The following is a 72,089-nucleotide window of genomic DNA, read 5'->3' on the forward strand; positions in this document are numbered from 1 at the left end:
TAAAATTTGAAGTTAATTACTAATAAACCTGCTCCTGTCAAAATGCTCTGGTATAAGGCAAGGAATTGCATTGAAGTAGGAAAGCATTCACTTTACAGTGACAGCTCCACAATTTTTCTATGTTTTAGTGAAATAATTAAATTGAGACTCAACCCTATTCTAATCTAGGTATATTTTTATATAACTCACTCACCAAATTATCTAAGTCCCAAAAACCCTATACCAAGGAAATGAATGCCTTCTGAGCCATAATTTAGATAAGAAAAACAAAACAAAACACAATCTCACATTGTATAGCTAATAAACAAAAGATTTTATCTCTTTCACTTCCAGGCAAAAAAATTAGAAAAGTATATTAAGGAGATAATATAATGCTGTAGAAATAAAATGGGCCAAAAGTCAGAGCAATAGGTATTTATGCTAGTTTTGCTACTAATAAGTTTTGACCTTGACTAATTTGCTTACCCTTTCTGAGCATAGACTCTTAATTGGTACATGAAGATTAGTAATATTACCTTGATGGGACAGCAAAAAGGGTCAAAAGAAGTTAAACAAAGAACATAGTATAATCTACAGCACAAAATCCCCTTCGACACCTATTTTTTCCTCCTCTCTCTGCTCTTTGCTAGAGAACCTCATATAATGCAATGGAGAGCCAGAACTCTAATACATTTTAGGAAGCTGACTATATCAGAAAGATACACAGTTTATATGTAGGACAAGCCTTGCAGAATTTGGGAGAGTCATTGCCTGTTTGGCACACTTCTTTATTTTTAAAGCATGATTTTGCCATGTATCACAGGCTTGCTTTGAACTCACTATGTAGTCCAGGCTGGGCTGAAAATCACAAAAATACTCCCTTAACCTCTAGAGTCCTGGCATTACAAGGATGTGCCACCATGCCCTGCCTTTCTTGGCACACTTTGACAGTTGCCAGAATAGCCTCAGTGGAGCAGTGGGCACCCTGGCATGAAGAGTATTGCTATAGTGTAGTAATTGCAAAACAACGCTGTGCTTATCATACTGTTGGTCTGTCATCATTGAACATTTTAAGCACAGCCTGAAACTCAACCACTCTTCTCTCCGGGGCACAATTTCCTCTTTCTATGCTCAGAAGCTGGCTCTCCGCTGTTTCCATCTCACACTTTGCTTTTTCCCTCTATTTCCAGACTTTTGAATCTTGGAGTTATCCAGGAATGAACTTGGTCCCCTGTTTTGGTTGACTTTGCATCTAAACTCAAGACTTGGAGGCACTGAAGTGCCCCTACCTCCTGGCACTGAACTTCCTAGTACATTCCCACAAACTTCACATGCATTTACCAGCCTGTGCCTCATCCACAAATACAGCTAAAATATCCAACTGCCTACCTCATAGCTGATTTACAGCTTTTGGTTTTCTCCTCCATTTCTAGAACTCAGTGAATGGCATCGCGATTCATTCAGTTGCTTGTGTTGAACATACGAGAGCTGATCTTGTATTGCTAAACTGCTTTATTTTTACTATTTACTATCCAACCCAATGTCCAATCTACCAATAAGCCCTGTTAGTTAACTTTTCAAAATATATTCCAATTTGTAAAATCCAGCCCAAATCATACTCATCTCTGTAATAGTCTCCTAAAAGAGCTCTCTGCTCCCAGAAAGATGTCTCCCTGCAGTTTGCTGTACATTAAGGCAACCAAAGTAGCCTAAACTATCTCTTTAGAGCATAAGTTAAATCACATACTTACAATCTTTGACTAGGTTCCTATCATTCTCTGCTCAAGCATGCAAGGCCCTTCTTCATTTGCTGCTGATGCTTATTATAATCCAATCACCTGAATTGCTAGGGAACCCTTTCACCCAGAGGCTCACCCTTCCCTTGCATCCACACATTTGCTAAGCCCCTGGCCTGAAGGATGTTCCTCAAAACTTCATTGCTGACCATTTTCTCTAGGGTGACTCTTAACATCCCTCATGTGATGGCTCTATTCCCTTCATCTCCTGGAGTCTCCCCACATTCTATCACCATTTATAATGGCCTCCTATGTTCATTTATTATCTGGGCCCTGCAGGGAAAGCTTTTACAACAGAGACTCTATCTATCATTCACTTCTCCATCTTCTTCCTAGGATACAATAAGTTTTCCAATTAATAAATCTATTCACTCAGTCCCCTAAGCTGTAAGACCCCAAATGATAACTAGCTCCTCCTTCCTTGTGCACCTCAGGTCTGTTTAATCAGCGATGTTTTCATTTGTCTCCAAACTCATATCTCTACTCATATTTCCACCTTTGTTTTCTCCATCTAACCCAGACCCTTGTCACTCAGTGTCTGAATAGTTCACAAAGCTGCTAGCAAACATCTTTAGCCCAGCATGTTCACATCCACAGTTTCATGTCTCTCCTATCTTTCTATTTCTCCATAGTGCATTAAGGTTCTTAGTTCCTGCTCAAAGGGCAACTCATTCTAGAAGATTCTAGAACTCTAGAACCCAACCATGATATAATAGGAAATAAGTCAACCAGTGGCATCAGCACAGACATGATTCCAGGACTTCCACAGTCACCAAAATCAATGTATGTGTAAATTCCTTATATAAAATAATATATTTATGTAACTTACATACATCATTCTGTATACTTTAAATCATTTCTAGAATACTTACAATATCTAATACAATGTAAATGTTATGGAAATAGTTGTTAAACTGTATTCTTTTGGGAATAATGACAAGAGAAGCAGTCTGTATATATTCAGTACAGACACAACCATCCATCACAGGCTTTACCAGTTACATAGCACTGCTCTCAGCCTGGTTGACTGTGGATACTGAACTTTGGATACAGAGGTTTAGTCTGGTTTGAGTGTCCTCCTCTTGGCTAGAGCTTTCCTAAAAGTCTGTAATTTTTTAAATGGAAACAGCAATGAAGATGAAAGAATCATCCTTTGTTATTCATAAAACCTCCTTTTAAGTATACTTGAGCTTATATTAATGAGGTGGGGAAGCTAGTTGCTAAAGAAACCAATCATGGAATTAGAGGGATAGAACTTTCATCCTTACCTTGTGGATCCCCTAAAAGAAGTGGGGAGGAGCTGGATTGAGTAAATCAGCATTGGCCAATAATTTAATCAATCCTAAACTCCTAAGATCAAAAATACATAGATGTTGGGAGGATGATAGACCCGGAAAGCTGTTGTCAGTTCTGTACCCTTCCTCCCACCTTCCCCATGTATCTATTCCACTGGCTATGCCTGAGCTGTATCCTTTTATGATAAACTAGAAATGTAGGAAGTAAACCACTCCTCCAAGTTCTGTGGACCATTCTAGCAAATGATCGCATCCAAGGGCAAGGGACCATGGGAACCCTGATGTATTGCCTTTCGGTCAGCATTCAGGTGACAACTTATCCTGTGAACCTCACTTCTTCATACACCAACACTCTGGTTTGTGTGTGAAGAAGTGGAGTTCATAGGACAATTTAAAGAGACTGAGTTCTCAACCTATGAAACCTGATGCTATGTGGCTATAGCTCATTTAGAATGCATACCTACTTAGCAAGGCTGAGGCCCTCTTTCACAAAAAGACAGAAGGTCGTATTTTTATTTATTGATGCTGTTTTTGACTCCTGAGCTTTTATTTTCCCTAAAATTGTTAAGCAATTTACAAACATAAAAACTGCTTGATAGGCTAAAGGCAATGGTTGGAAACCTGCATGCCATCCAGCTCCCAGACCACAGGTTACCACTGGAGAGCACACCTTCTATAATACCAAGAGAAGATACTGCTGCCAAACTTGACTGGAAATCTAGCATGAAGTTTGCAAGCTGAGCAAAGACCACACGTTTTAAAGTGGTGAGAACAGGGTGTCTCTAACAAAATCCGAATCGGCTCTTTAGCACCTACCTGGATCAAATAATACCAGAGCCAGTCTTCCTTCTGTGGCAAAGAGCAGCACCTGCCTTCCAGAGTTTTCATCATCAAGCCTTCCAGTTAAAGGGTTTTTCTTACTTCTCTAAAAATGAGCAAATGAAAGTGTTTGGTTCTCCTTCTCTCTTGGAGAGCGGAAGGTTATTAGATATTGGTTTGTTTTGGGGGGGTGCTGATTTTTTTTTTTGCCTCAACAAATAGGATTCAACCATTCTAACACTCTATATGTATGAATCAGTGTAGAGTGTATAAAATTGCAGAGCTAGATGACTAGACCCACATCCCAACTGTGACTCCATGTATACTAATCTCCTTTGTTTTAACCTCTATTACTTCCTCTTCTGAGTTCATATATCTGCAACAAGCATTTACAGTTTTGTGAATGCCTCATTTATCCCTCACAGCAATCCTCACTGAAGGTTTCAGCGAGTGCTGTGAGATGCATAACAATTAAGATCCCCATTTTACACCTGAAGAAATGAGACATGGAGAGATTAAGCTATTTCCCCAGGGTCACAGTATAAGAGATAGAATCAATCCTGGGTCAGTCCATCATAATCCATGTAATAATGTACGGTGGCCATTTGGCAAAGGTGTGCTCACAATCTCAATGGTGTTTCTCAGAGATTAGACCATTCATGAAGATAATTAGATTATAAATAACAAAAGGAATCTGGACAAATACAAAGTTGATTGAAGTCCTGTCAAACTTTAACCTGGGTGGGGTGATAACTACCCACTGTTCAACATGTATCAGCTTGGCATAGTACAGGTGGAGGAGCCAGAGGGTGAGGCATTGTGAGAGCACAAGACATAGACTCTGCCCTTGAGTATGGCAGGCTAGTTAGGTAGAATAAATGTTGACTTCATACATATTAAATATGACACATTCCAAGTTCACCATATAAGCACCAAAGGGCTGCGTAATGCAAGATCAGCCTAACAATGGGTTGATAATGCAGGATTTTTATAACAAACAATGATCATGAACTCCTCAGAAAGTTGAACTACCTGTATGGTTCCCATGTTAAATGCTGTACATTTAACATTATTATCAATTTGATATTATTTTAAGTAGTGACATTATTATAAATTGAGGATTTGAACTGATTTGGCAAAGAAGGAAGAGGTGTGGACAGCAGATGGAAAGGCATAACAGAAAGAGGAATGCATGACTCAGGCTATGAAAGCAGGAAGAAGTGTAATACACCGAAGACAATAAGCACATTTCCTACAGTACCGATAATCAGGCAGAATTACGTACTTCACATCAGGCAAATAATGAAATAAATATTACAGAGTTAAATGAAGCTTTAGTACATCAGCTGGAATAACATCTCATAGATTCAGGATGTTGCTATAGTCTTCAACTTACAGTGTGTCTCTGTCGATCTCTATGTATCTGCAAAATATCTATCTTCATGGCTTTTCTTCAAATTTATTTTCTTTGTCTAAAAAGTAGATTTATTCAAAAAATTCACAAATTTTTTTAAAAACTTGACTTTAAGTCACCAAAATATCTTTCCTTCCCCTTGTCTTAATTTTTTTAACCTCATCTGTGTACTGCTCTAGAATCTAGAAGACTTTTAAAAATACCATTTTCGTAAGCCAATTAAAATGATGGAATTTTGAAAACATTCATCTCCCACTCACATGAACCCACACAATAGAAGAAAATGAAATTTTATTGTTTGTATGGAAAGATTCTGACATAAGCCAGAAAGTTTACAAAGTCTTTTTTATATTTTTCAGTGTCAAATTCTAAGTGATTTAAACATTGTAGTTCATGCTAAAAGTTAAAATTCAGATTAATAATTTCCTATTTTTCTGTTTGAACAAGGGTCATTGTAGGTTCTGTCATTGTTACATGTTTGTAAAAGATTGAGGGTTGATATGGAGAAGCTGTTAATTATAAGAAATAAAGCCAGAATTCTATACTATTAACAATGACAGGGGCTGGGGATTTAGCTCAGCAGTACAGCACTTGCTTGGCAAGCGCAAGGTCGTGAGTTCGGTTCCCGGTACCAGACAACCCCCACACAAAAATAAATAAATAAATAACAGTGACAGAAGCTATTGAGTCTTGATGATTTACAATGCATGAGATTCTCTGCTAGTGTTTTTACATACAGTCTTTTACTTTCGCAATGTCCCTGTGTGGTAGGATTTTTTTTTTCCTGTTATTTTAAGGTAGGGAAACAGTCCTAAAGAGAGTAAGAAATTCATACTGCATCCTGGGGCAGAGGTGAACAGTGCTAGAGAAGCAAAGCGGTGGCTGAAATCTGCTGCCCACTGCTAGGTGGGGTTGAAGCTACTTGGTCTGAGCAAGGCTTAGCTCTGGGTGGTTGGTTGGCTGCTTGGTGTGGGAGACCCCGGGAAGCAGGTGATGGAAGGAAGTGGGGCAGTTGTAAACAACAAGAGCCAGGGAGGCAGCCAGAGCTTCGAATCTCAGCTCTGCCTATGAGGGACTGTGCCACAGGTAGGCCTCATTTTCTAACCTACAGAAGCTGCAGGGATAATGTTTCATAATAGTAGAGTTGCATGTGTGTTAAGTGACATACCTCATTTAAATGATCTATGTACTTCCTGTAGTGCATATATAAACTAAGTCCTTGTGAAAAGCTACTAATACAATACCAAAATATTTGAAGTCTCTGGATTGAGAAACTATTTACAGGATTGTTGCTCTTGGTTGTAATTGTTTATCTAAAAGAGTGATTTTTTTTTCTGAGAAGGGAAGGATTAAGGCAGAAAAGATAAAAGGCTGCAACTGGTGTATTGGGTTGGTTAGGTTTTCTAAAGGAACAGAATGTACATATATATAATGTACATATATATACATATATATGTGTGTATATAATGTATAATGTACATATATATATATATCAACAGCTTCTCCATATCAACCCTCAATCTTTTACAAACATGTAACAATGACAGAACCTACAATGACCCTTGTTCAAACTAAAGGCCTGGAACTTCCCTGGAGAGCAGCTGGTGTGAGTCCACATTACAAGGCTAAAGAAACTCAAGTCTGACACGTGGTCAAGCAGAAGGGAGTTTTTCCAATGCACACTGACTTCCTCCTCTTCCTCTTTCTTGTTCCATCCAGCTGCAGGCCTACTGCTGGTACCACCCACAAGCAGGCCACGCCCTCCCTCAGTGTGCTGGTTTACATATCAATCATCTTTGAAAACACTCCACAGACATACCCAGAACTGTACTTTACTAATCTGCTAGGCATTTCTTGATCCAGTCAAGTTGGCAATCAGGATTTATGGTCATATGTGTGTTTCTTTCAACATCACCAGACTAATCTAGAGTTCTTTGCAAACACAGCTCCCTAACCCATCACACACCATCATCAGGGATACTGTATTCTCCCAATGCATCCTGCAGAGGCCAACAGGGGCACCTTCTTTACGAGTAATAATAAATGTCACACCAGACTTTCAACACTGGTACTATGTTGCTGCAGAATTTTACCTAGTGTCCCAGTTCAGCCACAAAGGTCTCAGGAAGACCCTGGACCTGAGATAGAAGTTCAAAGGAAAGGCAACATAGCTTCTGGTTTATGTCCCGCTTAAATTTCTTAGGCCATCTCTATCTTCCTGCCCATGCCTGGGCCTGTTACTCTATTCTACTTCCCAATCTGATCTTCAGTGGCACCCCCAGATAGCTCTGCTGACATTCCTTGCCCCACACATCACTGAGGCTTGTTTCTCCTGCTGCTGCTGGTTGTTGCACCCTGGTAAACCCAGCCACCCTTGGTGAATCAATATAGGTTGAGGGGCAGACCATTGGGAATTCCATTCTCACTGGGGTGGTCTATCCCCAGGAGGCTACAAAATACTACTTCTATAGTACATCTTTCCAGTTCTAGTGGTCCAACAGAAAATAAAGGAGAGAAATTAATGCAACAATTCGCATTCAGCAAATGGTGACTTTGTGTCAGTCATGGTGGAAAACACCTCAGCCACCCAACAATACATCTGTGTCTTGGAGATGCATAGATCTGCTCAGGTCTCAATACATCAGTGGTCCGGTCTGAATTGAATGTGTCTGCTTGGTTTCTTCTTGCTTGCTCCTCAGATGATCAAACATCTTGCCACCATGTTTTTAAGAATCAATGCTCTGCCCAAAGGTATGTGTGCTGCATGTCCCAACTGGGCAGGGGGACACTGTTAGAAACACAAGGCTGATTGCTTCTTCTATGGCTTGGGTTGTCCATGGACTCTATGGCTAGGTCCCAAATATAAACACTGTTTTAGTATTTACTTCACATTCCAGGAGGAAATAGAAATTCCTTTTCATCTCTTTATTCAGCATGAATGACCCAGGAAACCAACTCTCGAGGATTCATAGCTGTCAAAATATGAAACAAAATGCGTTCTCTGCAGCACAAGCCCTGGCTTGAGATGACCCAGAGGACACACTGCCATCAGCAGGGACACTGGTTCATGAGGCTCAGCCCAAGTCAACACTTTTATTCCCAGAATATCTTAGCCTGAAGACAGAGCAGCAATTTGGAGACACAGCCTCAGAACCCACGTGCCTGCAGCTGCTCACTCCTAACTGCAAAAATCAGGGAGGAACAAGGACAGTCAGTTTAAACTGCAGCCCCTTTGGCAAAATGAATTTGGAATCACTCACGAGGAACTTACAGAAAATCAGAAGAAAGAGCACTGTAACCCTCTCCACATATTCAGTGGAAGAGATTCTCCCCTAGAATTTAAAAATGATATTGCACTCTCCTTCAAATGTGTAAATTTATATTATAACCAGTTCACATTCATTAGAGACTATGTTATCATCTTCTCCAGTTTCTTCTCTGAGGATAAGTATTTATGACTTCTTACAGCCTTCCCCAAACAGGCCTGGCCACTGGGGGCTCTGAGTTAGTATGACTTACAGCCTGAAGATTCTGACATTTCTGCCTTAAATGCCGCAAGTAAAGATAGCGATCCCTTTGTGAGCACACAACTTCTCCGTCTGTTTCCAATTCTCAGCCCAATCTACATTTTGCTCTAAGAAAGACACAGTGTTGGATCAGCACTCCCTCTCTGACACCAGTCAGGTGTTCATGAACACTTAGCTTCAGTCAACCCTGAAATTGGAAACAAATGCTAAGTAAATGGGCTTATGTGTAGCCTTTTGGGGGTCTTTAACCTTGAAGTCTCAAAGGTTTGTGCGCAAGATGAAGAATACTCTATAAAACTGTAAATGACATAAGCCCTTTTCTCAGTGTTATAGGGTATCACTAAGTCACTAAGTGGCCTAGGTTGGTAGGGCTTGAACTTTTGATCCTCCTGCCTCAGCTTCCCAGAGTGGTAGGATGTGTGCCACCCCAATGGGTTTTTGTCAGCAAATCTTTATAATAATATTTTTGGCCCTTTTTATATGTGACATTCTATGTTGCAACAGTTATATAACTTGTGGTGCCATTTCTAAGTGTGTTAGAGACCACACAGTGGTCATGGAACCAGCACTGTTCACTGCCAGCAAATAATCTTCATTCCAGAGCCTCCTTCTTGCACTTAGAAAGTTGCTGGTTATTGTTTTGAAAGGGTAGATATTCTAGAATTCTCCCATACGTAAAATGGCATTCAGCCACCTCTCTAAAGACATGAAGATTGACTGAAACATGACTCCACCTTTTCTCAGTATTATGACCTTCTCAGTATTATGACCATATTGAAGGCATCAAGGTAATAAAATCCAAAAGTGTTTGTGAAATCTTAATATTTTAGTAATGATGTTGCCAGCACCTCAACATGAAAGAAGCAACCATGAATATGATTAAGGCTCTGTCAAATCTCTTCCAGGTGTACAGCTACTCGTGGCATAGCAAGACAGTCCTAAGAACATTTATAAAGGTTGCAGAGAAGCTATGGATGTGTACGACTTTTGCCCCCTGTTTGCAGAACTGTGCTCTCAGGTGACTTTCCAAGGAAATTTTATAAATTCACACAGCTAGCCAATCATCATCTAAAGTCCTCATTTTGAATCAGGTCTCTTGCATCCTTGATGCTAGAGAGACTTCTGTGACCCATGCATGTTTTCCATGAAGATTACAAACAAGATTACCTAAATCCATGCTATTTAGTATGGCAGCCGATGGCCACAGAAGAAGTCAGTGTGGCTAGTTGTGATAGAGGTGTCCTATGCATGTAAAATACCAATTCTGAGAACTTAATATGATGAGAGAATCTTCATGAAATTTTATAAAAATTTTATATTAATTGCATATTGAAGTGATTAGCTTTTGGATATACAGAATTAAATAAAATATATTAAGATTAATTGCACCTGTTCCTTCTTTTTTCTAAGAGGCTACTAGAAAATTCAAGAAAACTTAGGTGACACCATCATACTTCTGCTGTAGAGTACTCATTGCACTGTTCTAGATCCTATGTAGTGAATGTCAATGCTTCAAGCTCTATCTTAAAGATTTTGTCTCACCTTAACACGAAAAGAGACTGAAAATATATAAGAATAAATGGGAAATGCAGGACACCACCAACATTAGAAGGTCTTAGAAATCAAAATGAAAGAGGGATGTATTCCAGACATGAAATAGAATAGAGGGAAAAAATCCCACTTTAAGCCCCAAATAGCTAAGTAATCTAAATGTAATGCATGCAACTATATAAATTTTAGGACACAAAATATGGATTGAATTCTATGTAACCTTAGGGATTTTTCTAACTGGATACCCCAAATCTACTATGTAAAATTTTTACCTATTTGTTTTGGGAAATATTACTCCCCGCCAAAAGGCATAAACAAGGTTAAAAGGCAAATGATATATTGGAGGAAAATATTTGCACTATATAGTGCAAATAAATACCCAATATTCCTAATGTACAAAGAAGGGCATTTAAAAATTATGAGAAAAGGGGGCTGGGGATTTAGCTCAGCGGCACAGCGTCTGCCTGGCAAGCTCAACGTCGTGAGTTTGATTCCCGATACTGGGAAAAAAAAAAAAAAAATTATGAGAATGAAGACCACTTAATCTGGTGATAAACGGGAGGCAGACAACAATGAACAAAAACTGTAATAATGACTTTCCGACATATGCAGTGGTGTTCAAACACATTTGTAGAGAACAGAAATGCAAACTAACTGAGATATTATTTCTTACCATCACATGGGCAAAAATTCTAAATCTTGACAAAACACTCTGCTCGCCATAGACGGAAAACCAGATACTCTCATGGGTGGCTGAGTGAAAGTAGAAAGCAAACCATTTCTGTGGACAGGAACTTGTCCCTATCTAAAAAAGTACATTCACATTTGCCCTTCCACCCTCATTTATTTTGATGCTCCACTTATTCCATATTTTCCCAAAGGGAACTCATTCAGTTCTGCTCCTGCCTCTTTCTGTCCTGTTCCCATCACTTTTGCAGCACTCTCACTTTCTCTCACAACATATTCCGAAGGCCACACTTCTGCCCTGTTTGAGGCAGAGTCAGGCACTTCTCCAAGGAGACCTGATTCTTCCTGTAAGAATCTGCACTGAAAATATTCCTTAGATGACACAAAAGGTCATTCACCGAAGCATAATTTGTAATTAACACAATCTTGGTGCCATCTAAATGGATAAATGTAACAGAGGGAATAGAAAACTGTGCTATGAAAAATAAGAAAGTTCTTTATGGAAGAACAAAATAGATTTCCAGACTAGGTAGGATATCACTCAAGTGGAAAGAGCAAAATGTCGATGGTGAACTGGTTCATCAGCAAGGAGATGGTAATTTTAGCTGACATCTAATTGGTCAGATGATATCAAGGGTCAAAACACCTCCTCCCTCTGACCCCGACTTCCATCAAAACTTAGCCCATATCTGGCAAAACTTAAGTCCCCGACTTAGACTCAACTCAAAACCCAAATCTACTGAAATTATAAGCAGCTAGTCATTTTAGGCCCTGAAAATAAACAATAAATTGAATGTTAAAATAAGTGTCTGAGAGAATTCCTTAGTTTTTAGGGTTGATGTAATGCATTATTTACATTTAATAAATATCTCCCTCTGAACTTGACTCTCTGAAACCATATATTTTAAAGCCCGAATGATGGTTCCTAGATATAAGCAGCATTAATAAATTTTTCCTGTCAAAGGGAGAATATGTCTGCTGAAAACTATCAGTATATATCAAAATATGTCCAACCTGACAAGAACCCAAACCAATTAATTTCACCTTGAACTTTGGCTCATCTGATGCATGGAAGAACTTCAAGAAATATCTCATGACCAGCAGTACCCAATTGTCTGGACTTCCCCTTTCAACACTGCAATGCTGCTGCCTCATGTGAATAGAATTTTTGTTTTCTCCCCCTCTTAGAATGAGCTCAAAGATAAGCTATTTACTTCAAGGGAATTTTAAACAATCAGTCTGCCTGGCTCGGGCAGTCATTTTGCCTCAGTCTCTCTGTGGGCTTTTCTCTGCAATCAAGAAGGAAACTCCTTAGTAGATGCCAAGCAGTGACTGTGCTTTCCACCCTTCATCAGTACTCAGGGATGTCCTCAGAGCACACCCTACAGGGCAGGTAATGTCCTCTTGGAAGACAAGGACTTCCTCAGTAGCAACCATGAGGCCACTGTCACACCCTAGATTTCAAATTGCTGCTTATCTAGTCTCTGAAAAGTTCAGACTCCCAAACAGCTACCATCCTGTTTATAATTATGAGGTGCTTTATAGTTTTGTAAATATTCTTATATATTATATAATCTCATTTCATCTTCAGAGTGTTCCAGCCTTGGCTGAAAATAAATAGGTTAGAAACCCATGTGTGTAGCTAGTAAGAGAAGCATGGCCCCTAACCTTCTTTGTGCTCCATCTGATTTCATTCCACCTCAACATAAATTTAGAAATACTGCGTGACGGTCAGTTTTGAGCATCATTTGGGCCGTGAGGTACCTAGCTATTTAGTCAAATATTGTTCTGGGTATTAATGGGTATTTTTGAAAGGGATTATCTTTAAAACAACTGAATGAGTAAAGCAGGTAGCACTCCATAAAGTAGGTGGGCTTGCTTCAGTCAGCTGAAGATCTGACTGTTCCATAAAAAGGTCAACTCTCCTCCAAACAGTTTCTCCTGCCTGGCTTTGAGCTGGTTTCTTCCCACCTTAGGACCTTCACTGAAACCTCAGCTCTTTCTGGGTCCCCAGGATGCCAGCCCTTGGACTAGAAAATATACAGGGGATTCCCTGTGTCTCAGACCTTCAATTTGAATGGGCATCTTACCAGAGGTTCTCTAGGGTCTCTAGCTTCCATATCTCTCTGTAGGTCTTGGAGCTTATCAGCCTTCACAGTCTCATAAACAAACTGCTTATAATAAATCTGTGTGGTGTGTGTGTGTGTGTGTGTGTCCCCATGTCCTATTGATTCTGTTTTTTCTGGAGATCCCTGACTAACACATATGGGAACTCAGTTCAGAATGTTATAACCTAGTAGCACCCTCTTCTTTGGCAGATGTAGACCTTTACATGTAGTCTTCCCCACCTCTGTGACTTGGGAGAGGTTACTCGCCTTCTTTGCTTGCTCCTGGAGGGAGGCCATTCTGATGCCAGTGTTCTAGAGGTTTGTGCTGCCCAACATTCCAGAATCAACTGTTTAGTTAACTTAGTCTAGGAAGGTCTCCAGCATGCTCTGGTTTTGTCTATAATTTCTTAGATTATGCATTTGTATTAACCCAATGAAATTCAAATCATCTTGTAAATTTATTTGATTTTACACAGTAATGTTCCCTAACAAGAAACACCATAACACCGCAGAGTGGTGGAAAGAGCTTCAAAGTCTAAAAAACCTAGTTTAATTACCTATTTTCCCTGCTTACCAGCTAGCCAAACTTGCTAAGTCTCCCTAATTGATCTTCAGTTTCCTGCCAGGTATAAGAATGTAAAATACATCTCCTTTGCAGAATGTTGTGAAAATTAAGTGGAATAACAAATGAAAAAACCCTGGCACACGCAAGAGAAACCAGCTAAACATGAATTCCCTCCCTTCTAAATAGCAGTTTTGAGCCAATGTTCAGGTATTTAGAGATATTTTAATGGACATAATTATTTTTGAATTTTAACAGTACCTCGGGTTTGAAAGTTGAAAAGCCAGAAAACTGGTTATTTTCATCAGTGCCATCATTTTTTATTATACTACTATTCTGCATTCAATACAAATTAGAACAGTTTTTCTTCTCTACCCCTACTTATTATTTTAAAATCTTACCTTTATTGTCCTATGTGATGCAGATTTTGTGGTAATCAAGATCAGTGACAATTGTTTTGCATTTTCTTAGCATATAAAACAATATGATCCCTTTGTATTGTTAATGTTGAAACCAATTCTCATCTTCTACTGTGGCAGCCTCTTCTATTTTAGCCTTTGTCTGGTGTCAGTGTGAATATATTTCTCTTTTTTGAAGAGATTTTACTTCATGGGAGAGATTCAAAAAGAGTCAATAAAGAAAAATCTAACAGGAGAGAAATTTGTCTTAGAAAGTTTTGTGGTACAGGAAAGTTATACCCACACATATCACCAGATTTTTTTTCTTTCTCATTTAATATTTTATAATGATATTCATCACACACACAAATGGAACTGATGTTTTATCATTTTAAATTAGTATTATTTGATGAATGCACAGTTATTTCAAGTTTTCATTGTTTTCCCAATAAAAATAATCTTAAGATCTTACCAGCAGAGAAATTTGTGTGGAGACCACACTTTATTATTTCTGACACCCAGCGGGATAGAAAGAAAAGAAACAGCTATTTTTACATAGTCAACATTTGCTTCCAGAGTATAAGAGTGAAAATTGGATTTTCTAGGTTTGTATGTAGACTTTCTGTTCTGGGAAGGATCTCTTGGCAGAGCTGTCCTGGTCATTGAGAAATAAGTAAAGTGTCTAATCACCATCTATGGGGAATCACAAGTATTCACAAATTAATCAAAATGCAAATATTCTAATTTGAAAAAAGCATTTTGACTAATGATACAGAATTATGGAAATGACCCATAAGTGGCTTGGACATATTTCTCCAGAAAATAAATTTGTGTATATAAGCCACTGTTTGTTACTGTAACAAAATACTTGTGGGCGAGTAACTTATAGACAAAAGAGCTTTATTTAGCTCAATTCTAGAAGTTCAGGAGCAAGTTGCCAACATCATCTTGGCTCTGGTGAGGAACTCATTTGCTGCTTGTTTTACTCATTGTTGAGACAAAATATGCAACACCCAAAGCTAAAGGAGGAAAAGCTTATTTTAGCTCACAGTTTGACAAAGTTTTAGTCTATAGTTGACTGGCTCCAAGGCAGAGCACCATGGCAGAGAAAAGAAACAGTTCATGGTATAGCAGACAGGAGGCAGTAAAGCAGCAGCCACCCTTTCCCTTTTATCTCTTCCAGGCTACAATCCTTTTGGGTGGTGCCACCCATACCCATGATGCCCCTTCCCATTATCTACACCCAGAATTATGATAAACCAATTAGTGGACTTACCCAGTACTACACACCCTTTATCCCACTATCACACATCCCAGATGCAGCCACCTCAAAAAGTCCCACCTATGAGTGTATGAGTCTTTGGGGAAGCATCTAGGCACAACCATACCATAGCTTTTTAACATAATAGGGGATTCTTTCATGTAAATAAAGTGTGGTAGGCAGTAGAGTAGGTACAGCTGAGGTTCCTTCTGTATTTCTGTTCAGTTACACTTAGCGCTTAACTTCTACCTTCCAGTTTTCCCCATAATCACAGGGTGGCTACTGGTATTCCACTTACCATCTTTGTATTCCCAGTAAGAATAAGAAAAGTAAGCAGTAAAAAAGGAAAACATTCATGTAGTATGGTTGTTTTCATCTTTACTTCCACCAGTCCTCACCAAGGACTTCTTCTGTCTCATTGGCCACCTTAGTTGACATATATGGGAAGGGAGAGCTAAGAGACATAGTGCTTTAGCTATGGTTTTCACAAATTAATCAGCTTTCTATTTAAAAGGAAGAAAGATGAATGGACATTGCATAGGCAGCAATGTTTTTCCTAGGCTGTACCCATTAAGATAAAGCTCCAGGTAGTCTCAAAGCTCATGAGTGAAAAGGAATGTATGTAAAAGACATTTGAAAAATATGGTGGCTATTTAAATTTTAAAAAGATTTAGTACAGTAAAAGAAATATTGCCCAAAAACTATGGGATAAGTATCTTTGAAGCAAGTGGGACTATTTTAGTGTTTTGAAGTGGACTGAAATGGCAATATGTCTTACTATAATTTTTTTATTTTAGTTTATTAGTCCATGTGTATAGTTAAACAGTTATTGTAGTTTGTGGTCAAACCTCATTGATCAAACATTTATTACAATTTCTGCCAAATAAAATATTACTCTGTCCTCATCCATCTCATTCACCAGACCTGGCACTATGCAACTTCTGACTCTTTGGCACAGTTAAAATGACAATAAAATGTAAAGGCTCTGAGTCAGTTCAGGACACTGAGGCAGCCACGACAACACAACTAAAGACACTTATCAAACAGGACTTCCAGAACTGTTTCAAAAAGCTGCAACTGGGTGTGGTAGCACACGCCTGTAATCCCAGCACTCAGGAGGCTGAGGCAGGAGGATCTCTGAGAGTTTGAGGCCAGCCTGAACTGCATAAAGAGATTCTGTCTCAAAAAAAAAAAAAAAAAAAAAAAAAAAAAGCTGCAGGAACAATGCTACAATCGTGTGTGAAGAGAGGAGGTATACTTTGAGGGAGTTAATGGCAATGTGTCTTTTACTCTAGTATATTTTTAAATTTAAATATTCACTGCATTTTTCAATTACACTTTATATTTCCCAAAATAATAGCAAGACCCCAGACTTCTCCCACTCCATCAAAGGAAAAGCAGTATTGTTAGAATGGGATAAGTAGCCAGCATCCCTTTTTCCATGCCCTGAGCTGCACAGGAGCTATTTCCCAGGTGAAGGAGAGGGTGTACTAAAAGCCTATGCCAGTACTACCTCTCCCAGAGCCAAGGTTACTGCCCTTTGCAACAGTGACTCTACTTTGGCTGTTTCATCTGCTTCAGACAATGACGCACATGCAGAGTTTAGAAACACCACAGCATTTATCATATGCCATGACTCAACTCCACCACATACTCAGGTGTTCAGGAAATCTGACTCCATCTGTCATTTTCATATATCATTCTCTGCCTGACAGACTTCACTGAGTTGCAATCAATGCATGTGCTCCCTTGTCCTCAGCTTAGCCTCTAAGATCTGACAAGGGGACACATGGGGCACGTGAGCATTCATGATAAAACATGCTGAGTGCTTTAATCAAGGCAATTGTGAAGTGCTAAGTAAGGACAAGGGAACAGCACCCAACCCATCTTTAGGAGCTTAGAGGGGCTCCTAAGGCCACTAATCTTCTCTTTTATGTTAATCACCAATATATTTATATCTACAAATAACTGAATGTATAATCTCACAAACTTCCATGCATGATTATTTCAGAACTTAGAAACAAATTATTTTTTTCTTTCTTTAATTGAGTAGTATTTCTACTTTGGTTGCAATGCTTAAGAAAAAGCTTACTCTTAATGGGTGCTGTTGTGGAGTGCTAGCTGTTTAGGTTGTAGTAGAGCTTTTACAAACAGCTACAACAATATCTGTGCATTGGCTGCTCATTCTGGACTTAACATCAATGATCACATTCTATCCACACACAAATCACTAAGGTGACAAGACAAATACATTTTACTCCATTTGACAATTCTGCCAAATGCTGCAAACACAGCCTGATTTAGTAACCTAAGGTCAAAATATGTATGGTTGTTAATACTGTAATTGTCAAAGATTTTAAATAAAAATTTTAAAAAACTATACAAATGTGTAAAAAAGACAGTGAAGTAAGTAAGGGCAAGTATACTGGAGCCAGGTTGCCTGAATTTATGACTCAATTCCAATATCTGCAGGGTGTATGAGCCTCTGTAAATTCCTTAATCTCTCTAAGATTCAGTTTCCTTGTCCATGAAACCAAGATTATAATAGTAACTTTCACAGGGAGCTATGTTATCAGGACTAAATAAATGTATAGCTGAAAAATACTGCCTGGCATAGGGTAAGGTCTATGTACATACTATTTATAATTAATTTACATTGAACATAATAGATTTCACTTATTTCCTTTTATCTTGTATCTCCATCTACAAATATGCTAAGAAGTAGAAAGTAGTTGATTAAACTATATGAATTATTATATTGGTTGATTGTGTTATTGTTTAGATCTGAAATGTCCCACAAAAGTCTCATGTATTCAGAGACAGGGCTTTTTTAAGGCAATTGGATCATGGGAGCACCAGAATGATGACAGATCTATTATTAAATTCATAGATAAATGTGCTATTAGGAGGTAGACCTGGCTAGAACAGTTGTGTCTCTGGGGCCATAATTTTGGAGGGTACATCTCCTTCCCTGTCTCCTCATTTCTCTTTCTGCTTTCTAGATGCCATGAGATGAGCACCTATCCCTGCCATAATGCTTTTCTGTCTTGGAACCAGGAGACTATTGACTGAACCTCCAAGCCACGTTAATTCTCTCCTCCTCCTTTAAGTCGTGGGTGTTGAACATTGTTTCTAGGAACAGGAAAGCTGACTAATACAGCTTTCAGATGCTGATCAGTAGATTTTCTCAAGAAAACTTAAAAATAATACAGACTTAATACACAAATACTCGAGGTAGTAAAGGAGCAAGAAGCTTTGTAGCAAGTGCTACCTGGCATCATTAAGAACAGAAACACCACTAAGAACTGGACATAAGCCAGGAGCAACAAAGCCTGTTGCCTACAGCTTCTCCACCCCACCTGTCCCTATACACTTTCTCCCACAACTCCCCACATGTTGTGCTGCTTCAGCTTCACTGTTCTAAGCCGCTACATTCCCCTGGGACTCACACTGCAAATTCCAAACAGGGTGGATCTCATTTGGCTCATCAACCACTACTCCCAAAGAGCAACTGCTAAGGTTCCTTACACCAAGTGTCTTAATGTGTCATCTTAGTATGCTGTCCACTTTCTGTTAATATAATACCTATGATTGCATGCTTTATAGAAAAAAAATTATTTCTTACAGTTGTGGAAGCTGAAAAGTCTGGGGAGCCCTTCTCGATAGCGGTGATTTTGCAGAGTCCTGAGACAGCACAAGGTTTCACACGATGAACAGAGTAAGTAAGCCAGAGGGAGCTCCCTTTGCCAGCAAAGCCATTCGCACAATAACCTGTTAATCCACTAATCCATTAATCAGTCCATGGGTGGATTGATCCATTTCTCATGGCTCTCAATCATGTCTGCAAGGTCCCACCTCTCAAACACCACTAATCCATGTCTTTAGAGTTTAGGTTTCCAGTACATGAAGTGTGGAGACAAAATCAGAACAGTTTATGCCTGTACCAGGATAGGGCTAGTGCAAACAACAGTGGCTAAGGTACCAGATCACGTCGTGAGGCCAGGGCAGCAATCCTGCCTCTGTTTCCATGGAAACAGAGTTACATGACAGGAATGCACTGTCCAAGTCACTTTCCTGTCACTGAGACAAAATACCCAACACCTACAATTTAAATGAAAAGAAGTTTAATTTGGCTCATACTTCAGTCCACAGTAACTTGGTTCCAAGGCAGAAATGACAGGTGGAAGGCATAGCAGAGGAAAACTGATCAGCCCATAGCAGCTGGGAAGCTGAGAGACAAGAGGAGACACAGAGGGAGATATACCCTGCTAAGTCACATCCTCAGTAACACCTCCAGTCAGGCTCCACTTTTTAACAGCATGTTCAGCTGTTGTCTCATCAATATCAATCCACTGATGAGTACAGGTCCTCTATGATTCCACCAGGACCTCCCTGATTCCACCACCTTCCAAAAGCCCCACCTCTGAATACACTGAGATTTTGGGGGGACATTCTAGCCATAACAGGAACTTTGAGATACCACCAGCCCATGTACTGTTAACAAATGTCATTCTTTCATTTTATTTTTACCCATTTTCCAACTTGCTTGAGTTAAATAGTGCATCAAAGCAAAATAGCAAAGACCTTAAAAATTGCTATTCAGAAAGGCCCCAGCTAGTCTTGAGACAAAGGATCGTGGTAATCAAGGACAGCACACCAGGATGGAGCTCACTAAGAAGCACTACCTACACATTCCTCCTCTGCTAGGTTTGTTTCTGTTAAGACACCTGCACTGTATTTGTTCAGACTCTATGTCCATTCTTCAAAGATATGTAATAGATATTATAACATATCACTTCCTTTTTACAAACTGAAAAGTGTCCATAAAACTTTTTCTTTCAAAGGGAAAGAGGCCTTTTCTTTCTGGGTTGAGAATCATTACTTTTATTGTAACAGCATTCATCTTCAAGCAACACAGGCTATGAAATACAGAGGAATTAGTTACCTTTTCACTGCTCAAAACTTGGAACACTGAATATTGTGGGGTGATCAAAGATGCCCTTATGTTTAAATTTTGATCTAAAAAAGTTTTCTTAGTTTTTAGCACTGCCTGCATGATATTGTCAAAGTATTCTTATATTGCTCCCTATTTGAGAGTTAACTTTATAAATCCAAATTCTTGCTTCAATCAGATTGAAGACTCACCTCATTTCTCACTATTTCCTGAGACTTAAAGGAATTTTCTCCAGTACAAAGAACTGTACCATGATTTGATATCTGACCTAAAAAAACCCATAAAGTTAGATATATTTCACTTTTCTAGTAGATGGCTAATTGTGATACCAAAAAGAAAGGAAAATTCCTAAATTTCCTTATCTACCTAAAGAGCTCTACCTCTGTTGGTCATATTTTTTTAGTTGTTTGTGTCAGAAATAAATTGGTTAACATAGAACAGAAGAAAAGAAGACATTATTGGAAGAAAATTGGCTTATCACATATAACCAAAGCAATACTTCAGCATGTAAATGAGGAAGTGGACAGATCTCTCCAGGTGGCTGAAGAAGGGGAAGAGCAGACCACCACTGCACTTCCATCAGCTCCATTTATTGGCTTTACCTGTCTTGGCTACAAGGCTGCCTCCCCCTCTCCACAGGAGGGGAACATAGCCTGAAAGGCATCACACAAGTTCCATCTCCACTATCCCCACCACCAGTACATTCCCTGGAAAACTGACTCTTTCAGTCCCACATTCTTGGTTCATTTACCCACCAATGAGATGTAGGTAAAATCAGGCTGCATCCACTCCTAGTCTCATCCACTGTAGGTAGGGAATGAATGTGGCATGTGTGGAGTGGTAATGCTCAAAACCTGGAGAGATGTTGCCCAAAGAACGAAAGTGTTCCAGAGGAAGAGAGTGTTTCAGCATACAAAATAGACATCAGCTCCAACCTTAGCAAATAAATGATCACAAGCCTCAGTGTGAAAATAATTTGACTCTTGATGGTGACCAGTGATCAGGTGATTAGGAAAAACAATTGTTCTCTATCCCTAGAGATACTCTTAGTATTCCTTCTTTGGGTTTCTAAAAGGTAAAAGGTATTTACCACCAACACAAATGTGGTAAATATATGTTAACATTAATGATGGGTTTTCCACCTTAATGAAAAATTCTGCTAAGTCATCATGGCAGTGAGCCAATATGGCACGGGCCACTGGAGGCCATGTGCCAGGCACCACCTTTCTTCTCCATGGTCAAATTACAACTTCCTACTTCCCTTTTACACCTCCCTATTTCCTTTGCCCCACTCCTGCCCAATCACAGTCAGCCAGGTCAGGCAGACCACTCCCTAACTCCTGCCCTCTGCCTGGTTCTATACAGCTTTTGTTTCCCCTGGCCAGGCCCACAGAAGCTTCACATCCCTCCTTCCTGCTGTGGTCTTCTCTGTGCCTTCAATAAAGGCATATTTTACTTTCTTCTGTTTTTGCTTGCACCAAAAAAAACCCTAACATTCTGGTGCCATGACTCGGATGAGTGCAGGTCATCAGGCCCCACAAAGGGGAAATTATCCCCCCTTTGCTTTGGGCCCCCCTGCCAATGAACCACGTCTTCCTTTCTCCTTTGGCCTCACATTTGCTGTTGCAAGCTTCCATCCAACACCAGCCAGCTCCAATTCTCACAGGTGAGGCCTCCTTCAGTTCTGGGGGTTCCTGCCTCATTTTCTCTCATTTTCTGAAAACCATGTTTCTCTCATTTTCTGAAAGCCCATGTTCGGACTCCTTCTCTTCCTTTCCATCCTTCGAGAAACTTTTCTGTCTTCTTGGTGATGACTGGGAGAACAGTTTTGGGTATTTACCTCCTCTTGCACCCCGATGAGGGTGACAGTCCTCCCAGGGGTTTTGAGACCAGCTGATTAAACCTCCAGCTCACCTTTACTTAGGCCATGAGATGGGAAACACTAATTCCCACCCTCCAAAATATACTCTGTTCAGTTATTTCTTGGCCAATTTAAATGCTTTAGGGGTCAGAGACAACGTCAAACCAAAATGGTTAGTTTTCTATTGCCAAATGGACTGGCTGCCATATACACTTGACAATGAGAGCCAGTGGCCTGAAGAAGGTACTTTTGCCATTAATATTCTCAGAGATCTGGACAATTTTTTCTACCACAACAGCAAAATGGAAGGAACTTCTTTATGTACAGGCTTTTACTGCTCTCAGGGCACACCCCTCTCTCCTTCAGGCATGTATAGTGGCCCAAATATGCTTGACCCACTCCACACTGACAGATCCCCCATGCAAATCCCCCTCTGATCCCCCTGAAGGTGTTTCCCCTCCTTTGATCCTTTTCCACCCTACTCTCAATCTCCACAACCTGATGATCTACCCTCTTTCTCTCAGCCCACTCAGCAGATAACCAACTTCCTTCAGACCAGCCTTCTCAAGTCAGCAGCCCAACCTGCTCCTCTCCACCCGTCTCTGCCCACATCTACAGCAGCCTCTATTCCTTCTCCTTCTGCTACCCTGCCACCATCTCCACTGCCAGCCCTGCACACTCAGTCTCACTCCTCTTCTCTCCCAGGATCAGCCAACCAGTCTCCCTCTTCTCGGCCTACAACACCCATTTCATCTAAAGACCAATCTCCCTCTCCCAACTCCTCCCCTCCCCTATCACCCCTATCCTCTGGCCCACCACATCCAATCCTGTGCTCCTCTCTCATCCAAAAGACCACAGGGTGGGGAATCACAGGATGATGACCAAACGCCACATGGCCACTGGCAGCCATCTTCCTGCAAGACACGTGACTACTCTCCGCCATCTTACCCTGACTCTACCCACTCCCCACCACCTTGTCCTGACCCCACTCACTCTCTGCCATCTTTCCTGACTCCACCCATTCTCTGCTGCCTAGTTCCAACTCCACCCACCCTCCAAAACCTCCTAGTCTGTCTCAGCCCCAACTTATATGTCCTCTTTGGGAACAAGCTTGCCCTGAAGAGCTGGCCACATTCATGTTCCTTTTACTCTCTCTGATCTTTCACAAATCTCTCATAAGCTGAGTTCCTTTTCTGCTGATCCCCATAACTATATTAAAGAATGAGTTTGTTACTAGTTTCTATGACTTACATTATAAAGACCTTTATATTATTCTCAATTCCACTCTCTCCTCCCAACAAAAGGAAAACTATGGAAAGCAGCCAAAAAGGAAGCTGACAATAGACACTGGGCTAATACCAGCCATTCTGTTGGGGCTGCTGTGGTGCCATTGGGATTATCAGGGGCCAAACGGCTCACAACATGTTAATACTATGATTTATTGTATAATAATAGGTCTTCATAAAATTTGACACAAACCTGTTAATTTCAACAAGATCATTGAACAAACACAGAGAGATAATGAAAATCTTGCTGAGTTTCTTACTTACCTTACAAAACTCTAAGTAAATTTACCAATGTAAATCTACAATCTACTGAGGTTATAGTTCTTGTTAATTCCCATTTTATCTCTTAATCAGCCCTAGATATTCAGGCTAAATTTAAAAGATCTGAGCTTGGCCCTCAGTCACCACAAGGAGAGCTCCTAGCTCTGGCCTTCTGTGTCTTCAATAACAGAGAACATCAGCAGAAATTAGACAAGCAAGCTAGCAAAATGGCTATTGCTAAAGCACAAGCCAAATATCAACATGAGCTTCTGGTGATGGCACTCGGGATTCCTAAAGTAGACAAGCCTAAGCAAGCAGATGCCAAGCAAGGTTGTGCCAGTGGTAATGCTTGAGACCCTCCTGGACCATGCTTCAAGTGTAGCAAAGAAGAACATGGCACAAGCCTGCCCTAACCCATGGCCACTGATGAGACCCTGTCCCATCTGCATGCTTGAGTTCCATTGGAAATGCAACTTCCCTGCCCACCAGAGAGTAGATAAGTCATCCATTTCCCTACCCTCACAGGGTAATCTGCCACTACCATCAGATTCATTGATTGCTGACCTACTGGACATTGCCACTGAAGAGGATTGATGGGGCTTGGGATCCACAGACCCCACTAAGGTATCCTACACAGAGCCCTGAGTCTTGGGAGAAGTCTCAGGTAAGACACTCTCTTTTCTTGTTGATATGGGCCACACATACAGTGTTCTTCTTGAGTTTTCAGGATGTTGTACCCTACACCTTATCTCTATTGTGGGGTTGATGGCCAGCTTACAAAGCCACTCCAGACAGGACTTATTCCTTGCTGGATTCAGATGCAAGGAATACTTGGTACTCTTTTTTACCCATAACTTTCTCATTGTTCCAAATTGCCCTACACCTCTCATGTGTAGGGATCTTCTCCAGAAGCTCAACTTTTCTTTCATCTTCACTCTCCCTACATCTCTCATCCTTCAGCCCACACCACTGTGTGCTGCCAGTCCTGACCCCCTTTTCCCCTCTCAGTGGTCGATCCCAAAGTCTGAGACACTTCCAGCCCCACCCATGCTACCCATGCTGTTCCTGTCTCCATCCACCTCAAGGACCTATCCACCTTTCCCTGCTTTCGCCAGTACCCAATAGCCCCTAAACACCAACAGGGACTCAAACCCATAATTGAGTGTCTCCTCAAAAGTGGGTTTCGGGGTTGGGGATTTAGCTCAGCGGCAAAGCGCCTGCCTGGCAATCGGAAAGTCACAAGTTCGGTTTCCGGTACCAGAGAAAAACCAAAAAAAAAAAAAAAAAAAGTGTGTTTCTTCAAGCCACACACTCACCTTATAATACCCCTATCCTCCTGGTAATCAAACCCAGTGGCTCCTATCATTTAGTTCAAGACCTCAGGATTATCAATAATGCATTTACACCCATTCACCCTGTACTGCCAAATCCATACACTATGCTTTTTCACATTCCCCCATCCATAACTCAACTCACTTTATGCTTTTAGATCTCAGAGATGCCTTTTTCAATATCCCCCTTCACCTGGATTGCCAAAATCTCTTTGCCTTTACATGGACAGACCCAGATACTCTCCGATCCTTACAACTCACGTAGACAGTACTGCCCTAGGAGTTTAGGGATAGTCCTCACTTCTTTAGCCAAGTTCTGGCTACAGACTTAGAGGTCTTTAGCCTCAAGTCCACTACTTTACTCCAACATGTAGACTTCCTCCTCTGTTCTCCCTCCCATGCCCTGGCAAGTCAACACACAGCCACTCTTCTTAATTTTCTATCAAAACAAGTATATAGGGCCTCTCCAGCCAAAGTCCAGATAGCTTCACCAAAGGTCAAGTATTTGGGGCTTACACTCACTCCCACCACTTGTTTAATCATTGCTGACCACAAGGCCCTTCTCTGCGACCTACAAGTTCCAACTGCAAAACAACAAGTCCTCTCTTTTCTTAATTGTGCAAACTTCTTTCATCACTGGATTCCTAATTTTGCCTCCCTAGCTCAACCCCTCTATAAGGCATCTAAGGGCCCCTTGTCAGAGCCTCTAGACCCCACTACACCCATACAATCCTCTTTTCACAAGCTACAAGAGGCTCTTTTAGAGCCCCAGCTCTCACTCTACCTAATCCAATCCAACTTTTCATTCTATATATTTCCTCTCAGGGTCACAATGCTGTGAGAGTCTTAGGACAGAAAAAAGGACCCTCATTTCAGGCAGTAGCATATCTTTCAAAACAGCTAGACAATACCATGTGTGGATGGGCACCCTGCCTCTGAGCCCTTGTCACAGCAGCCACATTGACAACGTGGAGAAAAAGTTCACCTTAGGACAATGAATTACAGTGCATTCACCCCACCACCTTCACAAACTGCTCTCTCACAAAACTCTCCCTGAGCGGGGGATTTAGCTCAGCGGCAAAAGCGCCTGCCTGGCAAGTGCAAGGTCGTGAGTTCGGTTCCCGGTACTGGAGAAAAACAAACAAACAAAAAAACCACAAAATTCTCCCTGTCCTAATAACCCCTTCTCACCTACAAGTCTATTTAACACTCACACAAGACCCTTCTATTACTGTTGTTACTAGCAGGTCTCTCAACTCAGCAACTTTACTCCCCATCTCTGATGAGTTTCATCAGCACAACTGTACTGAGATCTTACAGATGACACCTGCTCCCTTTCCTCACATCAATAGCACTCTTCTTCCTATGGCCTCTGATATATGGTTCATAAATGGCAGCTCAACCAACACAGACACTCAAAAAAGGCAGGATATACTCTGGTCAGTGGGTCAGCAATAATAGCAGCAGGCCCACTGCCACCAGGGACATCCTCACAAACAGCAGAACTGCAAACATGGTCAAAGACAAAACTGTAAACATTTACACAGACTCCAAATATACACTCAGCATTCTCCACTCTCATGCAGCCATTTGGCAAGAAAGAGGGTTCATTAATGCTCAGGGCAGTCCCATCACCAATGCACCATTTATCCTCAAACTTTTAGAGGTAGCACAACTTCCAAAACAGGTGGCAGTTATTCACTGCAGAGGTCACTAAACTTCAACAGATCCCATTGCTCAGGGAAATATGTTTGCTGATACACAGGCCAAGCTAGCTGTTCAGCATCCATATCCTTCTCACCTTCCTCCTCTCATTCCAAGGGCCATGCTCTCACCTCAATACTCATCAGACCGATTATGCTTGCTCCAAAAACCTGACTTTCACCAAAACACACAGGGTTGGATTTTTCAAGGCCCAAATCTTCTCCTTCCAGACCAACAGGCACATACCATCATCACTAACTTATACAACTGCTTCTGTGTTAGTACTCAGGCTTTATATAAACTCCTAGCTCCCATCACAGCACATCCCCCCCTTAAAAGCCATTACCTGCCAAGTCACCCAGAACTGTCAGCTATGTGCTAAAACTGCCCTTCAGGGACATTTACCACTCCCCCCTTTCCCAACTCATCAGCTTCATGGACACACCCCAGGTGAGAACTGGCAGAGTGACTTCACACACACGCCTCACCACAAAACTTACAGATATCTCATGCACTTTCTCAGGATGGATAGAGGCATTTCCCACCACTCAAGAAACTGCTGAGGTAGTCTCTCAGACTTTTATACAAGACATCATTCTTAAGTTTGTGTTACCTCACACTGTCCAGTGTGATAATAGTCCAGCATTCATCTCCCAAATCACCTAACAGGTTTCATCAACCTTAACATTATCTGGCATTTATACATACCATATCATCCACAATCCTCAGGTAATGTAGAAAAGGTGTTTTAGTTACTTTTCTCTTGTTGCTGAGACAAAATACCTGACACCCAAAATTAAAGGAGGAAAGGTTTATTTAGCTTACAGTTTGTGAAAGTTTCAGTCCATGCTTGGGTGGCTCCAAGGCAGAGTTGCACATGGCACAGTGCAACTGCTCATGGCAGAGTAAGATAGCAAAGCAACAAGAGCAAAAAGGAGGATTGGTGGCAGAGGAAGATAGCAAAGCAACAAGAGCAAAAAGGAGGAGTTTCTCTCCCTTACATTGTATGCAAACTACCTGCCCCAGGTATTCACACCCATAATTCCAGCACTGGACTATGGATCAATCAAAAATCTAAAAGCCTGCCCCATGACTGTATGAGGATTTGGGGGGACATGCAGACACAAACCATAACAAAAGCAAATGGGCTTTTAAAGTCACATCTCACAAAACTTATCCTAGAATTACACCAGCCATGGCCTCAGCTCCTCCCCTTAGCCTTAACTAAACTCAGGGCACTTCCTAGGGGGCCTATGTTACTTAGTCTCTTTGACCTTATGTATGGCAGGCCATTTCTGATTCACAGCTTCCCAGCTCCTGATAACCTTCTCCCTATTGCTTGACTATATTCCAGTTCTATGCTTCCTCCAGTACCACCTATGACAACACACTGACCTATGTCTTTCACAACTGGTGGATGGCACACAGCCAGAGCCTTCTATAGCCCCTGGAGACTTAATAGATCTCAAATCTTCTAAGGCCACAGGATTACAGACAAGATGGTCTGGATCCCACTTGCTCGTGCTCACAACTCCCACTGCAGTCAAGGTCACCAGCCTCTCATGCTGGTTCCATGTCACCCAGAAAAAAAGGTGCCCTCACAACCCAGCTACCCGAGATTCCACTCATTCATCACTGGAGTGGTCATCACAAGTTTTATCTACCACCCACCTCAAACTCACTAAGACCTCTAGTATGTCGCCAAAGTAACCAATGTATTGCTACCCCAGTTGGGTTTTAGTACTCCCTGTCTTGCTGATCCTCACATTCACAGCTGGACTCTGGACTGTCTGCCCAAAAGATTTTCAGTTCTCACATAAGATAACTCTTTTATTTCTTTACTTTACTGTTACTCTCAGGCTTTGCACTCTCAACTGCCTACCTTACCTACACCCTCAATAGACATACTCCTCTACCATTCTCAAATATGATACAACTTCTAAGTCTCACATTCCTTCTCCCAATTCTTCCCACTCTATCTCCAGCCACACAATCACAACCCACCTACACCATAACATTCTCCCTATCTGACCAAGGACTAATAGGGTCACACAACTTTACTCCCTCAGATCCCCAATTCACACTTGTGATACCATATTCTCAGGTTGTCCCCATCCAACTAACTTGTAAGGTGGGAGAGACTGGTCTTCTGGTCAGGAATCAAAGATGTTTATACCCCATCCAGCTGTGTTGCTTCCCAACTGACATGTATCTTACCCATCGACCCTCTACATTCTCCCAACATAAATGCATTGATGCTAGTGTCTTCTATTATGACACACCAGGGTGTGAAACTATAAGTATCCATCACAGCACATCCTAGCTCCCATCACAGCACATCCCCCCCTTAAAAGCCATTACCTGCCAAGTCTTCTCTTGGGGACTCTTCTTTCCAACCTCCCAAAATCTATACAATGGCACCTACTTTTGGTATGCATTCCCTCAGGGGACACCTTATGGCAATTTTTTAACCATAAAAACCCAACTAACTACCCACTTCCTATTATTGATATCCCAGCTTAGCCTCCAACTGTCCTACAACAAAAAAATCATCCCCCGTCATTCCTCAGCTCCTCTCACATGCTTATGACACTCTTTCATATTTCTCTACCTTATGGAATGCTAGTTCTGTGTTCTTTACCAGCAGGATCTATATGTGATAGCTCCCACACACTGGAATACCTCTCACCTGTCTTTTCCACACAACCTGGCCATAGTAGGCCCTTTATTAATCCATCACTCTCAACAGTGATCAGTCAGTCTCACCTACCTAATCTCCCAGGTCAAAAACACCTCCCAACAACTACAAGATGTACCCCACTGTACTCATTACATTACACATACACAAGACAAGGCCATATGTCCACCCAAGGGATGGTTTATAAGATATAAACAGGGGGCATATACTTGTCTCCCTCCAAGATGGACAGGATCATGCACATTGGTCCTCTTAGTCCAAGCTCTAACAATAAATTCTCAAAACACTATAGAGGTGTCTCTTCTATCCCAAGCTCAGGACATTTATTTAACCATAAGGCTAGAGCCACTCATATTCCAATCCTTATAGAAATGAACATCTTTGCAGTTCTGGGAGTAGGCCTTGAGGCAGGAGGAATGGGCATGGGCATTCATGCCAATGCATTATACCATCAACTCCCCCTGGAACTACACCAAAGGATAAACGATATAACACCTGCCATACATTCACTTCAAAATCAGATTAACATCCTTGCAGCAGTTACTCTCCAAAACCGCTCATGCTCACAATGAATGTATAGATGGCATGTACAATGGATGTATGTATGTGCAATGGATGTATACATGGCTGAACAAGGGGGTACCTGCACTACACTGGGAGAGGATTGTTGTTACTTTGTAAATGAATCTGGGAACATTATGGACAAGGTAAAAAGTCTTCATACCTGGCTTGAGCACAAACAGCAAGAGCTAAAAACCAATATTCCGCTGCTATACCATGGCCATGGTGGAAAGAAGTATTTGGATCCTGGACACCCTACCTGCTTCCTCTTCTGGGTCCTTTAATTATGATAATGACCTGTTTACTCATAGGGCCCTGCTTTTTTCTTGTTTTATTCAATCCAGTCTCAACACAATTGCCACCAGCGAACTCATTATTCTAATGGAAACCCCCAAAACCAGTTTCTACATAGGCAATGTCTATCATCCCCTTGTCCCCTATCATGCCGATGCTCCTACTCAGCAGGAAGCAGTCTGAGAGAGTCATCACCCCCTATAACCAAAACTGTGGGATGATATGATTTCTGCCTTACTAAAACTTTTGCTGTCATCATAGCAGCGAGCCAATATGGTGCAGGCCACTGGATGCCATGTGCCAGGCTCCGCCTCTCTCCTCCCTGGTCAAATTACAACTTTCTACTTCCCTTTTACAACACTTAGTTTCCTTTTTCCTGCCTGCTGCCCAATCACAGTCTGCCAGCTCAGACAGACCACTCCCTAACCCCTGCCCTCTGCCTGGCCCTATACAGCTTTTGTTCCCCCAGCCAGGCCCTCAGAAGCTCCATTTCCCTTCTTCCTGCTGTGGTCTTTGTCATGCCCACAATAAAGGCATTTTTTACTTTGTTCTCTTTTTGTTTCTGCCAAAAAAACTAACAATTAGCAGTAAATGTTTTCTCTAAGCAAAGAAAAATATTGTAAAGGGATTGAAAAATCTGATGAAGATCTAAATTTTCTTTACATTTATTACAGTAAAAGACACATTGCCATTAGTCCCCCTTGCTTCAAACACACTTATCCCATCCTTCTTGCCACCCTCTGAAGCAGTTCAGTTTCTCTGAAGAGAAGTCCTCATTTGTGAGTGTTTTAATGAGGTGTGATTAAAACTTCATTGAACAATGCTGCTGAGTGCCACCTAACAGAAAGGCAGGCCTGTGAAAACATAGTATTGTCTTCACGCCTCTCATCCACAAAATCTGGTATTCTGTAAACTCTGACTCTTCTCCTAAGTCAAAATTACTATGAAAGGTAGACTTTTTTAATCAGTTCAGGACATGAAAGGCAGCCACAACAGCAGAACTAAACACACTCATGAAAGAGGACTTCCAGAACTGCCTCAGGAAGTGGTAAAAATAATGGAGTAGGTGTTTTGAAGTGAAAGCCAGTACTGAGGGGGATTAATGGCAATGTGTCTTTTCATGTAATAATTTTTTAAAAATTTAAACACATCTGCTTTTCAATCACACATTGTACACCAATGTCTATAAACACTGTGATAGACGTGTAATTTTAAATTACACTATGTTATGGTTTGGGGCTTATTTTGCAAGGGAGAACAATATAATACAGGACACATATTTTATATGATTATTTATAATAGTCACCCAAAGAATGATATACAAAAGAGTGCAGGAAATCTGTCCGCACACTACAGACCAGGAATCCAGCTGAGGGCCTGGATCCCATGATAATGTCCTGGATGAGTCCAGCTGAAGATGTAGAGCCCATAACAATGCCTCCCACAAATCCAACTGGAGGCCCAGAGCCCACAACAACATCTCATGCAGGCCTGTTTCACAGATCTGCGCTGGGAAGGCCCAAAGGTCAGTGGTGGAATCTAGGAAGTCTGTGCCAGTGGGATGAAGGAGCTGTGCCAGCAGGCTGAGGGATCTGTACTGGAGCCAGAAAGCAATGCTCAGAAGAACCAGAGCTCCCCCAAAAGGTACCACAGATATCCTCAGCAACAGTGAGGTCCCAAGCTCCTCCAATAATCAAGATGGCTGAGTTCCCATCAGGGAAGCCAATGCATCAAGTTTCTCCAGGAGACTGGCAGTGCACCATCTTCCCCTCCGGAGCCAGGAAGCAATGCTCAAAGTGAGACCAGAACTCCCCCAAAGCGAACCAAAGCTATTCTCAGTGCCAATGAGGACCCGAGCTCCTCAGAGGATGAAAACAGCCAAGTTCATCAGGAAAGACAGCATGACAAGCTCCTCCAAAACAACCAACAGCTCCTTATACTTCTACCAGCTCCCAATAGCCTCTCTCAGCTCCCAACAGCCTAACTTCTTCTTCTCCAGTTCTGCCTCTTAACGTCGCTGGCAATAATCCTCAGGTGGGCCTCCCACACCCAGCACCACACATACTCAGTTCAGCTGGGGGTTATAAGTTGACCATCAGTTGTCAATCCACTACACACTAATTAAATTTAAATTACTATAATTTTAAATATGAACAAAATGTTCAAATATCTGTACAATCTTGGTTATCTTGCATGTCAGCACTATCTTTCCCAGCTTAGTCAGCTAATTAAACATTAGGTAACTTAATTCATCTCTAGAGTTCTTAGTCACATCAAGATTTTAACCTCTGACTATTTTACCCAACTCTGCAATCTGTACCTGTTCCTTCATAGCAATGACAGCAAAGCTTAAGGATGAGTGCCCAAATTATAACCCAAAACTGCCTTATTTACCACAAACTGCCAACACTGCAATTAAACCTAAAGACTGAGGTTTTAGTTTAGAAAAAACAACTCATACATTAACATCTTTTGTCTTAAAAGAGAACAACACATGCACTACAGGATCATCACCACTTCTTTACAGAATTAGGAAGAATAGTGTTTTTAATAGCTCTCTTTTACAAGAAACAAATTAGGCCACTATAAGTTTCTGCTTTTCAAAAACAGAGTTTTAATCTGTATAATTTAGAGTTTCAGTCTTTACAATAAGGACTGAATATAGATCATACAGCACAGAATAACATTGGAAAAGAAATTTGTTCCCAATTTTTTAATGTAAGGCATATAGAACTCAGATTTTCCACAGTGGCTTAGGTTGTAAGCCTAAGTAGATAGCAATTTTTCTAGTGCATTTCCAATAGGTTTAATCTAACTTGGTTTTCCCATGTAGTTGCATTGTTGTGGGTTTTTTTTTTTCTTTTATTTTTTTGCAGGGGAATATAGAGCAAAGAAAAAGATATCCTTTTTTATTGTTTTAAAATATGTGTACCACTTTATTTTTAGGCATACAGTTTAGTGGTATTAAGTACATTCACATTGTTGTACAACAGTCACTACTATCCACCTCAGAAAGAAAGACACCTCACACTTAGCAAAATCTTGCCCATAGAAATAAACCTCTTTCTGATATTGTAGTCATTGACAGGAAATGATAGGTTCTGCTCCAAACATTTCAAGTCCTCTCCAGAGGGAAAGCCCCTTCTGTTCCCCGAAGTGTCACTTAGCACCAGAGGCCAAGGGAGGAACAGTCTGGTTGGACCATTAGTCTGCCCTTTCACACTGCCCATCTTTTGAAGACCACAAATGTTTTCAGGAAAACATACATTGTATTTCTTCAGACTGCACTCATACATGACCATTCATTACAATTTTATGTTGGCTCTCACAGCCTATACTACTGAGCAAGTTTTCACAGTCTTGATGGGAAAAGAAATGGAAGAGCACCAGGTGTGGTGGCAAACACCTGTAACCGCAGCACTTGGGAGGCTGAGGCAGGAGGTTTGCCACAAGTTCAAGGCCAATCTAGACTTGAAAATGAGTTCAAGGCCAGGCTGAACTATGTAGCAAGACCCTGTCTCAAAAAAACAAAAAAAAGAAAAAGAAAAAAGAAAAAAAGGAAAGAAAGAAGGAAGGAAGGAAAGAAGAAGAAAGAAGAAAGAAGAAAGAAAGAAAGAAAGAAAGAAAGAAGAAAGAAAGAAAGAAAGAAAGAAAGAAAGAAAGAAAGAAAGAAAGAAAAGAAAGAAGAAAAGGCACCAATTAAAAGGACAGACTCTGCCCTCCGTATGCAACTGGAATTAATTTCTGCATTGTGAATGGCACTGTTAAATAAGATATACCAAGGCTGTTGGTTTGGACTGAGCTCCTGCACTAGGCCCAACAGAACAAACCAAAATGTAATCCCTCCTACTGAAGTTCCACACCACCACGCCCAAACTAGGTTACATATCTGACTTCCTGATAAAGGGAAAGAGCAATAGCAGTCAAATCTCCAAACAGGCTAACTGTACACCCAGTATGGTAAAGAAGTCCCATCTGTTTTAAACTTTACAAGGAAAGTAACTTTGAAAAGCTTAATCTGTTATCTGTCCCTGCTTCTGCTCTCCTCAGCATTATTCTGTCTATAAAATGAACCTCCTCTGTGAACCTCCCTGGAACACATCCTATTTTACAGAAGGAGGTGTTGCCTGATTCTAGAATTGCACAGAAAGGCCAATTAAGACCTTTAGACTAAATTTGTTATAATTTTGTTGTTAGCGCTCAGTGCAGAAACCCTGTGGAATAACAAAGAGATAATTGATCCATCATTCCTCTGCATTTTAAAATACATATAACTGTTTCTTGGTTGGCTGAGTTTAACAGTCTTTCCTGTCAAGTGAAGGTCCGAGCTGTCTTTTAAAAATTAAATTGAACAAATTAACATTCCTCAGAGCTTTTAGTGTAATCCATTTCACACTCAGCAGCCCACGGATTTAACCTGGTGGGCGAGGGCCATGCCTGGCTTCCAGGGCTCACTGGAAATAACATTATAGTCATCATCGCACCAATGTGCTAAAAGCTGTTGTGTAAGCTTGCTTCATTTTCCCTAGAATTTAATGAGACGACGGTATTATAACCTCTCTGAAAATATTGTTCCATTTTGCCATCCTGACTTGTAGTCCTTGATAAAACAGAATAATGTGTGGAACCACAGAAATAATTATGGAGACTGAATACCTAAGTAGGAAAGGAGAAGAAATGAAAGGTTTTTTTCCCTGTGTTTTTGTTTTCTGCCTAGAGTTTTAAGTCATTTTCTTAAACAAAACGTTGTCTCTGACCAAATCAAGTATGTATCCAAATACTGATTAGCATCAGTATTTTAAAATTCTGGCATCATCCCCACTGCTTTTGTTACTCTCATAAAACAGACAGCTAAACCTGTTATAGCCTTGGATTTCAACAAGGTGAACTTGCAGAAACAAGAGGAAATCATTAGCGTGATTGGGCAGGGATTTCTCCAGCAATACAGCATTGCACAGAGGGTAGTCAGAAAGCACATTTTTGTTTAAAACTTGGGAGTTTTCTTTTTGTCACCGCAAAGATTCATTTGTAGAAGTACAGAATGGCAGTGTGGGAAGGAATTGTGCAAGTCAGCCCCAAGACTTCGTTCCTGGTAAGGAAATTGAGACTCAGAGATGAAGAGTGGCCTGACTAGGTCACAGCCGGCAAGAATCAGAAGGGAATTCAAATGCACTGCATGAGCTCTTTTAATGAGCCATTCCTCCAATCATCGTTTTGATCTCCACATTTTGTGCAGCTGAAGTCCCAGCCATCAGGTTGGGTCACCACTGGACAAGCTCATGAACCCTGCTGCAGTTTAAGATCATCTAGCTACTTACTCACCACAACCTGCTGCAGTTTGCGGATGTCTTGAGGTGTACCCCAAATGTTCCCGGGCTAGAAACTTGTCCTCCAGTGTGGCAAGGTTGCAAGTTTGGGAATTTTTAAGAAGTAAGACCTAGAGGCTGGTGATTAGGTCATTAGGGATGTTATACCCTGAAGAAATGTATGTACTTCTACAGGTCCCCAGTTAGTTTCCACAAGAGATCTCTCTATTCCCATTCCCACCATTGTGCTGCCATCCACCCACCACCACACCCCAGCAGAACTGAGAAAATGTTAGTGTCTTGCTCTGCACTTCTTAGGGGTCTGCTGGTAAGGCCCTCATTGGGCTTTCTGGCTAATCTTGATGAAAAAGAGTTAAGACTTTACTGCAGCAAGCGATCAACAAGACTAGGGGGAGAACTGACACCACCGAGGGAGCCAGGTGCTCAAAACCAAAGTAGCTGCCCCTCACCCACCTCCAACAGAATGCAAAACAGACAAGGGGGGGGGACACTTGATAACTCTTATTTTAGTACATAAAAACACACACACACATATACACATATACACACACACACATGTATTCCCACTGTAAGGTCATTATATTAATGCACTAGATACACACACACATCTCCTGACTAGTTCAACCTTGTGTGTCAGGTCCCTCCTAACCTATCCTGATAAATTCTGTAGACAAGGCCCTAAGAAAGACAACTGGGCCCACCCAGGAATGTGTGTGTAGACAACAGTGCCCACTTTAGGGTCTTGGGGCCTGAGACAGCCTATTAGATACTAACCAGCTCCAGGTGGAAGGGTCCCAATCGTTTGATAAAAGGGGCTAAGAACAAAGGACCCCCAGGTTTTCCATCTTCCACAGGTCCTCTACCCTCACCTCTCACAGGGTAGCTGTCTGTCTTCTGCTTTTTCTCTCTCACAAGTAAAATGCTTTCCCTTTTAAACTTTACTACTTTAATTTGTTACTGGTGCTGAATTTACAGTCTGTATTGCCTGAAGAGCAGCGCTGCAGTGTATGCCCCCAGATGCAACACTTCCACAACTGTAACCTACACAAACATTTCTTCTTTATAAAGAATCTGACTTCCAGTATTTCATTATAGCAAGAGAAAGTGGATTATGGCCCATAATTCTGACCCACTTGCAAAGCAAGGTGGGAGCAGAGGTGTAAAAGGAGTGCTAATAGGGAAAGTGTTCTCTAGAAAAGATTGGCAGGTATGAAACCTCAGTACCAGGGTCTTGAGTATGCCAATCCAGGTCCAAACACTAGTTCTTTCACAAGCAAGCATTCCTTAATTTCAGATTATATACATATATACATATATATATATATATTTTAAATATTTGTAAAATTGATATCCAGTGAAATTGAGCCAATAATGGCACCAAGCATCTATATCTTCTGCCCTGGGATTCTTTGGACAGCGCAGACATCGACAAGGAGGTTTGAACTACATGCAAGCAAATCTCAGAAGTGAGGAGAGGATCTTTCTCAGCAGCCAAGCCCCACTGAGACTAAATGGGAACCAAAAGGGATGGATGCTATCCCTCACACCCACTGGGGGACAACCTTGGAAGTATTCAGTAGGCCTCAGAGAACCCAATTGAGCTTTCATTTCCCAAAAACTTAGTAGTGCCACTTACACTGGTTTTCCCCTTTTTTTTCCTTGCTCTTTCCACTCCTGAGATTCATTTGCTTCCCAAATAAACTACCTATGCATATACCCTTGTCCTCTGTTAAGAACTGACTAAGCTAGCCACTTACTAGATCTGTGATCCTGAGGGAATTATTCATATTCTCTCAACTTCCTCATATCAGAGTAAGAATAATACAAATTCACAGAGCTACTATAAGAACCCAGGTATGGACATACACAGAAGGACCTGACCCAAGACTAGACCTTTCTGTGGTAGTCCTGTCTTGATTATTCCATTGCTCCACTTGCTTAGGATAAAGCTCTGGGAACCATCTTTCTCCCTCTCCTCCCTCATTCTACATATAAAATTATGCAGCAGATCCTCTAATCTCAATCTTCAAAGTTCATCCAAACACTCCCACTTCTCACAATCCTCACAAATATCACTCTGGTCAACAATAACATCATTACTTCTATCCATGTTTCAGTGATAGCTTTAAACTGGCCTCCCTGATCCCATATTTACTCCCCTGAATTTCCCTTCGGAGCAGCAGCTATTTTTTCAGTATGTCAGTTCATTTCATTCCTTTACCCCAACCCTCCACAGATACATTCAAAGTGTGACCACAGTACTGACTCCTCACCACCTCCCAAGTATCTCTTTCCTACTTCCTCTGTCCATTAAGGAGTCTCTAGCCCGGTCCTTTGCTCACATTCCAACCTCGGCCTATATATATAAACTGTGTGTCTTAGCCACTTTTTTGTCACTGAGACAAAATACCCAGCACCTATGACTTAAAGGAGGAGAGAGTTACTTTGGCTCATGGCTTGAGTCCATGGCCTGCTGGCTCCAAGGCAGAAATGGCATGGTGGGAGTAGTAGTAGAGGGAAGCTGTCTAACCCTTAGCAGCCAGAAAGCAGATAAAGAAGAAGGAACCAACACAAGAGGAAGTCTTTCCAGGTCACACCCCAGTGACCCACCCGCAGCCAGGCTCCACCTCCTAACAGTCAGCTTCTGAACTTAGCAGTGCACAAACCCAGTAATGAGTATAGCTCTCCATGATCCAATCACCTTCCAGACACATGAAAGATTTGGGGAACATTTTAGAGTTAAAGATCCTTTTACAGCTTCCAGTTTGGAAGCCTCCTGCTTTGCACCAAGCCTGGGGTGAAAGCCTGTCTTCCTGGATGGCTGTAGGTCAAAGGGACAGCTCCCAGGTCACTGAGAAACACCTCCTGGTTTGCAAAGATGGCAGAAAACATTTACATAGATTTGCATATCAAAGGGAGGGTTAAAAAGTATCAACTAGTTTTCCAAAGTAAGTTCTCTCTAAGAAAGGGAAGTCTGAGAGCCTGGAATCAGGAGGAAAACTGTCTGAAGTAGAGGGGAGTTAGGAGATAGGAGTGATCTGCTGTGCTGGCTTCTGTGGAAGACTGCTTAGCATATTGTATTGGCTCAATTAATAGAAAATGCACAGAGCATTTCAGAACGTTTCACTTGTTACTTTTAGAATTAAATCATTTTCTTTTTAGTGGCCTTAATTTCACATATTTTCTTTGACTTTTAATTATTCATTTTTGCTCTACACATTTTAAAATGTGTTTAGAAAATAGTTTAGAAGATTTTTTTTCTGAGTCGTTACTCAAGGTCCTTTCTTCTGTTTATATATTTGTGAATATATGAATATGTATGTGATATATGTGTATATGTATAAAATAATTCAAGATATATATTATATATACTAGGTATATATTTTGTATGTATATTATTGAGTACATATGATCATATATGTTTTCATGTCTAAGCATATTCAAGAAGATCTCAGCAAAATATAAATACCAAGTTTTATACTTACTTACACATATCCATTACGTTCTTCCCTCCTCTACATCCTCAGGTTGCCTTTCACTATATAGAAGATGGTTTGAGACAGCAAGGTCCTCTGCTAAAGCTGTATAAGGACCTACAGGCTGGACCTACAGATGTTCAATAAGAAACTAAAAGCAAGATGAAACTTGGCCCTTCTGCCTTCATTTTATAGGTCTCCCTTATTACTTTAAAACTTTGGGCCAGACAATTGCTCAGCTCTGCACACAGGCCTGTTACTCACTTAAGGACAAGGTATACTGTGGACTGAAACCTCTGCAAACTGTGAGCTAAAATAAACTTTCCTTTTATAATCTGTAGGTGTTGGATATTTTGTCTCAGCACTAGAAAGTAACTGAGACAGTTAGAGACAGTCCAACTCAGTGGATATCAGCCCATTCTGCAATAGAAAAATTAAATGCGTGAGAGAACACTGGCACACAGTTAAAGAGGGATACCTGCCTTCTTCTCCTCAAGAGGACTACTCCTTAGTCCACTGGGATTTCCTACAACAGAGAAACTCCACATGTCTAAAATCAACTGCTGTTTTATCACATAAAGCTTAGGGAAAACGCCAATCTTGGACTTGTCTGTTTTGGTCTTCTTAAAACTACTGTTACAGAAAATCATTACTAGTTTCATTTCATATAAACATAAGTAACTTTCAAACACTTATACAAAAGACTAAAAATGTTCCTCATATTTATGTAATCTGAATCAGTTCTTCAAGTGACTGTGTTTGGGATTTCTTTGAAAATAAGTAAATATAGTGAATGGCAATGAAAAAGTATTACACGTAACTTTTTAATTTCTGCATTTTCTTCCCTTATTCTTTTTCAGGGGCTTCCCCTCAATACCAAATCTTCCATGATCTTAATGTGTCTCTTTTTCATAGGAATCCAAAAGGATTTGATTGAATTATAAAGACAGTATTTCCAGGGTAGGAGTCACAAACACAATGCCTTGTGTTTTAGTTTGGTTTGGTTTGGTTTGGTTTGGTTTGGTTTGGTTTGGTTTGGTGTTTGGCAGGATCAGGAATCAAACCCAGGGCCTTGCACTCTACAACTGAGCTTCACCCTCAGCCTTTTTCACTTTTATTTTGAGACAGGGACTTGCTAAATTGCCCAGACCTTGAATTTGTGATCCTCCTGCTCCAGCCTCCCAAGTAGCTGGGATTATAGGCACCTACCACCAAGCCAGATAAAATTCCTCCTAAAAATATATCATCAGGGTCACAGATATGTGCAACAACAGTTTCCTAATTGTTTACATCACACCTTACTGCCTGCCTTTGCAGTTCTGCTCTCTACTAACAGCAGGAACATGGCTCTACAGAATACATGCATCATTTTTGGCAGACTACAGAGTTTGTCAGTTCCTACTATATTAGCAAAGACAAACTAGTCAAAGTACACAAGGGCAAGTTTAACACCTGAGTATTTTTCTATGCAGGTGTGTACACAGGTGAGAGGGTGTCTTGCTTGTCTAGAGAAGGCTACTAGAATGTGAGAGAACAATTGCACGTTAATAAATATTTACTGCAGTACTGAGAAAATTTTTTACCTTATATAATAGCAAAATAACATACAAGAAAGCAACATGCTAGAAACCAGTTACCTTATCTTTGTAACAACTACATGTCCATATCTTCAGGGCCAGCTGAATTTCTGAAGCTTATTGATAGCTTCCTTTTATTTCATGTGACATGTAGTGACACCCATATTTCTGTATTATGATATACCTGTCTACACATTTCATGCTTTGAAATATGTAAAATCAGATTGTTTCTGTCACAGAATATGTTTCACAACAGGTAGATCTCATGGGCCATTTCCTCCTCAGGTGTAAATGACAGTTACCTAAGGGTTACATGGAATAAAGAAGACATTGTAAAACATAAAAATAAAACACAAGATGAGACAAAAGTTAACAGGTTTCTGCACACCTCATCTCTCGTATCCACTCATATATAAGCCCTCTCCCACCCCTCATGCAGGATGAGGAATAAGCAAGAAAGGAAGCATCAGTAAGCCAGGAATGGGGCCTTCACAGCAAGCAAATCAATTGGCACACTGACCTTGGACTGCCTAAGCTTTGTAACTGTGAGAATGAATGTCTGTTGTTTAAGACACGCAGTCTATGGTATTTTGTCACAGCAGCTTGAGCAGCATAAGTCACTCTTCTTGCCCAGATGGGACAGTGGGACACAAGGGAATCTCATGGAGAAGACTAGGGATGCTAACACTTCTGTGTGGCCACTGTCCCCGGGGCCCACCAACATACGCCTGGTGGTGGGCATGGGGATCATTCCTAGGGCCACAACTGGGAAGCCAGTTAGGGTGGAAAAAGGTGCTGGGATCCTCTGGCACCCCTGATGAATCTGTTCTTTGTCTTTTCCACTCCTTGCTGCTTCCCTTCTTTTCTGCATTTCTGATTCAGAAACTATAGGACAAGGTTTGGAAAAGTAGTTCCCCATTTTAGCCAGTACATGACCATTAACCCTAATATATCAACTGCATTGGATTAAGAGACACCTACTACATTAGTAAAGCACATTCCTGAGTGTATCCGGTGGGCCTTGGAGGCTCTGTCTTCGGTATTAGATCTGGTTACTTTTTCATTTTTCTCTGATGCTGTTCCCCTACTCTGCTCTCTGCTCACCACAAACTAAGCAGCTTTGCTCTGCCACATTCTTCTGCTATGGTGTTCCTGCCCCAGAGCCAGCTGACCTTGGGCTGACTCTCCTGAGACTGTGAGCTACATTAAATCTCTTCTTCTTTAAGTTATGGGTGTCAAGAATTGTGTCTCGGTGATAGAAAGCTCACTAATGCACAAGGTGACCTAGCAGAATCTTGCCCAGACCATCCCTGTCAATGTGACATCCATGCACATCTCCATTAACTATGTTTATCTTCCAAATGCAGACATCAGCAAAATCACCCTTCAACCTGACACAATGCATCTACTCATCATAGAACCAATGCACGCCAACCCCCCGCCCCAAAATGGAGGGTACCTAGATAGGCATTGAGTGATAGGCTTCTACCACAGCCTCTTTGCTGTCCTGTATCCTAAGTACTCAGATATAAGAGTGATCACTATTAACACACCACATGTTAAATAACAAAGAAGTGGGAGATGGAAAGGGAAAAATGTAGTTAACGTATGTCCAAATATATTCATATTACAGAAAGGGAAAATACAGATAACTACTTATGGTCTTGTTTTTAAACTGGATCAGGCTCAGACCATTTATACAGTTGTTAGTTTTCCTTCTACCTCATCTCATATTCCCTTTGCTCTCAGCAAGACTATCATTTCGCTAGCTGTGGTTACTGTCTGGTGGGTGAGACAAACCTCCACTGCTGAGGGCCTGGGCCCTGTGTTACTAAAGTTATCATGGGACACTGGGGTCTGCTTAGGCACCCTAACAATATCTAACATTTAAGACTTTCTTTCCTGCCCTATTATGCCACGAACTCCCCAGGCACCCTTGAAAGCGTGGATGGCTTATCTCAGCCAGTTCGATTATTCCCTTCACATCTGTGAATTAGGTGAGAAGACCGGCCCAGAGTGCTGGGAATCACTGACTTATTAACTATTCTATTGATAACCTGATTTATTTCTATTTTTTGAAATTATATATCTTTGATAAATTTAATGATTTTAGTACAGACCTGTAATATCAGTTATTATATACTGTATTCTAACAATACTACCTGTTGTCTGGTTTGTACAGTTTTTTCTTTTACTAAGTTATAAATTCCTTAACATCTGCTTGCCTCTTTATTTCTTAGAGATTTTCATTAACAAATTGCATGAAGAAATCTTAAGAAAATCACTAAAATTTTCTGTGCTTATGTAGTGTCAGTGTGGAAAGAATTAGGAAGAAAATCTGATGCAAATATTACAACTTTGACCACTCTGAATAATTCATCACTAATACCTATTTTTTCACTGGGATATTTTCCATATCTTAATTCAAGCTTATGAGAATTTTCTGAGTAACATCATGGCTGGAAAAATAAAAATAAACAAATACTGTATTATTCACTCCACATAATATAAGTATAAATTTTTATATTATCTTCTCTACTGACTCTGGTCTTTTAAAGATGATTATAAACCTACTAGTAGGGCTAGGGATGGGGCTCAGTGGTAAAGCATTTGCTTACTATGTGTAAAGTCTAAGATTCCATACCCAGCACCATAAAAATAGATGATAGATAGATAAGTAGAATATAGATAGATAGATAGATAGATAGATAGATAGATAGATAGATAGACAGGCAAGCAGGCAGGTTGGCAGACAGACAAAACAAACCTAGAATATTACTACTGTATATAATTCCAGGGATTTACTGGCTATCTCAACATTCTTGGGACTAGGAATAGTCATATCAATGACAAAGATACATAGACAAAAGGCAATTTACTTTTAATAATTGCCTAGGAATCTCATTCTTCTCAAGAGTCTCCAAACCTATGGCTATGTCCTACTAGTTTCTAACTCTATTATTTAATCAAGTATCTGATACAAACTCAGAACTCTATTACTAGTGGTGCCATTAGTGTGACTGTGACAGGTACTGTTTTGTGTAATTGAAGTGGGGCCACTGTGTGGTAGTCAGTGCACTAAGATATCATGAGTGTTTCCTTTTCCTCACTGGTAATTCCTTTATTATTGTTTTAGGTCCAGCTCCCTGGAAACAAAATCCTGGGAGAGCCAGGTAGTGGAGCTCCAGTGGGGTGTGCTCCTGGGCCCCATGTGAGGACAGAATAGACTTGGGTTGTGAGGTTACCCAGTGACTCCACAGAGGAGCCACGGAGAAGCTGGGCAGGACCCTACTTTCTGAGTGAAAGTTGCCCTAGGGAAGGACCTTGATCAAGGCGGAGGTTCAACCAGAGTAAGTCAGCTGGGAGCACTCAGGGATACAGAGAGCAAAAGGAGCTAACACTTTACCTGCCATTACATTTCCTGTCTCACTTCTCAAAAGCATTTCTTCAATTCTCATCCATTTTGTGTAGTCGGCTCTTACAACTTTTGTTTTAAAGTCTTTTTTAAATAAGCCATAATATGTTGTCTCAGTTACTCAATTCCAGGCTATACCTTAGTATATAAGCATGTTCTCTAATAGGATAAATATGCTTCTTAAGTATAATAAATGAGATGTTAAACAAAATTTTTAATAAATTGGAAAATGTGGCAACATGCATAGAATGTTATAGGAAAATGACAAAATCTCTTTCCTTAAAGAATGGTTCCTTGCATCTCTCTGTTCACCTCTCAATAATAATCCAAAGAGCCTTATTTGTAGTTTATTTTACATGAAAAGCGACAGGAAAGCAAGGGCAAGGGAGCAAAGACAATGAATGTTTATGGCCTTCTTATGAACTGTTCAGTAAACTGTAAAATTCCACAGAGCATGTTCTGCATCTTTTGGTTCATCTTGTCCTGCAGTCAGAGAATCCATTAATGTGCTATTTGTTAATTTCTCCCTCCCCTTTCCTCTTCTCGCCTCCTTCCTTCTCTGTTCCTTGCTTCCTACCCTTCTCTCAACCCGAGACTTGAAAGCTGAAATAAATTGTATTCTTCAATTCATTGCAGATGATTTTCATTCAATCTTGCCAGACATACTTCTCCTACAATTATTGGATTGGCTTGTTCTTTTTCACTCATTTTTATCTCTAAACCCCTCCTAGATATTAATGATCAGTAGGAGGTGTGATCTAAACATAGTGCATTTAAGTTAAAAATATTTATTGCAGTAAAAGACAAATTACAGATTACCATTAATCTCCCTCAAAATACACCCCCAAACACACTTATCTCTTCCTGCTTGCCATTTTCTAAAGCGGTTCTGAAAGTCATCTTTAGTGAGTGTCTTTAGTTGCACTCTTGTGGCTGCCTTGATATCCTGAATTGATTCAAAACATTTACCTTTACCAATCACTTTAACTTGGGAAGGAGCCAGAAGTCAGATAATGCGGTAATGTTTTTATGGGTCTGCTTTTCTGCTGGATGGCATTTAGCAGCAGCATTCACTGTATTTTTGATCACACCTTATAAAGATATGAAAAAGGACTTCCAGCACTGCTTCAGAAAGTGGTAAGAATGATGTGTTTGAAGCAAGGAGTATTTTTAAAAAGATTAATGGCAACATATCATTTACTGCAATCATTTCTCAAATGTAAACTTTCACAATATTTTGATCATCTTTTGAATGTTTTATATATATAGAATATGTGTGTTTAACTTATGCATATTTTGCTATAGTTTTCATTTTGTCTCTTATTTCTCACTCTGAACTACTTCCTGAAGTCTAACCTCTTCTTGCTGCTACTACACACACTTTTGCAATGTGTACATGTTTCCTAATGGCCACGTGTGTGCAGTTCCTTGGGGACACTGTATATACCTAGGAGGGGGGTGATGCATCATGACACATTTACTTCCAACTGGAGCGTCTGTGCCACCTCCAGGAGATCATAGGCTTTTTTCTCATCAGACAGTCATGGCTCCAATTTCAGCAAAGCCACTATTACTCAGAATACACACATATACCAGGCAAAAATACTTCTGAGAAATGGTGATCTTGTTCTACAGAGTCTTGATATTTTGACAGAAACCTAGATTTCTTTTAATTACTCTTTAGTTTGGCTAAAAATTAGGAACTTTTACAGTTGCTTTTCCAGACTCAATTTGCCTGCTGCTGTCATCTGAACATGTTGGAGATCCAGTCCCCGGTGTAGTAGTATTGGGGAGGGTGCACAGGTCACAGGGGCTCTGCCCTCATAACTAGATTAATGCAACTGTGAGAAGGGCTTGTGCAATCGTTTCTGTAGTGTGAGGACCAACCACAAAGCAACAAGACATTGGAACCAGGGACCAAGCTTTTTGGCACCTTGTACTTCCCATTCTATAGAACTACAAGAAATCAATTTCCACTGTTTATAAACAATGAAAAGATGGTATTATATTATAACAATCCAAAAAGACAAAGTTCAAAGTCACCACTACCCCATCTTCACACCACCTTCATTCCTGGAAGAACTAGACACCTGACGTTTGACATGCTGTCTTCTTCAACCCTCTTCCTCCTCCTGAAGAAAGCAGCCAGTGTATCCACCCCTCCCACAGAGGCTATGGCTCTGCCATGTGCTCTGGCCATGCCTCCAAATGGGGTGGGGGGACCCTCTGTATTGAACTGAGAAGGTTAAGCTCAGCACTTTTTTCCACACCTGCTGAGTGATGAACTCAAGCTAGAAGAATGCCAAGGAGTAGCCCAAATCAAAACCTCTAACATTTTATGAACTTTTAAATAATGCTTTCTGCCTATTAAGTCCTAAGTTTTGTTGCAAAACCATAATGTTGTTTAATTATGTCTAGTAATACTACTTGGTCTCTTCTGTCTAGGAAAAACATAAGCACATTTATAATCCTTACAGGTTTCCATTGTGGTATATATGTCTTGTTCTCATATCTGGAAGCTATTGGAATTGAATGGCTTATAGAGATATAAATAATATTTCTTGTAAAATGATATAAACATTATATACTCGTATATAATGAGTATAAAAGCATTAGTTTTGTTATAACACAAAATAAATCAATGCATACTAAAACTATTCTACTTTTCATCATTAGTATAACCAAAATTCCAATATGAACTAGGAGAAATCTCCATTTTACCTAATTCATTCTGACCAATTAGATGGGAATTTTTTTTTCTTAAGTGATTTGTTTTCACATGTGAAAAATAGAACACGCCCCCACTCCTCCTCTTCTTCCTTCTCCTTCTTTTTCTTCTTCATGGTACTGAGGATTGAAGCAAAAGTCTTTGCACTAAGCTACATCCCCAGCCCTTTCATCTTTTTTATTTTGTATCTGACACAGGATCTCAGTCAGTAGTTACGCAGGCTGAGCTCAAACTTGGTATCTTCCCACCTCAGCCTCATACAGTATCAGGATTACAGATGTTCACCACCACACCAACAGGACAAGTCTTCTAAGTTGAGGAAATGTAGTGAAACATTTTATGGGCCTGACAGTAGATGAATAAATTTTTTATTGCACAGAGTTAACACTAAAGAAACCACCTCCCACAATTATTTATATTCCCACTAAGGAACATAAATAAAAATATTGAAAGCCACTAGGATGTGGGCTGTGCTGAAATAATGAAAGGAGGCTTAGTTAATAAGATCAGGCCCAATGAGGTCATTAACAAGGGATATCTTCCCCCTGCCTACTGTTGGTAAGACTGGAATAAAGTGGTCATTGTGATTCTAATAACAAAGATATATTTCAGCCTATACTGCCAATATGACAATTAAGAAAGCAGGACAGAGATAATGCAGTTTCCACAGAATCTAGAACTCTGAAGACTGGTGTTACAATTTAATAGAGAAAAACATTCAGTAGTTATTGAGTGAGTTTATGTCATTTTTCCACTTTTTGAGAATATTCATCAAAATCATACACATAATGACAAGTTTTTAGAAAGGAAACAAATAATTCAATAAATAATCTTAGGTTTTGAGTTTTAAAATAAATGCATTTTTAAATCACTGTTTTCTTCTCTCAGATGGTAAAAGAGTTATTTAGAAAATTCAGAATCACTCTTCATTTTATACTTTTGTTTAGTTATTCTTTCATTTCAACAGGGATTAATATTCCAAATTGTTTTCCCAAGCTTGCTGAGCAAAGGGCTCATGTGTGCCTTGTTCACTATAGCAAAATTTAGGAGCTGTGACTCTCATGAGGACACTGCAAGGTTTTATAGAGTTTAGTTTTCATCTTTGTTTCCATTATCATCTGTGTTTGCTTAGAACATGATGTGCAGAGATTACAGCCCCTGTTTTTATAATAGCGTATCTATATCCCACACACACTCCCTGAGTTCTGTATGAGCATGAACCGGTGAACAGATACCTTGAGTGAGGGGAGCCTTATTTGGGTCTTATGTACCCTTAAAGGAGCAGCACACTAGGTGAGGACACGCACTGCCTTTATCTGGAAGGAAGGTGTTGAGGACCAGCTTGATGTAGTGCAGAGGAAGCAATAATTGATATTAATAAATTAGCACAAAAAATTGAGAGCATGTCCTATCCCTATGTGACTTCTGGTGAGACCTGAGGCTGGCTTATGGACAGGTTAATATTTATGCTAATGGCCAGAATTGAAAATAGCAAATGCTCTAAGAAGTTCTGGTGCCTCAAAGCAAGATACCATGGCAGCTAAGGACCTTGACTTATCCAAATTCCTTCTAGCTCAGTAGTCACGGTTGGCAAACAATCAAGTTAACCATGATCTGCTCCTGTGTGCTTTTCAAAAATGCATTTTTCCTCAATCCTTGAACCTTGACCATATCACCAGTTCACCCCCATTGCTTCTTGCAGCCACCAGCATACTCCCAATCAAGCTGTGTACCTAATAAAGGCCAGGGACATCATACCTCTTGGTCCTAGTCCTTCACTGAGCGTTGACCATCCCAGTTCCTCTTATAACCAAAATATATACATATATCTTGTCTGTGTTTTATTCTGTCGATATGCTCCTGAGATCAGTGGTCCTAGGCCAGGGATCTGAGAGTAAGGATATGACACTCCCTTCTAATGCTGATCTCCTAGCTCAGGCTACTGCAGCCTTTTTCAAGTCCACCCCATCACCTATGTTCAAATAGCTTTTGGACATACTGACAAAGGAAGATCAAGTACATTGTCATAGAGATGGGAAAGCAGCATTCATCTCCTTGGGATGCTTTTACAAATTATCACAAACTCAGTGATTTATAACAGAAACTCACTTTTCTAGAGACTAAAAGCCTGAAACTAGGACATCAGCAAGGTTATACTCCCTTTGTAACCTGTAGAAAAGAATCACTCCATGTGTCTTTTAGCTGCTATTTACATCTAATCTATGATCACCCCTTGCAGAGGCTTCATTCTGATCTTTGTTACCACATGGACACTTCTCCCTGCATCTCTCTTCTTCTAAGCACATCATTCATACTGAATTAAGGACCAGCCTTACTCCAGTATGATCTCATCTTACCTGACTATATTCACAGTGATTCTATATTCAAATAAAATCACACTCTGAGGTTCTCGGGATTAGAATTTCTTTGGAGGGACACAACTTAGTGCATAATATCCATCAGTCACTTCTTTTTTCTTATATAACCATAATAGGCTTCCTGGCCTCTCTAGCATACGGACAGTCACAGAAGCCATATTGGTTAATGAGAGGAAGGCAGAAACTATACCATTTCTGGCCTTGACACAGACCTTCCATACAACCGTCCAAGCTCACTGGAATCCATGAAGTCATACTGAAACCTGTTCCTCTTTCTGAAAATATCCAACCTTGATGCTATGTATGTCCTATAGAGGCTGTTGCCCTTCACCAAGGCCATGCACACATGTCTGACCAGGACTTAGCAAAACCAAAAGAGGGGGTGGCATTAGTACTGGTGGCTGCATACCTGTCTGCTGCCCCACCCCATGTGATGAGCCTGTGGCCTGCAGACAATGTGTGTGAACAGCGCGACAGCATCTTCCACCCTCACTTCCACATCTCATGAAAATTTACCTTGAAGTCAACCTTTACCTAAGACTATAGAAAGATGGGACTTCTCAAAACACTCTTTGAGCTTCACTGAGTTATCCATGTAAAAGGCCACCATAATGACAGAAGGGAAGAACTCAGGGTCTTGATCACACCATTGGGCTGATGAAGAAACCAATATTGAGGCCTCTAATATCTCCAGGTTTCTTATTTATCAGAAACTATATTTTTCTTATTGAATAAACTATTTTGAGCTGTGGTCTTCTGCCACTTCTGGCCAAAATCATCTTAATTAGTAAACCAATATACTTCATAGTCTAGACATATTGTTGCCAGCCCAAAACCATAGAAAAAAATTAATGTACTGTACCTGAGGAGACCAGAAAACATAAAGAAATAAAAGAGAAATTAGCCTGCATAAGAGTTCACCAGATACCAATAAATATGGTCATGTTTCATCTTCAACCTGTGAATTTACACTTAAGTAGAAGAAAGTGCCCAGATGAGGTTAAGTGTGTACTGATTCCTGGGAGGGGTCCACCTGATACACAGTTTTTTATCAGAGGTGGCATTTAAAGTGATCTTACCTTCTAACATACAACTACAAATGCTAAATGGGAGAACCGGGTTGATCACATGTTTACAGTGGGGAATAATTTGTGTAATAAAATTACTCCCATTTCTATTTCACCTTGAGCCACTGAGTTCCCAGCACTACCTGGCCTGGAGGTCTACTTCAAAGCTCTATTGCAAGAAATTACCACCAAAACTCTCATGCAAAGTCTATTACTTTGTATTCCCTGAAGTCTAGCCTTTTTCTCTGAGTCAGTAACCCGACGATAATCCTAACTAAAACATTATTATCCTGTTGCCCCAGCCTCCTGCTCTGGTTTCCTGTGTGCTTATGAGTGCTGCATCCTGAGGGAAATTTCTCGTTGGCCCAATATTTTTTCCCAAGACAAATTCATCTTCCACAGAGACCTCAGCTGAACTGGAGGAGCTCATGCTTCAGAATCTGTTCCCTTCAGGAGCCCTAGGATGACTAAAATGTCTTCATTTGTGGGTTCCTTGCTCTGTCTTCCCTTTTTCTTTTAATTTCTAATACCAGCAAAAACATGGAGTTCTATGGCTTGTTCACAGGAAATATTTATGTTTTTTAGTTTGCCTTTATTATCACTCTATGCCTGTCGAGCAGATCCAGGCTGTCTTCCAACCAAAAATAAGTAATTTCTTTCCGTTGTTGGCAAGCCATCCTTTTTTTGCTGTTTCTCTGTATTCCCTGAATCGTCTGCCAAGGTTGAAGTGACTTTTCTTCCAGACACACTGTGTTTCCTTCTAAAATCCTTTTCTCATATGAAATACTGAAGCTTCCTCAGCTTTTTATTATAAATTTTCACTCTGCCTAAGAGCAAATTGGATTTCAAGAGCAAACCTACCTCAGCTACACAGCTTTCTAATCTCATTGCCCCTTAATTTACAATAATTTTGTTGAGATTTTCCCAAGAAGATGAAAAATGTCTTATAAAATAAAGGCCTCCATTTTTCACTCAAAAAATATTTTAGACCAGTGTGATAAACTTGACCTATGACTTTAAATTCCCAGTCATAATTTATTCCAATCTCAAAACGCAGCATGGTCGAGGGCCCTGTGACAGAGTGGGGCATGCCCTCGGCCTGCACTTTATGATAGGTGAAGAGGAGCTTGGCAAGACCAACCTCAAGAACACTGATGGTGTCAGATCCTGTAAATACCCACTTCCAAAGTTTTAAAGGAGGCGTCCCCATCCCCAAAGAAAGCCATCCAACTTTGTCAAGAGAAATTCCATCAGCACAATATGTAATTAACTGCCCTTAAAATATTCTAGTACACCTTCCCTGATTATAAGGGAAAAAATGTCTCCTCAGCCAAAACCATATATCAGATTACTTACTGTATGGTTGGATTATGTAGTATCAAAAGATATGCTAAAATCATACCCTTTATCCCTATTAATATGAAAAAACACATCCCTAAATTGATCAACAGATTCAAAGTAATTGCTAGCAATATCATAGCTACTTTTCTCAAACATAGGCATAAACACAGACATACTCATCCTAAATTTCATATAAAATAAATGGGAATCAGAAAAGACAGACTGCCTCAAAAGAATAAAGTTGGAAGACTCACAACTTCTACAAGTATATAATAATTTACTACAAAGATACAGTATACAAAATATGGTGGTAAGGGGAGATGAATGGACATAAAACAATGAATAAAACCCTCAGACAGAAATAAATGCTATTTATGGTCAGGTGATTTCAATAAAGTTGGCCAGATAGGCCCTGGAGGGGCTGGGGATTTAGCTCAGTGGCACAGCCCCTGCCTGGCAAGCATGAGGTCATGAGTTCAATTCCCAGTACCGGAACAACAACAACAAAAAAAACAGATAGGCCCTGGAATGGTAATACTGGTGGCAAGAGGGATTTAGGTCTGTGCTCCTTCTTTCCTCCACTGTCCCCTGGACAGCAGCACAGCAGGAGGAGTGTAGGTCCACGTGCCCGCAGACCACATTGCCCCAGAACAGTGGTGCCAATGAGAGGACTGTAGGGCTGTGCTCTTTCCTCCCTCTATTGTCCCCAGGACGGAGGTGCTGGTGAAAGGAATGTAAATCTGCACTCCTTCCCTCCAACATCACCCCAAGACTGAAGTGCAGAGTAGCGGAGTGTAGGTCCATGCTCATTCCTTCCTCCATTGCCCAGGATAGCAATGCTGGAGAGAGGGGTGTAAGTTTTTGTGCACCCTTCCTCCATCGCCCTGGGATGACAGTGCCAGTAAGGGAAGACATCCAAGGAAAAGATACCTCCTAGGCAAACCTTGACATGAATGATAAGGCTATCTAACATTAGGAATCTAAAAGCATCAGCGTAGAAAGCAAAATAAAATAGAAAATGACAAGATGAAGTAAAATGCAATCCCAGATGCCCAGCCCACCTAGGACAAGTCCAGGACACAGAGGAAATGCAAAGCCAACAAATGCAACTCTCTGAAATGATATCAGCAGAAGTAATAAGACAAATGGAAGACACAACCCAAAAATGGGCATTTGAGATGAGTACAAACTTCTCAGATGGAGAAATACAAATGGCAAACAAATATATTAAGAAATGTTCAGCATCATAGGTCACTCATGATATGCAAATTAAAACAGCACTGAGATTCCATGTCACCACAGAAAGAATGGTTATCATCAGAAAATCAACAAATGACAAATGCTGGAAAGGCTATGGGGAAAAAGGAACCTTTTTCCACTGTTGGTGGGAATGTAGACTGGTGCAACCACTGTGGAAATCAGTGTGGAGATTCCTTATAGAAGTAGGATTATCTTCAAAGTGGTTCTGTACTTTCCCCCTCTGCTTAATTGCTTACCTTGTTTGGTAGTTCTAGTCTATTGTTGGTCTTGAGATTGTGACCATTTTTATCTCAAAAAAAAAAAAAAAAAAGGAAAACCAAACTAGTATTAGAGGTCCCATTCAAACCAGCTATTCCCAGAAGAATTAAAAATATCATACCACAATGATATATGTGCACCCACATTTACAGCAGCAGAATTTATAATAGCTCAATCTTGGAAACAACTCAAATGCCCATCACACAAGGAATGGATAAAAATGTTGTGATTTTTTTAATACAATGGAATTACTATTTAGCCATAAAGAAGGATAAACTGGAGATTTTTACAGGTAAAAACATGCAACTTGAGGCATACTCATATGTGAAATAAATCAGACCCTGTCTTGGTTACTTTTCTCTCATTGCTGAGACAAAATACTTGATACTGAAAATTAAGGAAGGAAAGGTTTATTTAGCTCCCAGCTTGTGGAGCTCTCAGTCCATACTTGGTTGGCTCCAAGGCAGAGTGGCACAGGGCAGAGGGCAACAGTTCATGGCTGCGGAAGATAGCAAAAGCAACAAGAAGCAAAAGGGAGGAGCAGCAGAGGCAAGCAGCCTCTTTCCCTCCCTTACATTGTATGCAAACTACCTGCCCCAGGGCGGGTGTAGCACTCACATCCATAATCCCAACACTGGACTAAGAATCAATCAGAAACTCTAAAAGCTGCCTCACGACTGCATGTAGCTTTGGGGGGGACATCCAGATACAAACCATAACAGACTCATATATGTAAACATTGCATTGTCTCACTATTGTGAGAAACTGAATGAGTAAATAAGATCTGAAATATAAATAGATATTGTGAACTGGGAAAAAAACTGTTCAAAAGAAAAGACAAACTGATGGGGGGAAAGGACAAGGAAGAAAAGGAAAAAGAAAAAAATATATGTATAGACAAGATAGTTAAGATAGTTACACAGCTAATTTCTCCTACTTCCTTGAAAAGAAAGTTTTGTGTTAATATTGTTAGGACAAGATATGTCTATATCTTGTACTCTGAATAACTACAGTGAAAACAACAATACATAATGTATCAACTATTGTAACTGTTCTATCAAGCTGTTTTGAAACTCAGTTTCACTGTTATGTTTATCTTTTTTCTCTTTAAAATTAAAAAATTAAAAAATAAAGTTGGCCAGATAATTCACTGAAGACATAATAGTTTTTTTTTTTCAACAAACATGGCTGAAGAAAGTAGGTCTCTGTATAGAAAAGAATGAATTTAAAGTTCTACCACACATCATATCCAAAAATTCACACAAAATGAATTACAAGGCTAAGTGTGAGGAGAAAAAGAAAGTATAAATCTCACAGAAAAAAATTAATAGAATAAATCATCATGGCTTGAGTTAGGCAATGGTTTTTAAGATAAGAAAGCAAACCTCAAACAGAAAAAAAAAGTAAAAGAACAACCAAAAAATAAATTAGACAACATCAAAATTAAACATTTGGTAATACAAAAAAACCATTAATAAAGTGAAGCCTGATGTGATGCATTACTGTAATCCCATTACTCTGGGAGGCTGAGGCAGGTGGATCTCAAGAATCTCTTGAATCCAGCCTGGGTAAATTATTGAGACCCTGTCTCCAAAAGGGGTCAAGAAGGGTGACTGGGGATATAGTCAGTGCAAAGACCCTGGGTTCAATCCTCAGTACAAAAATAATTAAAATTAAACAAAAAAAGATGAGAGGCAAAAAATTGCAAATCATTACCTGACAAGGTACTTTTATCTAGACCGTATATCAGGCTCTTATAATTCAATAATAGACATATAAAATTTAAGTTAAAATTGGAAAGAACTTGAATGGACATTTCTCTAAAGAAGATAAACAAGTGGCTAGCTAATAAACACATTAAACGATAATGAACATCATCACTTCTTAGAAAACATAAATCAAAATCAAAGATCACCACCTCACTCCCATTAGAATGATAGGAATCAAAAGGACAATCTCCAGGACTGTAAGATCAGAAGAAATCAAAACTCTTACACAATGCTAGTGAGACTGTAAAACAATGTAGCTCCCTTGAAAAAGACTCACACTTCCTCAAAATGTAAAACATAGAGTTACTCTACCTACTTAAAGCAATCTGAGGGAAGATCAAAGACAAAGACCTAATTGTGAGAGCACTTTGAAGGTCAGCCCTGGAGGAAGATGCTCCTAGCAGGAGACTTTAAAGACAAGGCCTTCAGGCCATCACCCAGGGGAGGGGGTGAGGGAGGGGGCAGATAAAGACGGGCTATGAGTCTAATGGTGCCATTCAGCCCCACATCAAAGAGTCTGCAGCACAGCAGCAATTTGGAGTCTATCACAGCTCCAGAGTCTACCTGCTGTATATCTGGCAGACAGGTGGTAGGTATTGGTTTGCTAGGTATACCAAGCAGGTAGGCTCCAAATGGCTAAAAGTATGCTTACTTTCTCTATATTTAAAACAACTAGACATGTTAAAATTCAGTTTCGGCACTGATAGCCTTACACTGATGAGCTCTGGCCTGTTGGGAAGATTTACACAATGTAGGGTCAATACATAGACTGCCCTTTAGTGTACTCATATATTCCATATGGCCCATCAATCTACTACTGGCTATATACTTGAAAGAAATGAAAACAGATGTCCTCATGAAAACATGTACATAACTGCTCATGACAGTATTATTTATAAATCCCAAAAAAGTGAACATACCCAAATGTCTACCCACTTATGAAATGTTAAACAAACTCTAGTATATCCATACCACAGAATATTATTCAGCATTAACAAATATAACAGAGTGATTCATGCTCCAACATGGATGAACTGTGAAAATGTGATGTGATAGAAGCCAGTCACAAATGACCACATATTTTATGATTCTAGGTATGGAAGTTTTCCAATAGAGGTAAATCTAGTGATAGAAAGTAAATCAGTGCCTGCCTGAGGCTACAGAGGAACAATATTGAAAGTGATTGCTAGTGGATGATGAGTTTACTTTCAGAGCAATAAAAATACTCCCAAAATTAGATTATGCTAGTGGTTGCACAAGTCTGTGTATATAATATCTCATGAATAACTTTAAGTGTATAGATAATGTGCTATGTGAATTTATATTGCAATAAAGCTATTAAAACTGCCATAGAAGATCAGCACCCTGAACTCACATTCATCTCTTACACTTATCTTTTTATCGAGTGTGTGCCTTGCTCCACCTCACACTTGTTCCTTCCCCTCACCAGAAACTCCTTCAGCCTGCCCTCTGGGAGTCAAGGTCGGTCACCCACAAAATCTTCTTATGCCTGTGTTTCTCTCTGCAAGTTCTCTTTTTAAAATTCTACTTTAAAGAAGAAAAGAAAAGGAAAAAACCAATAATACAGAAATTCAAAACAAGATAATGGGAGATTAACAATGGTTAATATATTGCATATTGTTATCTTCAAAGTAGTTGCTCAGATTACAAGAGATAGGCATGCACAATTGATCAAATATAAGCACAAATCATTTTTCTCAATTAATGAAGTCAGTGGTATAATATCTTACCTATTATACATATATATGTAGTTTAATATATATATGTATATGTATTTTAATTTTCCCTTCCTTCTTTTCTTCTTTCACCCATCCCAGTTGTTCTTTCATTTTGAGCAGTTTCTTTCCCTTTTTCCCTTTCACAATAACTATTATAGATTTTGGGTCTTATTTACTCTGTCAGTTTCTTACACTAGGGAGACAATATGATGTTCATACATGTGAGTTTGATTTATTTCACTTATGCATATCATCTGTAGTTGCATACACTTACCTTTAAAAGCCTCAAGTTTATCCTTCTTTATAGCTGAGTAGTAGTCTATTACATAAAAATACCACATCTTTTTTACCCATTCCTCAGTTGATGGGCATTTGGGTTGTTTCCAAGATTTAGCTATGACAAATTATGCTGCTATAAACATGGGTGCACATATATCATTGTGCTATGATGCTTTTAATTCTTCTGGGAAGATACCCAGAAAGGGGATACTGGGTCGAATGGGATCTTTAATGATAGTTTTTTGAGGAATCTCCACACTGATTTCTACAATACTTGTACCAGTCTACATTCCCACCAACAGTGGAGGATTCTTTTTTCCCCACCAGCCCCTCCTGCATTTGTTATTGATTGATTTCTTGATGACAGTCATTCTTTCTGGAAATGGAATCTCAGTGCTGTTTTAATTTGCATTTCTTGAATGAACAATGATATTGAACATTCTTTCATATATTTATTTGCCATTTGTTTTTCTTCATCTGAGACATTTGTACTCATTTCAGATGCACATTTTTGAATTGGGTCTTTGAATTTGGGGGGCCTGATTATTTTAAATTCTTTATATGTTCTAGATAGATGTTCTTGTCTGAGGGGCAATTGGATAAATTTTTTCCACTCCGTGTGTTGGCTTTTTGCTCTGTTGGTGATTTCTTTTGATGTACAGAAACTTTATGATAAGATGGATCCCAGGTTTTTGAAGTACTTCCCGTGCAGTCTACAGAAAATCAGAACAGATGGTCTTTATCTCAGTCTCATAAAAGCCATCTATGACAAACTAACAGCCAACACCATACTAAATGGACAAAACTGAAAGATTTCAATCTCATGTCAGGAGCAAGACAAGGATGTCCACTATCATCACTCCTATTCAATATAGTTCTGGAAAAATTAGCCAGAGCAATTAGACAAGAGGGAGAAATAAAAGGAATAAGGTTAAGAAAGGAAGAAGTTAAACAATCATTACTTGCAAATGACGTGATACTCTACATAGAAGACTCCAAAAACTCCATCAAAATACTTCTAGATTTAATAACCATATTCAGTAGAAAGAGGGATACAAAGTCAAAACTCAGAAATCAATAGCATTCCTATACACAAATAAAAAAACTCAGAGAGAAATTAGGGAAACCACACCCTTCACAATAGTATCCAAAAAAATGAAACACCCAGGAATCAATCTAACAAAGGAAATAAAAGATCTATACATCAAAAGTTACAGCACTCTTAAAAAAGAGATAAAAGAGGATATCAGAAAATTAAAGATATCACCTATTCATGGATAGGAAGAACCACCATAGTGAAAATGGCCGTGCTCCCAAAAATGTTGTACAGTTTTAATGCAATCCCAATCAAAATACCATTAGCATACCTCACAGAGCTAGAGAAAACATTCCTAAAACTCATTTTGAAACAGAAGAGACCTATAATAACAAAGGCAGTCCTGGGCAACAAAGGAAAGGCAGGAGGCATTACAATCCCTGACTTGAAACTATACTACAAAGTTACTGTAATAAAATCAGACTGGTATTGGCAAAAGAAACAGACCTGAAGATCAATGGAACTGATTAGAAGATGTAGACACAACTACAAACATACTCAGTCACCTTATCTTCTACAAAGGGGCTAAACATGCTCACTAAAAGAAAGATAGCCTCTTTAATAAATAGTAGCCTTCATATTTTTGCTCTAACTAAACCCTGGCTCTCTGTAAAGCACAGTTTCCCTTCAGCTTTTCCAAATGGTTATATTTGTGTGTGTGCGTATATATGTATAGATGATATAGATATAGATATATCCTACCTTATCCAATTTCTTAAATATTTAAATAAAGAATGTAAGAAGATATCTGTTATCAAGACACAACAGCAACAGAAACACTGAAACAGCACCTAGGATTTGGAGGCAAATTTCTTCTACATTAATGGATATTGATTGGGATCATTCTGTAAATATCAGGCCCTGAAGGCCCAGGGAGAGGTTCTTACAAAGTTGAAAGGGGAAGTATAGAGGCAGAGTATTTGGCTGTCTTTGATTGGTTCTTACAATACACATCATAGTGATCTGTTATGCTTCACAGTGACCAGCCATTTCTAAGAGACAGAGTAAAAGGAATTTGTAAGAGGAACTGTTACCTGGGCAACTAACAAACTGGCTGAGGGATACTTTCTGCTACAAAAAGATTATTAGAATTTGTAGGGCTGCCACTATAATTACAAGTCCTGGGCCTGAATATAGGTGTGAGGGCTCTAGTTTCAACTGGAGCCCCAATCCACACAGGGAAGCCTGAAGTAAACAAGAGTGCAGTCTGGCTGCACGCCTTACCTCAGGCCCCTATTCTTTCAGACATTCTTCCACATGTGGCTACCAGTGGGCCCGGCATGGCCTGTCCTCAGGAGGATAGATTCAGGAAACAGGCTCATCCCATCCCTGGAAGATGGCTCAGGACAATTTGGGCGCAGAACTCCAATGCCCCACATACCATGCATGTACCAATTATGAGTGGCCTGTCCTCTTGATCCCATGGAATCCTTTATCTATGGAGAGGGACATGGCAGGAGGAGGGTTAGCTGTGAGCCTTGCAAAGAGTGAGACACTGAATCTGAGGATGATACTGTCATTGTATTACCTTATGTCTAATATGTGCATGACTGAAAAATTTAATGTTTGTTTATGCCACACACTGACTTGAAAGTGAAATTTCCTTTACATGTGCATTAATGAATGTTACATATGAGGATATAGCAAAGCCATCCATAAGAAGAATCACGATACATTATGTACAGGTATGTTATGGTTTGAATCTGTGTGTCCCCCCAAAGCCTGAAGCAGCCATGGGGCAGGCTTTTAGAGTTTGATGGGTGTGAGAGCTACACCCACCCTGGGGTGGATAGTTTGCATATGTAAGGGAGAGGGAGAGGGTGCTTGAGGCCATTTCTCCCCCATTCCTCCATGGTGTATGGTTTTGGCTTTTGCTGTGTTCTGCTGCCATGAACTGTAGCCCTCTGCCATGTGCCACTCTGCCTTATAACCTGCCAAGTATGGACTGAAACCTCCACAAACTGTAAGCAAAATAAACCTTCCCTTCCTTCATTTTGGGTGTCAGGTATTTTGTCCCAGCAACGAGAGAAAAGTAACCGAGACAAGGTACAAATTCCCTATGATGAATGTGATCACTATGTATATCTAAAATGTACCAATAATACTAATTCTAAAAAAGGGTAAACTTGAGATGTTTCTAGATAAATGAATGAATCTTGAGACCATGCTTTTAAGTGAAATAAATTGGACACCCTTGTTTAAATATCACATTGTTTCCAGGGGGTGAGAAACTGAAAGTGTAAATGAGGACTAAATGTATAATAGATATTAGGAAGTAGGAAGAAAACGTTCAAATGTGAAGGGGAACAGGGGAGGGAAAGGGAAAAGAAAAGAAAAGAGAAGACCAAAATGGAAAAGAGGCTTTTGTAAATAAGGTTAGGAATAGTAGTTGAAGGTAGGGTAGAGAATTTAAGGGAAAAGAAAAATCAAGTTTTATCATGTACAGTACCAATTCCCTATGATGAATGTAATCATTATGTATATCTAAAATGTACCAATAAAATTAATTTAGAAAAGACATCCACATAAACTTTACCATTCCTTAATCTGTTCTGTTCTATTAAAAATGTGTCTTTAAAAATGAGACTAGATAATCCACCAAAAAGATAGAAACTTAGCCATCATATATAGAAAAGAAAAAGTATTGAAAGACACTTATAGAGAAATGTGCATTAAAACAATGCTTAGGTAGCATCCTTCACCTCCAATTGTCAAAAATCATGTAGTGTGACAGCACAGTCTGCAGGGGATCAGGCATTACCTTCCAAGCCTGCTGTCCTGATTCTAGAAATCTATCCTGCTGACACACCTCTGACCATACGGACATACGTGAGTGCATTTATGAACTGCAGTATTTGTAATTGCAAAACATCGAGGTATTTGTAATTGCAAATGCCACCTAAATGCCCATACATCTGAGAGTAATTGAATAAAACTCCTTATACCAATAGCTAACATGATGAAAGAGTTCCACCTAGTAAAAAAAGATGGGAAGATCTCCATGAACTAAGACTGAATGATTTCTATGACAATTGCTAAATAAAAAACAAAATCAATGTGCCAAAGATTATGCTATTCTACCCTTTGTACAAAAAGAAAATAAATGTGTATTTGTTCATTTATGTAAATACAGGAAGTGTAAACCAGAAACAAAATAAAGGTTACTGTTCAGTCCAGTGTGTCTGACTATAGGATCTCCAGATTCACCCTCACCAGGTTTGTCTCTCTCTGACACAGAAAGAGAAAGAGGAGTCAGAGCAGACCAACGCAAAGCGAAAGCAGTTTTGCTGTAGGTATTACAAGAGGACGTGATAACAAGCCACAGTGGAGGAGTGGCAGGGCACAGAGCTGGAACCCTGATTAATCTGGGGATGTGGTCCTGTTTTATGGGGTAGAGGTCCCATCTCCAGCCCCAGTGAGGCTTGACACTTGATTGATTGGACATTGGGCTTGCTGCTAGCAGTTTGGTCTTGCAGGCTAATAGGAGAATTTGAGTAAGCGCGGCACACTGCACTAGGAGGGACAGTGTTACCTGCACAGAGGCGGGTGTCAACAACACAGGCTGCCAGCTTGGCTGCTTGCTGAGATGCAGAGGTCCCTTCCTTTCTACCTGTTGAAGAGGCTTCATTCCCTAACCTAACCCTACATAAGGACCTCAACTGTCTTACATATATTACCTATAGAGATGGATGCTAAAGGGGTGGAAGAAAGAAAAGAATAAGGAGAGAAAGAGTTCTCAGAATCTATCTTTTTCTATATGACTCTTAAAATGCTATTAAGGTTTGACATACAAAACATGCAATCCATTAAAATCAATCAGGGTGAGGGAAGAAAGACTGAAAATAGAGTATTGAGGTTAACAAGTGAACCACAATGAATGAAATCTTAAGCACATCAGCGTGGGAAAGAAGAGACCTAAGAAATAACTTTGTAAGACAAAAACAACTCTGTGCAAAAACTGTGCTCTAATTAGTAACACTGTTTCTCACAAAGGTATGGTTTAGCAATTCTAAAACCATTTTGTGTTCTTACTAGGATTGAACAAATAAGTAAATATATGAGATAATTAAGGCCAACTGTCTCATTGCTGGAGAAAGGTGATAGGGGGCATATTCCTTCTAAGTACTGTACTTAGTAAGGGATGGCTAGGATACAGCTTGTCAGTAGTATTGTTGTAGGTAACTGAATTAGATAGAAATATAGGCAGTCAGATAGGGGTAGGCCTGGAAGGAGCCAGTGCCGAACATGAGATACTTTGCAGCTGTGGGGGAGACAGATCCCTCCTCTGCTGTGCCGCAGACCTCAAGACAAAAGATGAAACAAATGCACCCACATACCTCCCTAAGGATAAACATCGGGCATTGATATTCTAAATAGGTATCTATCGCCTTGGGAAACACAGGAAGAATCACTAACCCAACCCCTTGTAGTAAAAGCCTGCCCGCTTGCAACAACTCGCTTCCCTATTTGATCCTGATTTAATCAATTTTAAATGAGCAATTGTGTGGTGCTTGCACACGCAGGTCTGATTTATCTCACTTGTCAGTATGGTCTCTAGTTGTGACCATTTACCTATAAAAGCCTCAAGTTTATCTTTCTTTATAACTGAGTAATCTCACTAGTGTAAAAACCTGAAATAGTTAATATAAACTCGGAAGTATGATAGACATTGCAAAATGATAGGAAACCGCTCAGGGGTAAAGGGCAACTGGGATGTGGGAAGACAGAAGGGAAAGAAGGAAGAATTTTGTATGTATGTATATGCAGGATAGTTAACATAGTTTTTTTTTAACATCGTTGATTTACTATCTTCTATTTCTTTGCTGAAAGAAACTGTTAATGAGTCCTTGATTGATCAATATTGCATGTCTCTGTTTTCATGAGAAACCACTTTGAAGATATCAATATGTAATACAACAAACATTGTTAATTTCCTACCACTTTGTAACTCTGTATTGTTTGTATTGTTCTTTTGCTATTTTGTAAATTGTTGTCTGTCTGTTAATCTTTTCCTCCTTTTATTTTTAAAATAAAAAAATTATTATTGTAAAAAAAAATAAATGAGCTATTATATTGTAATCTTATTGCTGACCATAGTTTTGTCCCACCTCATGCTTACCTTGCAATTTCCCATTTTGCCCACCTTGGACCCTCCTCACCTTGTAGTTTTGCTCTATAAAAGTCCATAGAAAAGGCAGGTTCCTTGGCGACCCACCTGGACCCCGTCTGTCTGTCTCTCAGACAGAAGTTTTCTTTCCCCAAATAAATATATTCTGCTCTTAACCTCTGTTATTCCTAAAATTCATTCTTTGATTTTAGAGGACATGAACTCATACCAGATATCTAATAGGCTGAGAGTTTCTTTCCCCTATATCAGTATTGGAATTAAAGGTACCACAAGTGTATCAGGAAAATCACAACATGTGTTTTTCACAGTATGAAAGTACTACATTTCCCCCAAATTCTTACTAACCACAGAAGGGAGAAAATAACTTTGCAGTAAGGAAATCCAACAGGCACCGTCTTAGCCAAGTGATCAAATTTAATATCATCAGCAATAGGACATACTGACATCATGTCCCCCTGATATGTTATACTGAAACAGTGAAGCATTCCTGTGACACTTCTGAAAGAAATGCTTAACCTTAGTCTAGCCATGAGAAAATGAAACACATTCTAGAAAGCAACTAATCAGTACTCTTCCAAAAGGTTATATAAGACAAGGAAAGACTGAAGACTTATTCCAGACTCAGGGAGACTAAGCACAATATAAACTAATGTATTGGATCCTGGAACAGAAAAAGACGTAGCAAGTAAGGAGAAGTTCAAAATCTTCCCCTAATTTCATATTCCATTGTTTTAAAAGTATTTCAATATGTATGGTAATCTGTTTCATTTACACTAAGTTTATCATAGTTCATTGCAAAGAAAGTTTATTATGTTTGTCTCTCGCTTGTAAGAATTTTTTGGTTTATGTCTTGTATTGAGCAACTACTTTGAAGATACTGATACATAGTGTAAGAACTATTATTATTCTCTTATTATTTGTTATTTGGTTATAAAATTGTTTTATTTTTTTCAAACAATGAAAAGAAAAAAGATCTTAATGGAAAAGCTTGTAGAATTTAAGGTTATCTTCATGCTGCTATACCAATCTTAATTTCCTGGCTTTGATCATCATGCTGCAGTGACATGAGACAGTAACATTAGGGCCTCTTTTGGGGAAGGATAAATAAGAATGTTCCTATAAAGCAAAAACAAAATTTTACAATAAGGATGCTGAACTTTTTTCCTTGGATTTATATTGGCTGATTTATGAATGAACAGAGAAAGCGAGACTCATTTGCACTCTGATTACATCTGTGCTCAGAAGATTTTGAGAACTATCCCAGAGCCTTGGAAATTTCCTTGAAAATTCAGTGAAGAAAAACTGGAGAAGCATACAGCAGTTAAAAAGGGGAGGACTGTGAGAAGAGCCTGTATTACCTGCCACTAGTACTTGTAATTTGAAGAAGGTAAGACAACACCTTTTATTGAAATTAATTTACAGCACTATTGGAACTTCAAAGTTCATCATTAGTGTTTGAGCTAAGAGAGCTTGACATAAGGTTTCTAGTTCTCTATTAAAATACGAAAAGGGATAGCATAGGAGCTCATCAGCAGCTAGCACCGCACGCCAGTGTGCCTTTATTACTGTGGCTCTTTAACGTGGCTCAGGGTAGGGTTTTACAGGAAAAGAGTCCAGGCCATTTGTTCTTTGGAAAAATAATACAGGGACTTTGCTTAAATGGCAAACTACCTAGATGGCATTTGGAGCCATTTGGGACCACGCACCCTTCCAGGGGAGCCCTCAGCCTCTTGAGCTTCCTATGGTACAGCACTGAGGGCAGCGCAGGCCTCTGCTTCCTTGACTCACTGGGTACAGATATTTTCACTCTTGAGGTGTGATCACAACATACAGGGAATGTCTACATTTTAAAACATTTATTACGGTAAAAGACACACTGCCACTAATCCTCCTCAGAACACTCCCTCTCATTTCAAACGCATTATCCCATCTTTCTTGCCATGTCCTGAAGCAATTCTGGAAGTCTTCTCTCATGGGTGTCATTAGTTGCTCTCTCTTGGCTGGCAGAATATCCTGATGCAATTCAAAATGTTTACCTTTCAGGGCCACCTTGACTTTGGAGAAGAACCAGGGACCACATGGTGCCAGATCTAGTGAATAAGATGGAGGAGGACACATTCCAATGTTTTTATTTGACAGAAATGTCATAAACACTTAATCAGTGTGGAGAGATCATAAAATATGGTGAATGTTTAAATTTAAAAACTTATTTCAGTAAAAGACACATTGCTATTAGTCCCTCTTCAAAACACCCCTCCCTCACATCATTCTTAGGAACACATCTTTTACTCTAACAAGTTTTGTTAAATTTAAACATTCACCATACATTTCAAGCACTCCTTGAATACTTAAAATTTTGTTCCTGGAAGCAAGTATGCTGAATGGATTTTTGATATGCAATAATACTATCTTATTAAATGATCAAGGAAACATTTCACAGTTCTTCATTTTTTAGTAGTTATTAATTTTGTGTTGTAAACATATTCCCACTTGGTATGAGGAGTGGATTAAGGGCATCCTCACATACATACTCAATAGTTGATTGTCTAGTAAACAACAAAAGCTATTATTAAATCATTCTCACTATGTTTACCTTTTAATTATTTATAACCTACATTACTATATATAGTTAAGCATAATTCTATTCTCATTAACACTGAAATTTTGCAACCAAATTTGTGCCCGCAATCACCCTGGTTCAGGCATCTATTTCCCATGGGAGAAAGTTCCCACAGGGTAGAGACCAAGGAGACTGTTCTATGTGAGGCCTACACAAGAGGTATTGCCTCTTCATTTACGAGACACCTGAACTCACTGAATCTCAATTTTATATGCAGGTAGAGTCACAGGGATCAAAGGCATGTGCCAAGAGGGGAAAAGGGTAAATATCCAGTGTGAACTCCAGCTACTGTCCAAGAGGGCATTTGGAAATCTATGTAACGAGCACTTCATCTAGAAGAACTTTCTACAAAATTCTTTTGAACATGATTTTATACATTCTATCATCAGATATTCTGTTAATAAATAAGTTGGTGAATCTTGTAAATCCCTTCCTTTTCAGCCACAATTAGCTCTAAGATCATAAAAATGAAAATGTCTCATGTATCAAACTGCAGCAAGCAAATAAGAAATAGAGTGTAAGGTAACATTATCAGCCACGTCCTGTGGTCCAGCCAAGTGTGCTCTGAACAGTGTTAGACACTATAGAGAATGCACAGAACAGCGCATACCCTTCTCCAAGCTATGAGAGCGAAAAGCCTGGTTGCAGAGCCACAATCAAAGAACCTGAATAAGTAGGAGTTAAATTCCACCACAGCCCAGACACTGTCACCTACACATCCTCATTCCATGAACTTTATACCTCGGGGCACAAGTGATGAGGAGCTATAAAAGTGATGCTCAAATTTTCCTATCTAAGCCTATCTAAAAAGTTTGTGTGACTTTCTAATCCCTTTATTGTCAGACCCTTTCAATTTCCATCATCTTTTATCTTTCCACATAATTATTTTATCTATGAATATTTGATGGCAGTTTGCAAGAAACCCATTTTCAAAAGCTCTTTTCAGCATATGCCTCTGAGTTTAATAATCTTAATGGGGCAAGCCTATTTTTAAGCTGAATAGCTCAAACCCTTGTTATCAATTCAAGTGTGCCTATTTATTTATTTAGAATCACAATTTCAGCAAAAAGAGTCTGTGAAAGACCTTTTCTCATTTTTTTTTCCTATGGCATAAAAATTCTGATATCTCTGGCTAAATTTGAAAGCTAAAATCAAATTTTAAACAGTTTTGGAGCTATAACTTTTTCCTAACATAATTTTTCACTTCATATCTTTATGAAGAATAATCACAAATGTTATATTCTTATATAGGTAAAGTGATCATTAGAGATAACACTACCACTGTGTTTGAGAAAGGGTTTTTTTCTAGAAATTAAGATATTCTGAAGGTGGTAAAGTGTTCTAAAAATCCTTAGGATGTTCTTAAGGGGATATAGTCAACTGAATTGAATTCAGTGGCTTTTTGTACCAGTTCTGTGTAATATATTATAAAAAATTTCTGAGACCAAGACCAGAGGTGGACATCAAGGTGGAAGAATAAGAAATGGGTGATGAGGGAAGACTGAGGGAAAACAGCCCTGAAATTGAAGGTCAATCAAAGGACAGTAAGACCTGAATAGAAACACAGATGCCCTCGTCAAGTTATGCAGGACCACGTTTCTTTCTTTATGGTGCTAGTCTCATTACTTCACTTTGCAATGGGTTTTATTCAAATCACCTAAAAGTTTACTAAATACTATTTGGGTTGAGTTTCAAACTTTATTATAAATCTTCAGGAAATACTTGGAATATTTAATTATAGCCATATGTTGAAATATAAGTATTTAGTTCTTGTTAATATAAAAATAAAGTCAGATCCATATTTTAAGCAGGATACTTTTTCATTCTTTCCCTTCCACTGCATGTCTGTTGGGAGAGTCTATACAAGATGCCAGGGAAACACAGTTCCTGCCGGGACAAATAAAAATGAGCAAATAAATTGCAATATTTATATCTTCAGAGACACCAGAGATCCATGAAAGTGACAAGGGTTGGAGAAACTAAAATTCCAGGAAGAAGAAACTCTTGGAAGTGAGTTAGAGCCTAGAAGATGTGGATGATTAGGGATCTGTCACAGGAACTGACCTACTGGACTGTAGGCTGACTGAGCGAGTCCAGAATCCTGAGGGCAGGCAGGCAGCAAGGGAATCTCTTGAGGAGGTTAGAGCTGTCTGGATTCAGGAGGATTTTCTTCTCTTTCGGGCAAGCTTGCTTAAGTCATATCCACTCAGATTATCCAGGATCAGCTCCCTTACTTAGTACAGTGCTTTATGATATTTATAATATCCCTTTACAACAATACCTAGATGAGTGTTTCATAGGAAACTAGTGACTTCAACTTAGTCAAGTTAACACATTTAAAAAAACCCATCATGGTCCATCCCTTCATAACTTTACACTCCACTGATAAGCCATATCGATTATATTCCTCCTTACACCACTGTCACACCTCATTTCACGAGACTAAAGGGCAAGAAGATTCTACCACGTGGCCCCAAAATGTGGGTAATTTTTAGGGTGCTAGGACTTGGGGCCTGTCCAGAATCTGCCATTCTCTGAGATCAAGAAGTGCAGTCAATCTCATGGTTCCAAAGAAGAGGCCATGAAAATTATTAGACATGAGAGAAGGCATTAATGAGTCAGTCTGATATCCATCCTTTGTGAGGACTGTCGTAGACCTGTAGTAAGGTAAGTTACCTGTTCTGCTCAGTTTTGTTTAAATTTATCAAGAAAATAACCTTTAATTTGGAGGGGGATTCTTCAAGGATTTTTTTTTCAGTTTTTCTGGTGTTCTACACCAACTGTGACATGTTTTTGGATCATCCATGGTTTTCTGTTGAAAATACTCCATTACCTAATTTACTTTCAAAAAAATCTGTATAATCCAAAGCCAGATCTTTCAGAAATGATCTTTTCATGTTGTCAAAGAAAACAGCAAGCGGGGAGAGAGGGCTCCCATCCCTCATCTCCTTTGGGTCTGCATGTGTTAACCTGCGTGCTGCCCACCGAAAGGCTGTTTCAGGAAGAATGATTCAGCCACCCAGGACCAACGCCAGCCACTTCCCCTGACCTGTGCACCTAGAGGTGAGATGGCAAACACCGAGTCGGAGACACTCTCCAGCCACCCGCGAAGAAAATGACGTCAGCTGTGCAGCATCTAATGAGCACTGAGGCAGGAAATTGAGCACGTGCTTGCCATGTGGACACAGTATAAGGCGAGTCCCACCAGGAGCATATGACGAACTGAGCTACAGCAAGTGTCGTCCCCCCAAAGCCTCCACCGTGTCTCCACCTGCCCTCATTCCAGACCTGAAGTTCTATGCAGCTCCATTTCCAAGGTCTCCAAGGGCAGCCAAGCTTGCAGCATCAGGGGAAGCCAGGCTGAATCTCATGGTCCCTCAGAACTCTTTACCTAGAAGATATGCCCTCCAGTTAAAAGAGTACACAGGCACTGCCTCTGAGTTTCCAGTCTGCCCATCACCAAAATGAATCTGTGGTGGACTGACAACTGGTGGTCAACTTGTAACACTCAGCTCAATTGAACCAGCATGGTGCTGGGTGTGGGAGGCCCACCTGAAGATTGTTGCCAGCAGCCTAAGAGGCAGAACTGGAGACGAAGAGGCTGTTGGCAGCTGGTAGAAGCTGTTGGGAAGCTGTTTGGAAGCTGTTAGGGAGCTGCTGGTTCTCTTGCACTATTCTGCTGGAGGACCTTGTCACGCTGGCTTTCCTGATAAACTTGGTTGTTGTCATTGGTGGAGCTCAGAACCACACTATCGCTGAGAATGGCCATGGTTCACTGGGGGAGCTCTGGTTCTCACTTTGAGCATCACTTGCTAGCTCCGGAGGGGAAGATGATGCACTGCTCAGTGTCCTGGAGAAGCTATTATGTTGGCTTTTCTGATGGGAACTCAGCTTTCCTCATCATTGGAGGAGCTTGGGACCTCACTGTTGCTGAGGATGGCTGTGGCACTTTTCGGGGAAAGCTCTGGTTCTTACTTTGAGGGTTGCTTTCTGGCTCTAGTGCACATCCCTCTGCCTGATAGCACAAACCCTTCATCCTACTTGCATAGACTTTCTAGCTTCCACTACTGACCTTTGGGCCTTTCCAGCACAGATCCGTGAAACAGGCCTGCACGAGGCATTGTCATGGGCTCTAGGCCTCTAGTTGGATTTGTGGGAGGCATTGTTATGGACTCTGGGTCCTCAGTTGGATTCATGCAGGACATTGCCATGGGATCCAGGCCCTCAGCTGGATTCTTTGGTCTTTAGTGCATGGAAAGATTTCCTGCATTCTGTTTGTATATGATTCTTGGGGTGACTACTATAAATTATCTTATAAAATACGTGTCCTCTATTATATTGTTTCTTCTTGCAAAACCCCAAACTACGATGGAACCAATGTTAACATCCTCTGAACTCAAATAAGGCATTCCCTAGAAAGATAGCCATTTGGGTTACTAAATCAGGATGACTAAAATATTTCTTCTTTACCTGTGGAAGCCAGTGTGTTAAAGGCAAAGGACCTATTTATCCTCCATTGGGATCCTGTTGCGATTAATACTGAAGTTTGGCGGCTTCCTCCATCCTCATTCAGCTGGCACAAACTGAGTCACCTGCTTCCAGAGCAGAGCAGCTTTCCAAGTGACTTTGTACACTACTGAAGCTGAGGACTGTGGGTAGGGCCACAGAGCAGCAAGAGCCCTGAAAAATAAAGCTAGCTTACAGGCTGAGCTACACCAGAGTAGCAGGGCTGGACCGTGACAAAGGTATTTTTAAAAAATGTTTGGCCAGTGAGTGGAAAAATGCCTTTGTGAGAGAACATGCTTTCAAATCAGACTTCAAAACAGAGCCAAGGCAACTGGTTCATAGTCTCAGAGTAAGTGAGCAGAGGCAGGTGTAGCCAGGAAGATATGTTTGGATTCTTATCTCATTTTTATTCAAAAATGAGATAAGAATCTTTTATTCTTATCTCACAAATATAGTTTCTGAAGATCTTACAATTATCAATTTTGATCGTATTGATCAGTTTAGACCAAATCTTTTTCTTGTAAGAATTGGATTGATCGAGCCACCTAAAATGACTCCCAGTACTGTACACTTTGGCCTAGTATCTGGTATTTGTGTCCTAGAACAGATATTCTTCACTAATATCATATTTTTTAAAAAGCAGCAAAACAAAACCGAAAAAAACTCTTGTATGGCAAGGTAAAACATGCAAACTAAAAACAAAACAATTGTATCTCTTTCTTGGTTCTTCTGACATAATACAGTTTAAATTTGTTGGCAAACACAAATCTTCAGAAAAAAAGTCAAGTTATGACTGGAGCCTAAATCTTAATCAGATTATGTTGTATAAGAATACGCTTCATATTTAGCACTTAGGACACTTGAAATCAATAAAAGAAAGGGTAGGATGGAGAAAAAGTATCTCAACAAAACTACATTAGAAAAGACTTGGAGGGTTTAGTTGACCATGAGTACATATAAATACTGTCACAGTTATATATTTGCGTGTGTATGTGTATATGTGTAGTATTACTTTGTATAGCCACAGAGAAGACCCTTGTCACATTTCTCTGGTCTTCTCATGTGAAGATCCTGTCATATAATATGTGGAGAAATGTCTCTCTTTGAGGGAATCATGCTCATTGCAAAAAGGATAGAAGATAATGAAAATAAATTCAGAAAGAGTAACCAAAATGCTAAGGACTGTAAAACCAGGGCAAGGGTGCAGCTACTGAAGGCTGTGCTTCTTTGCTCGACAAAAATATTGTGAAAAAGAAAAAAAACTTCACAAAAAGAAGGAACAGGGGCTGGGGATTTAGCTCAGTGGCACAGCACCTGCCTGGCAAGTGCTAGGTCGTGAGTTTGATTCCTGGTACCAGAAAAAAAGAAAGAAAGAAAGAAAGAACAACTGGGATAGGTGAAAGGAAAAAAGAAGGAAGGGAAAAGGAAAATATATATATATATGTATATACACATATAGGATAGCTAAGACAATTATATTACTAATTTCTATTAGTTCATTGAAAACAATGGTTTGTGCTTATATTGTTTAGGTTTGCTTGCCTATATCTTGAAATCTGATCAACTACTTTGAAGATAGCAGTATGCAATATAATAACCATTGTAAATTTCCTATTATCTTGTTTTCAAATTTTGTATCATTGTTTTGTTCTCTTTAAAATAAAATTATAAAAAGAAATGATGAAGGATACATATGTTGCTGTCTCCCACATGGCATAAGAGCAAACAAGAGAAGATAGATTAGAACTTTTCCCACACTGTATTAAGATATGAATTCA

The 72,089-nt window shown here is 39.9% G+C and overlaps 1 long non-coding RNA gene across 1 annotated transcript; it reads right to left on the reverse strand.

Annotated features, from left to right (window-relative positions):
* Nucleotides 1-3,892: 3,892 nt before the first annotated feature.
* On the reverse strand, nt 3,893-13,468 carry LOC102015855. Its single transcript, XR_264046.1, has 3 exons — nt 13,417-13,468; nt 5,286-5,361; nt 3,893-3,995 (listed from the first exon to the last, which is right to left on the reverse strand). It is a non-coding gene; the product is annotated as an uncharacterized LOC102015855 (long non-coding RNA).
* Between the last annotated feature and the right edge of the window lie 58,621 nt (nt 13,469-72,089).

Source organism: Chinchilla lanigera, unplaced genomic scaffold (genome assembly GCF_000276665.1).
Source record: "Chinchilla lanigera isolate Chin_1 unplaced genomic scaffold, ChiLan1.0 scaffold00091, whole genome shotgun sequence".
NCBI lineage: Eukaryota > Metazoa > Chordata > Mammalia > Rodentia > Chinchillidae > Chinchilla > Chinchilla lanigera.